Source organism: Bactrocera neohumeralis, unplaced genomic scaffold, assembly GCF_024586455.1.
Source record: "Bactrocera neohumeralis isolate Rockhampton unplaced genomic scaffold, APGP_CSIRO_Bneo_wtdbg2-racon-allhic-juicebox.fasta_v2 cluster11, whole genome shotgun sequence".
Taxonomy (NCBI): Eukaryota; Metazoa; Arthropoda; class Insecta; order Diptera; family Tephritidae; genus Bactrocera; species Bactrocera neohumeralis.
In genome coordinates, this window is record NW_026089624.1 from 10858281 (window position 1) to 10923214 (window position 64934).

General features: G+C 39.7%; 2 protein-coding genes across 4 annotated transcripts; both read right to left on the bottom strand.

Moving 5' to 3' along the window:
* Window positions 1-9131: 9131 nt before the first annotated feature.
* Window positions 9132-11655, bottom strand: LOC126765919 (uncharacterized). Its single transcript, XM_050483619.1, has 2 exons — window positions 9726-11655; window positions 9132-9612 (listed from the first exon to the last, which is right to left on the bottom strand). Exons 1-2 carry the CDS (start codon window positions 11118-11120, stop codon window positions 9145-9147), a joined length of 1863 nt encoding a protein of 620 aa, XP_050339576.1. The 5' UTR covers window positions 11121-11655; the 3' UTR covers window positions 9132-9144.
* An 11848-nt stretch (window positions 11656-23503) lies between these two features.
* On the bottom strand, window positions 23504-36146 carry LOC126765910 (GIGYF family protein Gyf). Of its 3 annotated transcripts, none has more exons than XM_050483589.1 (8): window positions 35877-36146; window positions 35605-35795; window positions 34516-34692; window positions 34165-34441; window positions 30005-34105; window positions 28882-28956; window positions 24022-24176; window positions 23504-23895 (listed from the first exon to the last, which is right to left on the bottom strand). In XM_050483589.1, the coding sequence occupies exons 1-8, from the start codon at window positions 36013-36015 to the stop codon at window positions 23770-23772; spliced, it is 5241 nt and encodes a 1746-aa protein (XP_050339546.1). In that variant the 5' UTR covers window positions 36016-36146; the 3' UTR covers window positions 23504-23769. The 3 variants fall into 3 exon arrangements, with proteins under 3 accessions (XP_050339546.1, XP_050339545.1, XP_050339543.1); XM_050483588.1 differs by having other exon boundaries at window positions 35605-35774; window positions 35838-36146; XM_050483586.1 differs by having other exon boundaries at window positions 35605-36146.
* Between the last annotated feature and the right edge of the window lie 28788 nt (window positions 36147-64934).

The window sequence follows — 64934 nt, forward strand, 5'->3', positions numbered from 1 at the left end:
TGGTATGTGCACCGGTAAACGGGATCACGCTATCATCAATAACTGCACCATCAAAGTTCCGCAAGTCAGGCATAACGGCTTAGTAAATGGCACTCCGCAATGCAAATTAATTTTAAGCTCAAATTTCCACAAATGTATTAAGTCACAAATATCACGAATATTTGATCGCTAATACCACAATTATTTTAGAATGTTGGCGGGTGGCAAAGTAAAACACTTATTTTCAGCCGATTCGTTCTTTATTTACAATTTAAATTTAAATTCAATAATTCGATCGTACGATCGTTCGCTAAAATAATTGTGCTCTTTGTACGTGTATGTACCACTCCGCCAGCGAATCAAAAGAGAATGAGTCAGTGCAAAAGGGTAAGCCGCAGGTGAGCTAGCATAGGCAAATAGCGGGACATATATCTACATGGTTGCATTTTAATGTACAATCTAAATTTAATAAATCCTTCTTCTTCTTCTTCTTAATTGGCGTAGACACCGCTTACGCGATTATAGCCGAGTTAACAACAGCGCGCCAGTCGTTTCTTCTTTTCGCTACGTGGCGCCAATCGGATATTCCAAGCGAAGCCAGGTCCTTCTCCACTTGGTCCTTCCAACGGAGTGGAGGTCTTCCTCTTCCTCTGCTTCCCCCGGCGGGTACTGCGTCGAATACTTTCAGAGCTGGAGTGTTTTCATCCATCCGGACAACATGACCTAGCCAGCGTAGCCGCTGTCTTTTAATTCGCTGAACTATGTCAATGTCGTCGTATATCTCGTACAGCTCATCGTTCCATCGAATGCGATATTCGCCGTGGCCAATGCGCAAAGGACCATAAATTTTTTGCAGAATTTTTCTCTCGAAAACTCGTAACGTCGACTCATCGGTTGCTGTCATCGCCCAAGCCTCTGCACCATATAGCAGGACGGGAATTATGAGCGACTTATAGAGTTTAGCTTTTGTTCGTCGAGAGAGGACTTTACTTTTCAATTGCCTACTCAGTCCGAAGTAGCACCTGTTGGCAAGAGCAATCCTGCGTTGGATTTCCAGGCTAACATTATTAGTGGTGTTAATGCTGGTTCCTAAATAGACGAAATTATCTACAACTTTAAAGTTATGACTGTCAACAGTGACGTGAGTGCTAAGTCGCGAGTGCGACGACTGTTTGTTTGATGACAGGAGATATTTTGTCTTGCCCTCGTTCACTGCCAGACCCATTTCTTTTGCTTCTTTGTCCAGCCTGGAGAAAGCAGAACTAACGGCGCGGGTGTTGAGGCCGATGATATTAATATCGTCGACATACGCCAGCAGCTGTACACTCTTATAGAAGATGGTACCCTCTCTGTTTAGTTCTGCAGCTCGAACTATTTTCTCCAGAAGCAGGTTGAAGAAGTCGCACGATAGGGAGTCGCCTTGTCTGAAACCTCGTTTGGTATTGAACGGCTCGGAGAGGTCCTTCCCGATCCGGACGAGCTGTTGGTATTACTCAACGTCAGTTTACACACCCGTATTAGTTTTGCGGGAATACCAAATTCAAACATCACGGCATAAATGCAGCTCCTTTTTGTGCTGTCGACAGCAGCTTTGAAATCGACGAGAAGGTGGTGTGTGTCGATTCTCCTTTCACGGGTCTTTTCCAAGATTTAGCGCATGGTGAATATCTGGTCGGTTGTTGACTTTCCAGGTCTGAAGCCACACTGATAAGGTCCAATCAGTTAGTTGACGGCGGGCTTTAGTCGTTCACACAATACGCTCGATAGAACCTTATATGCGATGTTGAGGAGGCTAATCCCACGGTAGTTGGCGCAGATTGTGGGGTCTCCTTTTTTATGGATTGGGCATAGCACACTTAAATTCCAATCGTTGGGCATGCTTTCGTCCGGCCATATTTTACAAAGAAGCTGATGCATGCTCCTTATCAGTTCTTCGCCTCCGTGTTTGAATAGCTTGGCCGGCAATCCGTCGGCCCCTGCCGGTTTGTTGTTCTTCAGGCGGGCAATTGCTATTCGAACTTCTTCATGGTCGGGCAATGGAACGTCTGCTCCATCGTCATCGATTGGGGAATCGGGTTCGCCTTCTCCTGGCGTTGTGCATTCACTGCCATTCAGCAGGCTGGAGAAGTGTTCCCTCCATAATTTAAGTATGCTCTGGGCATCGGTTACTAGATCACCTCTGGGGGTTCTACAAGAGTATGCTCCGGTCTTGAAACCTTCTGTAAGCCGCCGCATTTTTTCGTAGAATTTTCGAGCATTACCCCTGTCGGCCAGCTTATCAAGCTCTTCGTACTCACGCATTTCGGCCTCTTTCTTCTTCTGTCTACAAATGCGTCTCGCTTCCCTCTTCAACTCTCGGTATCTATCCCATCCCGCACGTGTAGTGGTCGATCGTAACGTTGCGAGGTAGGCAGCCTGTTTTCTCTCCGCTGCGACACGGCACTCCTCGTCGGACCAGCTGTTCTTTTGCACTTTCCGAAAACCAATGGTTTCGGTTGCAGCTGTACGTAAGGAGTTTGAAATGCCGTCCCACAGTTCCTCTATACCGAATTGTTGACGAGTGCTCTCAGAGAGCAGGAGTGCAAGCCGAGTAGAAAAGCGTTCGGCAGTCTGTTGTGATTGCAGCTTCTCGACGTCGAACCTTCCTTGTGTTTGTTGGCGTGCGTTTTTTGCTGCACAGAGGCGAGTGCGAATCTTAGCTGCAACAAGATAGTGGTCCGCGTCGATGTTGGGACCTCGGAGCGCACGCACATCTAAAACACTGGAGACGTGTCTTCCATCTATCACAACATGATCGATCTGGTTGGTAGTTTTTCGATCCGGAGACAGCCAGATAGCTTGATGAATCTTCTTATTCTGGAATCTAGTACTACAGATAACCATATTTCGGGCCCCGGCGAACTCAATCAGCCTCAACCCATTTGGGGAAGTTTCGTCGTGGAGGCTGAATTTACCGACCGTAGTGCCAAATATACCTTCTTTGCCCACCCTGGCGTTAAAGTCGCCAAGCACGATTTTGACATCGTGGCGGGGGCATCTCTCATAAGCGCGCTCCAAGCGCTCATAGAAGGCATCTTTGGTCACATCGTCCTTCTCTTCCGTCGAGGCGTGGGCGCAAATCAGCGATATGTTGAAGAACCTCGCTTTGATGCGGATTGTGGCTAGACGTTCATTCACCGGAGTGAATGATAGTTCTCGGCGACGGAGTCTCTCTCCCACCACGAATCCAACACCAAACTTGCGCTCCTTTATATGGCCACTGTAGTAAATGTCACAAGGACCTACTCGTCTCTGTCCTTGTCCCGTCCATCGCATTTCTTGGACGGCGGTGATGTCAGCCTTTATTTTTGCGAGGACATCTACCAGCTGGGCAGCGGCACCTTCCCAATTAAGGGTCCGGACATTCCAGGTGCATGCCCTCAAATCGTAGTCCTTATTCCGTTTGCCATGGTTGTCACCAAAAGGGGGGTCTCTCATCCGAGGCTGTTTAAACTTTTTCATTGGTATTGTTTTTTACGTGGCGGGTCCCAAGCCCAGCGCACAACCCTATGTAGGGAATGTTTCGCCTTCTCACATTAGCTCGCCTTCGAACGGATGTTCTTAGGCTACCCAGAGGATACTTGGTCAAAGACCGGAAGTAGTGAGCTGCTTCAGCCATAAAAATAATAAATAAATCCTTAGAGTTGTATTTTAATGTACATTCTTTAAGTTTAAACATTTTATAAAATTATGGTTGTTGCGCGCTAACAACCGCGAAAGATGGGATTTTTTTTTATTAAAAACAAAACAAAAATTGTTTTCAAAAACGCGTGCTCTGTATATTCTTAAATTAGAATTAAAAACAAGAATATTAAGATATTTCCCGTCAAAATCGGTCTATGTTTTCAGAAAAGCCGCTCTGCTGAACATTTACCCTTCAATTGTTTGGAACTTAGAAGTGAGCTTTTCGAATGACAGCGAATGCGTCCATAATAATGGGGAAATCAAACTTCTTGCTTAATTCTGCCTCCAGGAATAGTGAAGTAGTCCTGAAATTCTGCCTAGGCACGATTCCGATTACTTTGGCGGAGAGATAAAAAACGAATTTCCGTATAAATGGGGTATGTGCGGATAGGGGAGCTACTCCAGAGGAGGAATATGCGGAAATAATGTTGCTAGCATTTATGTTTTTTAAAATATTCCTGATTAAAAATTCAAAAGTTTGCACTAATAACATATGAGGGGGATTCTCTTGCTCTTGCAAGATTGCAGATTGCAAAAATCCTATACCGAAATATACAAGGGCACGAGAGCATATGAAGGTCTGATTCGGTCAATTTATTGTAAATGACTTTTGTGCATGGGTATTGTGAATTGGCGCACCTTCTGCATTCATTCTTAACAAAATAAACTGTAACAAATCCTTATAATTTAAGTAGAAATTATAAAACCTATTTAATTTATATATATTTAAGTAAAATGACAGCTACCACAGGGTTGCAATTATTTTTTAACGTGTCATTGCACGACAATAAACCTGAGTTTTGGTCTGACATATTTTACAGCCATTGCAAATAATTTTCTGCGTGTGTTTGTTGTTGTGCCGTTGCATTAGGTGGAAAATTATGAAATTCGTGCACCGCGCAAGGGTTTTGCAAGAGCAAGAGAATCCCCCTTATATATTGAACTTTTAATATATGGCGACCCCCTCCAAATTTAAAAGTCCGATCTTGTTCAATGTCAACGATTCTAACGGCAGAGCTCGTTATGGCTGATGTTGTACAAGTTGAGGTCGGTGCGTGCTCTGACTCCGGCAACAAAAGCAAAGCGCAAGATAAGATAACCCAAACACCTCAAAAAGTGGCTATACCGACCGGAATGGATCGGTACATTACCATCAACCGTAAACTTAGTCCGCAAAACCCAGAAAACGCTAAGCAAAAAATCAACAACTTTCATATAGTTCCGCTGTCGAAGGGAAACATTCGAGAAACCAAAGTGCAAATACATATACTCCGAACAGAACTTTCGTACATTGTCCAAATACCTGAATGAGAAAAAGATTAAATTTTACACTTATCAACTTAAAAGTGCGAGAGGCCTGCAAGTTGTTATTAAAGGTATTGAGCCAAGTGTTGAACCCATGGAAATCCACGAAGCACTTAAAGATCACGGCTTTAACCCCAAAAATGTTGCAAATATTTTTAATAAAAACAAAACTCCACAGCCTATATTCAAAGTTGAGCTAGAACCAGAAAACAAACAACTTGGAAAAAATTGTGTTCACCCCATTTACAAACTTCAATATTTGCTACATCGTAGGATCACTGTGGAGGAACCGCATAAAAGAAACGGCCCTGTACAATGCACCAATTGTCAAGAGTATGGTCACACCAGGGGGCCTATTCTGTAACTCGATTCGAAAATCAATTTACTCGAATTCGGATTTTTTTTATTCTGTAACTCGATTTTCGGATTTTCAAGCCAATTTTCGAATAGAATATTCGTTAGCTTTTGAGTTGTAGAATGCAAAAACGAATATTGTACGTATTTTTTCTGGCACAGGGTGGTACAACTTTCGCATAATGATAAAGTAGATCCGAATTTCGAATAGAATACATTTTCGAATCGAGTTACAGAATAGGCCCCCAGGTCTTACGGCACACTTCGCGCAGTGTGTGTAGCTTGTGGAGAGTTGCATGATTCTGCCATTTGCATGTCAAACAAAAAAAGACCCAAACGCCAAAAAGTGTGGAAACTGCGGTGGAAACCACACAGCAAACTACAGAGGATGTCCAGTCTACAAGGAGCTAAAAAATCGGATCAACCAATGTGCAGTCTCCGAACGCAATAATAACGTACCAAACGTTGTATCCTCCAATATGAATCCGCTGATAGCTCCATCAAAAACCGTCAAGGGCGTATCGTTTGCAAACGTCCTAAAATCAGGCCTAGGAAAACCCACAACCACAATAACAGCGAGTCTTATTGAGCCGCAAGGACAGCAGCCCCACGTTCAATCCGGTAGTCAATGGAATATCGAAGCAATGATAGCGTCAATGCAACATAGCATGATGAACTTCATAACATTCATGCAGAACACAATGCAAGAACTTATGCGAAATCAAAACACACTGCTGCATCTGCTTGCTAACCAAAGTTCAAAATAATGAGCTCGCTTAAAATAGTTTTATGGAATGCAAATGGTATACCTCGCCATAAGCTAGAGCTGGCAAAATTTCTCAACGACAAGGAAATTAATATAATGCTCCTTGCAGAAACTCACCTAACTAATAAATACTGCTTTAATGTACCGGGAAATATCTTCTATTGTACAAATCATCCAGATGGAAAGGCGCATGGTGGAACTGGTATCTTAATCAGGAGTCGCATTGGACACCATTGTTTAACTGGAACTGCTGAGGATTATCTGCAAGCAACATCAATATGCGTGCAGACAAAGCAAGGTGACATTACATTGTCCGCCGTTTATTGTCCTCCACGTTTCACGATTATAGAAACGCAATTTATAGATTTCTTCAGCTCGCTGGGAGAGTAATTTCTGCGAAACACCCTCACTGGTTTTCCCGGTTATGTAATCCTAAAGGCAAGCAATTATATAACGCGCTTATATGTAAAAGAAACAAACTGGACTACGTGTCTCCTGGAAAGCCTACATATTGGCCGGCAGACCCGAAAAGCTGCAAGATTTAATAGACTTCGCAGTAACTAGGAAAATTCCTCACAGCCTTATTACTGCAGAAACAAGAGCAGATCTCTCATCAGACCACTCACCAGTTCTATTCACTTTGCGGCATCAGTCACATTATAAAGAGTTACCCTATATGCTCACGTCAAAAGCTACAAACTGGTTAAAGTATAAAAAATACATCAGCACACACATAGAACTTGAACCAAATTTAGATACACCGGTAGATATTGAAAACACCGTCGCAACATTCGAATCAACCATTATAACAGCCGCCAAAATTTCAACTCCTCAAAAAGGTTATATGGAAAACAAAAAGCATAGCTTAACTAATAGGGAAATTGAAATACTAGTATTACAAATACGACGCCTGCGAAGAGAGTGGCAGGTTCATAGATCACCAGCCTCACAAAAACTTTTGAAAGCACTGACGAGAGCCCTCAGAAGCGAGGAACAGCGTGCGCAATACCAGTATATTCAAAAGCTGACACCGACTAGTACAAAGTACCCGTTGTGGAAAGCACATCAAACTCTAAGTGCGCCAATAGAGTGTGAAATGCCAATACATAACAATAATGGCAAATGGATTCGGAGAGATGCAGAAAAGTCAGCAACCTTCGCTGCTCATCTAAAATATGTCTTCCAGCCAAACCCAGAAACTAATGACTTTACACTTCCAACCGTACCCTATTTGATGGAATATGAGCCAGTGAAATTCGTACCTGAAGAGATATCAAAAATAATTATGGAAAAATTGAAACCAAGAAAAGCTCCTGGGCACGACTTAATTACTCCAAAAATGATTATTGAGCTACCAAATTGTGCTATAATCTGTATCTGTATGTTTTTCAATGCAATCACAAAACAAGCTCACTTTCCTCAACAATGGAAAAAGTCAACTATAGTGATGATACCTAAGCCTGGAAAGGACAAAACGCAGCCGTCCTCCCATAGGCCCATCAGCTTGTTATCCTGCATGTCGAAATTATTTGAAAGACTTCTTATGCTCCGCATTAAGCCACATCTTCAAACCCACAACATAATACCATCTCACCAATTTGGCTTCAGGGAAAAGCATGGAACGATCGAGCAAGTACATAGGATCCCATCTGAAATTCTAACAGCTTTTGAAAAACAATATTCCACTCTACAATATTTCTTGATGTCGCGCAGGCTTTTGATCGAGTATGGTTAGATGGTCTGATGTACAAAATAAAAACGCTACTCCCGCAAAACACCCACGAACTGTTTAAGTCCTATCTTTATGATCGAAATTTTGTAGTTCGATGCAGAGTTCGTAAAACCATCAAAATACGCTCTTGCTCTGATGAGTAATATTTCTGCAAGAGAACATCATTTCAAATACTCAGGAGCGCAAGCTTAACTAACATTCTCATCACAAAAAACTCCTCACGTATTTGGCTCACTCATATATTAGCATGAGCGAGCATTTTTAAAAGATAACTATTTGCCTAACGCATCATCTTTATTTTTATCGCTCTGAGTGTTCAAGTGATGCGAAAAATAAAACTCATCTTTATACTCTCGCAACAAAGTTGCTAAGGAGAGTATTATAGTTTTGTTTACATAACCCCTACTAAGTTTGTTGAACATATCTCGGAAACTACGATAGCTATGTCAACCAAACTCTATAGAGTCGTTTTCTTCAGGCATTCCCATATACAGTTCAAAAATGGAAGAAATCGGATAATACCCACGCCCACCTCCCATACAAAGGTTATGTTGAAAATCACTAAAAGTGCGTTAACCCACTAATAAAAAACGTCAGAAACACTAAATTTTACGAAAGAAATGGCAGAAGGAAGCTGCACCCAGGACTTTTTTTTAAATTGAAAATGGGCGTGGCGGCGCCCACTTATGGGCCAAAAACCATATCTCAGGAACTACTTGACCGATTTTAATGAAATTCGGTATATAATATTTTCTTAACACCCTGATGACATGTACGAAATATGGGTGAAATCGGTTCATAACCACGCCTTCTTCCAATATAACGCTATTTTGAATTCCATCTGATGCCTTTTCTGTATAATATATAGTACATTAGGAACCAATGATGATAGCGGAATAAAGCTTTAGACAAATACGGTATTAGAAAAATATGTAAATGACTGATAATGAAATCTCGATTATCACTTTATCGTGCGAGAGTATAAAATGTTCGGTGACACCCGAACTTAGCCCTTCCTTTCTTGTTTTTACTTGTCATTAGTATTGTCTCTTATTTAAAGAAAAAAAGCAACAGCATATACATATGTATTTACAAATAAAGAATAGACACTCAAATTATTATTTAGTTATTTTCCGTATTTGTACATATGTACATATGTACGTGCATAAGTAAGTACTTATTTATTAAAACAAACAAAACATGTATATATTTCAATAGAAAATATTCAATAAATAAATAAATAATTCAATAAATAAAGTTGATAATTTTTTGATGACAAAATACCTTAAGAAAAATTCATATTATTAAAAAGTTCTTCATTTAACCTTATCAAAAGCAAATTATTGATATTTTGTGCGTTGAGCCTGGAACGATGCTTAGTTAAAATTAACGAAAGAGCACTAAAGGCACGTTCCACTGAAGTCTGACTACATGGAACAGATAGAACTACTTCGGCTAATTTGGCTAAAGCTGGCTCATGGCTTCGCAAACCTTTCCAGTAATCCAGTATGTTTGTTTGGAAAGGCATCCGAGTTTCGTGTGCTAGTCCTTCAAGTTTTTGACGAATTGTTTGAACATTGCTTGTTGACTGAGGAGATTGCTGCGTCCAAGAAGTAACTTTTTGTTCAAGTAATTGAAAAGTATCATTTGAAGACAGAGAAGGTTCGAATTCAACTTGGCTGTCCACTGCATCATTGCATATTGGATTTCCCTCCAAAGAACTTAACATTGTGCTTGTAGAAATAATATGTGACTAGAGAATATAAACCAACAAAAAATGATAATCATATTTTATCGATCAGTAATGTCATGCATAATTGTTAGTAAATAATAAAGTAAGGATATTATAGATTGAAATGTACTTACTACCGCCTGTTTTCTTTGCATTTCATTAAAGAACAGTGAATCCATATAATTAAATCTTCGATCCATATATAAAGCGGAAACGAATGCATTGTTTTCAAGAAGCTTTTCCTTCCGCAACTGCATTGATCCTAATAAAATACTAGCGAAGATATTGTTCGGCATAGTTTCCAATTTCGTTTCGCAAAGCAGCCAATCCCTGTAGAAATCACCCATTATATAATCTTCAGTTTGCAAACTTCTTGTACATTCAGCAATGGGCTTAAACGCAGCAACAAAATTTTGTACGAAATCCCAATTTATTTGACAGTTAACTTCGTGAATATTTACAAATTCTTCCAAGTTCAACAGAGAATTTAACATATCGAACGTAGAATTCCATCTAGTTAAATTGTCTAATGTAGGCATTCGGATACCTTCACCAAAATTTTCATTACGAATCTTTTTTCGAAGAAAACGTGCCGCCTCTCTACACTTTGTTAATTCTGTTGAAACAGTTTTATATACATCATGTGCAGCTAGTTGGAGCGTATGTACAGCACATCTTACCACCGACAATACCGAATTCAATCTAGTGTGAATTTGTTCATATTCATCATCATCCGTGGTTTCACTTTCTTGAAGTAACTCTGAAGTTTTCACAACGTTCGCTCCATTATCGGTAGTAGAAGAATATATTTGTGCCGCGTTTATACCAAATTTATGGAAACTTTTTAAGATTTCTTCCTTTAGAAACAGTGCAGTGTGTCTTTTTTTCAATTCCACCATCCCAATAGTAAAAACTTTTATTTGAAAATTATCAATAACTTGAACGTTTATTCCCAATATACTTTTTTCCATTCGTGAAGCAATGTCCAACTTTATGCAAATCATTTTGTTTCGTAGTAAATCAGATAGTTTGATTTTCATTTGTTCAGCACACGTGCCAAGTCTTTCAATTATATTCCTTGAGTTTACTGTTATATTAAATTCGTGTTCATAAGGCTCTATTATTTTTTTAAAATACTGTTCATCATCAAAAAGCCTAAATGGTATTGCTTTAACAGTAATCAGCCCCACACAGCACTTAAAACAATTACTTTGATTCAATTTTATTTTTACTTTTCTTAATGTTTCCGATGACTCAATTTGTACAAAATTATATTTGTGAACTAAAGTGTAATGTCTTTTTATGTTGTGCAAAACTTGACCTTTAAATTGTTTTTTGCATAAAAGGCACATCGATTGATTTGTTTCACTGTCGTATGATACGTACTTTGTTTTGTCAATTTTTGAAAACCTTCCCATTTTTAACTTATAAAATTTTAAGCTAACAAAACTGCAATGCGTCTTAATCCAAAATGACAATTGAAAAAATGCCAAGTATGGAAAAACCGATGACAAAAAAAAAACAATCATTGTATAGAGAAATTCTCTTAGAGAACACTATTTTTGCATCGTCTTCCTGATTAATTACCTACTCACAATACAACTTAAATTAACGGTTAATCATGCATGTACCCAAAACTGTTAATATTTCCACCAACAACAATTAAACTTTAACATAAATTTATAAATATACATACTCTCTAAGAGAATAAGAAATTGCTCAAGTGCACTCTCTGCTGCATAACTGACTTTATCAGCGATACAAAATACTGAGTGATAAAACCTGAGATGAGAAAAAGAAACTTAGCGCTCTTGTGAGGAGTATTATTTTGAGGAGCACGTACGTATGCGGAAAATATTAGAGCGAAAAGATAAGATAAGTATTAAAGAGAAATATTCTAGAAGAGCACTCTTTCCTTTGAACTCACAATTGAGGAAATCAAAATTTATTGCTCCTCAATTGTGTTGTAGTGAGGAGGAAGATAAAAATTTTACTCCTCAGTGATGAGTATTTGCGAACTCTGGTTCGATGTAACACCACTACATCTGTAGCCCAAACGATTGAATCTGGTGTACCACAAGGCGGTGTTTTTGGCCCAATGTGAAATGTTTTATATACTTCGGATATCCCGGTAAACGACCGCTCGACAATGTCTACTTTTGCCGATGACACTTCAATAATCAGCCGCTCCAAGTGCCCAATTCACGCAAATGCGCTCCTAGGAAATCATATTGAAGCTGTGGCCAACTGGCTCGCAAACTGGAGGATAAAGGTTAACGAGCAAAAATGTAAGCACGTTACATTTACCCTCAACAAGAGGAGCTGTTCGCCTTTGACACTGAACAACGTACAAATACCCCAAAGCAATCATGTTACTTACCTAGGGGTCCATCTGGATAGGCGACTCACTTGGCGAAACCACATAGAGGCTAAAAGGACTTACCTTAAGTTAAAGGCAAGTTCTTTGCACTGGCTTATTATTTCTCGCTCAGCCCTGAGTCTGGAGTATAAAGTCATAATACACAACACAGTTTTAAAACCAATCTGGACCTATGGATGTGAGCTGAGGGGCATCGCGAGTAGCAGCAACATCGAAATTCTTCATCGTGCGCAATCAAAAATTCTTCGTACAATCACCGGAGCACTGTGGTTTATCCGAAATGAGAACATCCAACGCGACTTAAGAATTCCAGACGTACGAACTGAAATAGAGCACGGAAGCGCGAAATATGCATTGAAACTATCGGTTCACCCAAACCAACTAGCAAGATCGTTATTGCGTATGAACAGGAGCTCAAGAATACGTAGAAACGACTTAGCAGCCCAGATGTAATATATTTTAGGCCTATCTGAATATCTTGAGATGTGCCCCCTTACTTAAGCGAACGTGCTAAAACAGAAAAAAAAGGTTTTCCCATAAATCATTCACTTCAAGTACAAGATAAGTTGATTGGAATTTGGGAAAAACTTGGTATGGAAATAATGCTGAAAAAAAGTGTATGTAATAAATTGAATAAATAGCTTGACAAGTATCAAGAACAAATCAAGAGAAGAAACAACACCCAACAATTTACAGAGTATGTAAAATCTCTGGAAACAATTTTTTACATTGGAGCATGTAAATGCGATTTGAAGGTAGCTCCATGTGCATGCGGCTGGGTTCCCGAACGCCTCAAAGAGTTCATGCACAATCAATATAATCAGAGAAGACTAACAATGAATGCATTTATGATGGAAACTGAAGAGAAAGGAGCAACGTCTATGTCATCAATGCCAACATACCAAGATCCCGATGATTCAACATACGCACCGCCACCGGTTCAAGAAGATATGGATAGAAGCACAAGTTCACAATACACAGAGAGATACAATTGTTTTAACTTTGCCTGACAGATTTGGTGTACCTGACAGAGTAGCATCAGCATTGGGAACCGCTCTTTTGCAAGATTTTAAAATTAAAGATAAGCATGGGAAACCTCTCATCATGGATAAATCGAAAGTTCGCAGAGAAAAAGAGAAATGCAGACAAGAAGTGCTTCGCAAACGGTTAGATGATACCAATTTGTTAGCGTTTTCATTCGATGGCAGAAAAGATGATACTTTAATGATAGATAAAATTGTTGAGAAGTATCATACTAGGATGGTAAAAGAACCTCATCTTGTTATTTTAAGAGAACCCAATTCTGAATTGATTGGTTACGTAAGACTGGAACATGAAATCGCTGAATACAAAACAACCAAATTAAATGTTTTTTCAACGATAAAAATATATCACTAGATACATTAATTGGAATATGCACTGACGGTGAGCCAACAAACACTGGCCCACACGGTGGAATTATACGACGATTCGAATTGCTGTTAAAAAGATCATTGCATTGGCCTTCTACACTTCAACGAACTTCCGTTTCGGCATTTGTTTGAAGCTTTGGATAAATCAACCAGCACTGGACCAAGATCGGCAACCGGAAAACTGAGCCGTCAAATCGAAACATGTGAAACTCTTCCGGTAAATTATTGCTATCACTCATTTATTATAATTGTCAACCAATTTTAATTATTTTATTAATATATATTTTTAGGTGGTGGACGGCTTCCAGAAAATTGAGTTGCAAAATATGTCCCCTGCTCCAGAAAAAAAAAGAATTTTCCACCGATTCGAAGTATTTATACGACATGGCCCATGCATTTTCTAGCGGCGTGGTTCCGGTGGATCTGGCGAACATCAAACCAGGGAAAATTGTACATTCTCGGTGGCTCACCAAGGCCGCTAGATTGTTGCGATTATATGTGACAACGGAAAATCCAGATGCAAATTTAAGAATTCTGGTTGAATTTATAATTAAATGTTATGTGCCAATGTACTTCAATATCAAGTATTACAGCTCTGTCGTGTACGGCAGTGCATTATTGTTCAAGTTCATTGGTTGGTCACGATTTCTAGAACCTCGTTTACGCAAAATTGTCAATCAAGTAATTAAAGATAATTCATATTATGCGCATTCGGAAAATATCTTGTTATCAATGTTGTTTGATGATAGGAAAGAAAAGCGCGACTGTGCCATCAAGAAAATTCTACGCTATCGAACCGATGTTGACGAGCCAATGGAACTTAGAGTTTATAAAAAACCAGATATAAACTTTAATTGCACAAGTTATACGGAAATGATCAATTTGAATGATATAAATATCGTATTTGAACCACCATTCACGCGAAGCATTCCATACGATACATTGAAAGAATATTTAAATCAAGATGATCCACCGTTTAATGATCCAAAAACTCCATCACACATACAAGGAACGGAACGACATGTTCAATTGCTAGCTAGCGTTTCCAAACGGGTTATACCGGAAAATTTAGAGACTGTTTGGCGACGACATTAGAGAGCCGTGTGAAATTGCCCAGACTTGAAAGTAAAAAAGACTTCAAACAATAATTTTTTTTAGTTTCTTTTCTATAACTCACTTAAATTAATTTTTTCATTTACATATGTTCTGACTAAATAAATTTCTTAAGAGAAAAGATAGATATTATTATAAATAAATAAATAAAAATAAAGAAAAAAAATAGCCATTTAGCTGATTTTTTCATGTAAAGGCCAAAAATGGTGATTTTTTGAAATGATTGTATGGGGAACCCCCCAGGGAAGTTCCAGGGGGGTGCCACTGGCACGGGTGGATCGGCCGTCCAAAGTTAGTGGGGGTCGGTCATACATTTGGACTCGATTGGAGCGCTCTAAATGGGTCAAAGTGGGATTTTTCAAAATTTGCCCCTACCCAAAAGTTCGACCCAAATTGGGGGACATCAAAATTTGTTTTAGAGGTATGGTTCCTTCGGAAAAGTTTCTTATTTTGATCCCTAGAATACGATTTTCATAGAGCAATGGGCGATTTTTAAATCGACCCGCCCTAATGTATATATGGCGAAACTACTTAAAACCTTTTTTATGATTTTATGGTAAATTAAAACAACTGACTGTTGATCTTTCAATACTTAATAAGATGAGTTAAGCCTGTTAATAAAAATGAATTATCTCGAATATTTAGAGTGTTTTTTTACGTATTGAAAATAAAAAAAAACATTATTTGAAAAAATTTAATACTTTATTACTATTACTATTGTCACTCGAAGTAGGAACCTCAAAAAAAAAATGCACGTGTGGCCCAGGTGATTTGGGCTCTTGATGTTATCTGAAATCAAATATTCTTGATTTTTCTTAATCTATAGACATGTCATTCTGGTCGGAACTACTGAAGTTAAATTTCAAGGGTAAATAACAAAATGGCAGAGTTTAAAAAAAGCACTTTTATTTTAGCAAAGAAAGGGTTGTTAAATAAAAAGTTAGGGGTGAAAAAAATGCTCGTTAGTACCGACGAGAACTATAAGTGTGTAGAATAGCCTGTTAAAAAAAGCAATCGGTTCAGTAGAAAAAAAGTTAGGACCCGGGCAGACCAGAAAAACAATGTTTAAAGAAAAAACGCGTTCAAAGTTCAACAACTCCGAGAGAGAGGACTACGAGGCGCTCTAGGAAACTCGTTATAACTCCCGAAATATTTCGAATTTCTGTCTGAAATTTTCACAATATATTCTCAAGACATTGCACTTTCAAATTAAGCAAAAAAAAATTTCGATTTTTTTAACCCAAGTTACCAGACCACCACCTTAATAAAGGTTTTTAATCATTGGTAATTGAAAATGAATTCTACTATGCATCACATTGTAAAATATATTTAAATTTCGCATTTTCTTGATTTTCATTGTTTAATATTTTTTATTAGCGACGGCAACAAATCTCTCCGTTCACATATATTTTTGGTATAATTTCAATCTGGCCGTTCCAGCCATGTAGACTGCAAAACGTCAAAACCTACCAGATCCAGTTAACTGTCAAAGTTTGGTAGGTGAGCGGTACACACATTTCCTGTGACAGGAGAGTTGGGCATCTCTTTTTCTCTGGTGATGCTTTTCTGAACTTTCAGTTTCGGCACTGATGCCCGCCCGGTTTGCTTTTTCGAACGGGTTGAACGATCTCAAAGCGATACTAATATTTGGGAAAAGTCTTTTAAACATTGATGGTATTCAATAAGGTGTATGAAGTAAGGCGACAATTCCACACGAAGGCTTTATATATTTCTAATTTCAGCGTCGATGGTGGCGTTGATCTCTTAAAGAACCTAGTTTATTTCTTTGATTTACTGAAGGATTCTAACCCGTACGGAGGTCATCCCTAAATATTTTAAAACTGCATCAACATGCCGACGAGTTTCTGCCGTAAGATTAAGTTTTTAAATCCGGTTAGATTTTTCGCAAATAGCTTGACGACATCAATTCTGGTAAACCATCTTGTATTTGGAAGATAGTGAACTGAATTGGGTATTTAGATTTCAGAATTACCCAACGTTGTGTGGTGTCACAGAAAATATTGAAACAGTTTTGAACGACAGTTATTATTCGAGTACATTTAGCCGAGTCGACCCAGCCAAATTCAGCGTGTGGGCAACACAGGGCGAAAGAACTGTATACTTTCGTTTTGCACTCTTTCATATTGATTTTCATATTACTAGCATTACCGTAGTTCTAGCCACGGCATTCTTGCAAAGGAATGAGGCAATTTTCCAATTAAAGGGGCATTGCCGGTTTTTTCGTGACAATTTACAAAAGAGACAAAATGTTCCTCTATGTAGTAGTAGACTTTTTTCTCAGCATCAAGGAGCGTGGAAATAGGTAGCCTCAAATTAACCGAAGAAGCAGAAAGCACTTGATTCTGGCCTTTTGAAAACATACAAAAGCTCATAATGCAAGTAAACTCTTACTTTTATTTTTTTCGTGGATTAATACTTTAGCTTATAATTCAAATTTTACAATTCACCACAGCTTTTTATGTCCATGGCTGTATATATATATATGTATATTTCGCATTTTAGTTCAAGGATAAGTTCCAAATGATAAACAAAACTTTCTCCCCAGCTGGGGTTGTGCCACTCAAAAATGTAATTTCAATGAAAGGAACACGAAAGCCTCGGATATTGACCTCCACACACGTTGACGACCACAGCAAAAGCACGATTCCAGTATACTACACGTACATTCTCTCCAAGGTGCTCACAACGACTCGGTTCACTATCTCGTTGCAGTCAAGGTATGCACCCGCCTCATTGCAGCGAAGGGCGTATTTCGGACGTTACAGCGAAAGCTGGACGTCGAAAAGCTGCATTCACAACATACAGACAAAGATTACTACGCAGAAATACTTGGTATGGTGATAATGCTGCGCTGCCACTTTAGGGAAAAATGCTACACGAGGGCTGCAAAAGAACGGTATCGCGAGAAAAGGAAGAGACGTATTTTCAACAAAAAGAAGAGAGAGATGACCCGAATTTTATCAGAAGTAAAGGCGGCAAGCAAATAGTTTCAAGTCCAGGGCCAGCTTCTGTGAAGACAGGATTTGAAACCTGATAACAAACACACAGAGTGCCCTCGAAATTTGGAGGTAACACTACTCGAACCTGGGCCAATGGCTTACCACTATTTAAAGCCGTCGCACATAGGAGCATTTTCCTTCAAAAACCGGACAAAAGTGAGAATTACAAACTACAAATAACAATGACTATTAATTATTTGTTTTATAAACTACAAGGTTTCTACTTAAAGTATGAGCTTAAACATTTTCCCCATCTTCCCCCACCCTTAAAAAATGCGCGTTGAATTAGGGTACTGCTTTATTTATTTATTTTTTTAATTAAATACTGAACTCCTGCAAAATTATTTTAGACGGATGGTATATAGATGGTATAACGGGGCTCTATCGGAGCCGGTGTGAAAATTGGACAATGGGCATGGTACCGCCCACTTTTTGGTGAAATCCCCTATCTCGGTACCCGACAGACCGATCTCGACTAAATTAAGTATGTACCTTTTGTACCAATATTTCCCTGTGACCCCATACACATAATATAAAGATTTGCGAACTTTTAGGTGACAACTCAATGAAAATTGCAGAACATGTTTATTCATAACAGTGTATTTTTGCGCCTAAAATAAATACAATCGGGCGAAAACTCGACCCTTCCCCCATATAACTATTACCAAGATTTTCGAACATCCACTTGATCTTGCTCCATATGATTGGTGATTGTACATAAGGTACCTAAATAAAACCCAGAGAACACTTTTTGAGTATGTGCCATACTAGTAATATGTGCGATGAGCAAAAATAGATAAAATCTGGTCGATACTACTCCCTACTCAAATATATTCAATATAAAATGTTCGGTTGCACCCGAAATTAGCCCTTCTTTACTCGTTTTATTTTAATATATTGTATTATTATATTCAATCATGTATTTTTATTAATTTTCAATCATAAAATCACTTTAAATAATTTTGTCCGGTTTTTGAGACATGATGAATACATGCCCAATGATTGAAATATGAGTGTAATCCATAAACGTATCACTCGTAATCTGGCATGATGACATACAGTACTTGTCCAATAAATTACGAACGAAAACAAAAATTTAATATTTTTAATATAATTTAATAATATTGAATATGATTTAATACAAAAATATGATAATTTAAGTTTAATGTATATAGCATATAATAAATGATTGTTTTTTTTTAAATACGCCAAATATTTATGTTTTTATTAATTATTAAAGTTAGAACTCCGGATAATTTTTTTGTTCGTGCGTAATTTATTGGATAGGTACTGTATGTGAACGAGTATATAAACGTATCCGTTAGTTCGAAATGTCATTCCAATGAAAACTGCCAATCGTTAAAGACAAGTTTACGAAAATTTGAGTAGATTTCTTTAAATTTAATATATTTTTTTATAATTTTTAGTAATAAAAAAATCAAGAAACCAATGAATGGAATACTTCATTAAAAATAATAAAACAAAATTATTTATGATATGTAATCAAAATTTTTGTATTTCAGTTTACATTTAAAAAACATTGTTTACAAGTTTAAAGACATATATTTTCAAATTAACCGTGCGATTCTGTACTGTACTACAGTCACAAGTCTCTAAATTTGGGATTTTAAGTTAGAAACAATTTTTGCGACTTTCTGTACACACAGTCACAAAATCTATTACATTTCATTATTAAGAGATGTAAATGATGATCTCTATTCAGTATTTTCAAAATGGCAAACAAGAGATCTTTATAGTTTTGTGACCTGCTAACCATGAGGTCTCAAATTTGATACAATATCTTAGGACTAACGCTAGAGGCTGATGAGGGAACTGTGGGACGGCATTTCAAACTCCTTGCGTACAGCTGCAACCGAAAACATTGGTTTTCGAAAAATGCAACGACGAGGAGTGCCGTGTCGCAGCGGAGAGAAAACAGACTGCCTACTTCGCAACGTTACGATCGACCACAAAACGTGCGGGGTGGGATAGATATCGAGAGTTGAAGAGGGAAGCGAGACGCATTTGCAGACAGAAAAAGAAAGAGGCCGAAATGCGTGAATATGAAGAGCTTGATAAGCTGGCCGACAGGGGTAATGCTCGAAAATTCTATGAAAAAAGGATAAGGTGATCTAGTCACCGATGCCTAGAGCATACTTAAATTATGGAGAGAACACTTCTCCAGCCTGATGAATGGTAGTGATAGTACAACGCCAGGAGAAGGCGAATCCGATTCCCCAATCGATGACGATGGAGCAGACGTTCCATTGCCTGACCATGAAGAAGTTCGAATAGCAATCACCCGCCTGAAGAACAACAAAGCGACGGGGGCCCGATGGATTGCCGACCGAACTACTCAAACACAGCGGCGAAGAACTGACAAGGAGCATGCATCAGCTTCTTTGAAAAATATGGTGGGACGAAAGCATGCCCAACGATTGGAAATTAAGTGTGCTATGCCCAATCCACAAAAAGGGAGACCCCCCAATTTGCGCCAACTACCGTGGGATAAGCCTCCTCAATATCGCGTATAAGGTTCTATCGAGCGTATTGTGTGAAAGATTAAAGCCCACCGTCAACAAACTGATTAGACCTTATCAGTGTGGTTTTAGACCTGGCAAATCAACAATCGACCAGATGTTCACCATGCGTCAAATTTTGGAAAAGACCCGTGAAAGGAGCATCGACACACACCACCCCTTCGTCGATTTCACAGCTGCTTTCGACAGTACGAAAAGGAGCTGCCTTTATGCCACGATGTCTGAAATTGGTATCCCCGCAAAACTAATACGGCTGTGTAAACTGACGTTGAGCAACACCAAAAGTTCCGTCAGTATCGGGAAGGACCTCTACGAGCTGTTCGATACCAAACGAGGTCTCAGACAAGCGACTCCCTATCGAGCGACTTCTTCAATCTGCTGTTGTAGAAAATAATTCGAGCTGCAGAAGTTAATCGAGCAGGTACAATCTTTTATGAGAGAGATGATATTGATATCATCGGCCTCAACACCCGCGCCGTTAGTTCTGCTTTCTTCAGACTAGACAAAAAAGCAAAGCAAATGGGTCTGGCAGTGAGCGAGAACAAGACGAAATATCTCCTGTCATCAAACAAACAGTCGTCGCACTCACGACTTGGCTCTCACGTCACTGTTGACAGTCATAACTTCGAAGTCGTAGATAATTTCGTCTATATTGAAACCAGTGTAAACACCACCAGCAATGTCAGCCTGAAAATCCAACGCAGGATAACTCTTGCCAACAGGCGCTACTTCGGACTGAATAGGCAAATGAGAAGTAAAGTCCTCTTTCGACGAACAAAAACCAAACTGTATAAGTCACTCATCATCAATCTAATCAAATATGGTGCAGAGGCAACTGATGAGTCGACGTTGCGAGTTTTCGAGAGAAAAGTTCTGCGAAAGATTTATGGTCCTTTGCGCGTTAGCCACGGCGAATATCGCATTCAATGGAACGGTGAGCTGTATGAGAGATACATATATGACGACATTGACATAGTTCAGCGAATTAAAAGACAGCAGACCGAAAGGACGAGAGCACTCCAGCTCTGAAAGTATTCGACGCAGTTCTCGCCGAGGGAAGCAGAGGAAGAGGAAGATCTCCACTCCGTTGGAAGGACCAAGTGGAGAAGGACCTGGCTTCGCTTGGAATATCCAATTGACGCTACGTAGCGAAAAGAAGAAACGACTGGCGCACTGTTGTTAACTCGGCTATAACCGCGTAAGCGGTGTCTACGCCAGTAAAGAAGAGAAGCTAGAGACTGTTTAGTGAATAGTAACTATTCACAAATTGAGACTTTACCTAAAAATGTCTCAAATAGTGGCTAGAGGCTGCTTACCGAATCGCGCTATGAATTTAATTAAGTATACTTTATTTGGTCTCTTATCGTTTGGCCGATTGAGGTTCGCCCCTGTTGTCTATTTCTTGTGTGTGATCAGAATCCCCATTTTGAGGGTTTTTTATACCTACTTTGTATTCGAAAGTTCCAAAGAATTGCTATGATCTCTTATCTTTCTCCGCACTATTTTTTCATTCCTGTCACTTTCTCTAGAAATACAACTCAAATAAAAAAACAAAGAAGGACCCATTATGATATTTAATTAGCTTTTGTTAGTTTATTGAAAATTTGCAACAGTTTTGACAGTTCCACATACATATATTGGGACCTAAAAAATACGATTGAAAACAAGGTGGAACTTAAAAACTATTGTGAATTGAAAACAAAGTGCGATCCGTTTGCTATCGTATGCTAGTATAATGCCAATCACCGTACACGATTGACCTATTACGGAATTTTCTTTCCTATGTTAGCCGATTCGTGCACGGATGTAACGATGCGACTCCTGCCCTATCTGCAAGGAATCAAGTGGAATCAGCCTTTTTAATATCACGTATAAGGTTCTTTCGACAGTTTTGTGTGAAAGACTTAATCCCATTAATAAATTGATTAGACCTCATCAGGGTGGCTTTAGACCTTGGCAAATCCACTTTAGACCAGATTTTCACAATACGTAAAATCTTGGAGAGGACCCTTGACAAACGCGGATCGACACCCATTATCCATTTATCTATTTCAAAGCCGCTTTCGACAGCACTGAATTTGGCATCCTGGCAAAACTCAAACGCCTATGCAGAGCCGCTCGATACTAAACGAGAGTTTAGACAGGGTAACTCAGTCTCGTGTGTCTTTTCCAATACAATGCTGGAAAAGTTATACGTGCCGCTCACCTGAACCACAGTAGTACTGTCTACTCTAGAAGTATAATGCTACAGGAGTATACAGATGATATTGACATCCTAGGTCTTAACAAGAGCCCTCAGCGCAACTTTTTCAAGCCTAAAAAAATAAGCGAAAGAGGTTGGTCTTGAGGTGAACAATGCAAGACAAAGACCCTGGAGGCCATATGCAAAGATTCCTCGTATCTTGGGAACTACGTCACTGTTGAAAGCTTAATTCCCCGAATAACTAGCACAGATTAACTCTTGCTACCAGGTGCTACTTAGGGATCGGTAGGCCATTCAGAAATAGATCCCTCGACAAACAAAAATTACACTCTATAAGTCTCTCATGATTCCTGTTCGGGTCCGTATAAGCCACACGGCGACATGGATATAGTCGAATGCGCTGGCTATGGCATGGAAAATGATGCTCCAGCGGAAAGTTCCTTTGACTTGAGACCCATGAGTAGGTAACGAAAGCGGCGCCCACGCACCCAATGGAAAGACCAAATACATAGCGACCTGTATGCACTTGGGATGTACAACTGGCGTGACCTCGCAACAGAGAGAGTCTACTGGGGAGGTTTCGTGTTCTCAGCCCAGACCGACCCACGGTTCTAGTGCCAAAGAAGAAAAATAACATCTTCCATGGAAAAAGGGGGAAAAAATATTATTTCATAATAATAATATGGTTATCTTGATTTCACTGATTGCACGTAAATAAAATGTATACGTTTCATTTTTCAAAATATTCGTTTCTTGATTCTGTGTTGTGTCTACGCCAGTAAAGAAGAGAAGCTAGAGACTGTTTAGTGAATAGTAACTATTCACAAATTGAGACTTTACCTTTTTCAAAATATTCGTTTCTTGATTCGTTTAATTACCGTAGAACTGAATCTGTTAACTATTTATTAAATTTGATTCGGGTGGAGAGGGATCTTTTTGAACGAAATGTAAATTGCACGTAAATAAAATGTATACTTTTAATTTTTCAAAATATTCGTTTCTTGATTCTGTGTTGTGTCTACGCCAGTAAAGAAGAGAAGCTAGAGACTGTTTAGTGAATAGTAACTATTCACAAATTGAGACTTTACCTAAAAATGTCTCAAATAGTGACTAGAGGCTGCTTACTGAATCGCGCTATAAATTCAATAAAGTATACTTTATTTGGTCTCTTATCGTTTGGCCGATTGAGGTTCGCCCCTGTTGTCTATTTCGTTTAATTACCGTAGAACTGAATTTATTAACTGTTATTAAATTTTAAATAAAGAAAGAATATTTATTTAACAAAATATATATAACTCATAAATCAGTTAAAAGTTTAAAATATATGAATGCAAAGATTGTAAATGGAAACAAAATAAATGTGGTTATTCGTTTCATTTCATAAAAGCTATTACGTTAAAATATTATAAGCCCTTGTTTCTCAGCTGGAGTTTCAGTTCGGGGTAAAATCTCCAAGAGCTAAATTCTTTGCGCGTTTTGAAGTGTTTCAAAATTTTTTCGGGCTCTACATTTATGGCGCATCTACGTACACTCTATCTCCCACATTCGTGCGACCTTCTGCAGCAGTAACGGAAAAGCCCAAAATGCGCGCATCCAGTTTAGTCATTTTATTCTTCTTGACTTTCTTTTGTTTTCCCTGCGAAGCGCAGAAAAAAGAATCAAAGATAGCTTCAACAAATTATGATTTGTGTAAGTTATTACAATACTTGCACGTCATAGGTTGACAAAAGCATTTAATAAGACATGACTATACGTATCTTACCTTATTGTCGGAAGTATCATTGCCAGATGGTGTTATGGCAGGTGCTGGCTTACACATGTCATCATTATGAGCGTTTTGTGCACGTTGCAAATTTTTATATTTGCTCCGGCGTTCGAGAAACTGCTTCCCAAAGTCGGTAGACTCTTTATTTTCACCTAGAAAGTTTATTTATTTAATATTGCAAAGCAGGTTGTAAGAAAAAAAGAACTCGCTGAATTTGAAGAGGGTTTTCTATAAATTATCAAATTTCTCCTATTCGTATTACACGATTTTATAATACAGTATGGAAAAAGTTCATTTTACTTAGTAATAGTTTTTCTATTGATAGTTGGACCTTTTCGGAATAATATGCAAATAAGAAACATTTAGGCAAAACCCAGCCCAGAGAAGAGCGTGTTATCTGTGTAAAATAGATAAGATGTTGAAACTTCGCCCGGAAGCTTCGTTGGTGTTAAAACCTTTTGACGAATTCTGTAGTGATTTTGCTGAACTGCTATTATAGCTTCCATTTTACTTAGTAATAGTATTCCTACTGATAGTTGGACCTTTTCGGAATAATATGCAAATAAGAAACATTTAGGCAAAACCCTTTGCGAATGGTAGGCACCTTGTCGCCGTGCAGGGGCTTAAACTGCACCACAGTACGGCATCTCCCAACCATCAGGGGTGATGCTACATAGCATCTCCCCTGGGGGCTGGCAGAGTGTGCAGCGACGAAGAGCTACCACCTCCTAATGCAGGGTGTTATGTGACTCCCGTGCCTATTGGATGATTTGCAGCCAGTAGGTAACTTCGGCTGTATTCGAACGGAGCTTTCCCCAACACCGGGCCGCCTTGGGAAGTAACGGTGGCCTTACTGCGTCAAGGAGTTCTGGCGCGGCGGACCCTTCAGATTCCCCTAGGAGGCCCTAGGGTCCGAACAGCAGACGGCTCTCCAGGACTGCCTAGTGAACGCTTTGTTCGTGGGCGATGAGTACACCGGCGCCTTCAACGGCATCTTCTTCAAGGGTGGCATGCTGCTGGTCGACTATCAAGATTAGAAGTCGGCCACCTGGAGGGGTCCGAACCTGTGTGTTAAGAGAGGCGATGATATACCACAACTGCACAGTATGGCGGTATTCTTCCCCAGAAATGCGGATAAGAACTACGACTTCGCGCTTGGTTTATTGAAAAACCAAAACGTGGGCTTAAGAACCACGGCGTGGAAGGTCGTATCAAGCAGTGTTGTAGGTTCAGGGTGGAACCTCAACATAACAGTGGCGATGAATCCTATAAATACATCAGACAGAAGGGATTCAAGCTGAACTTCCGCTTCGGCAGGATAGTAATGAGGCCATGGAGGCCCAAGGCAACGTCAACGGCGAGCCAAGAATCTGCGACGGGGTTGACCGCAGCACCGGCTCCATCCGTAGGTAGCTCAGCAGTGCAGGAGGCGACTGCCGCTGTGGTTGCGGGAGAGCGGCACGAGTCCCCCAACGACCCCATCCCGGCTGGGAAGGCTGTGACCACCGCCGCGGATAAAAGCAGGAGTAACGAGCTCCCCAATGAGCAAGAAGACATGCTGCCATCCACCCAAGAGCTCCTGGAAGGGCTGGAGATGCAGGTTGCTGAAGAGATCGGGGACGAGGACCTGTCTCTCATCGAATCAATATTATAAGCTCCAGCGCCGGCATAGAAGTTGCTCAGGTGAACCTACATCACACATCGGCAGCCTCGGCTGTCATCGTGAAAAGGTTCATTTCGGATAACCTGGGCATCCTTTTAATCCAAGAGCCTTGGGTGGTAGAGGAGAGGTAAGAGGCCTCAACACGAGAAGAAGCAAGGTAATCTGCACTTGTATAGTCGTTAGAGACGATATAGACCTTTTCTGTATTTCAGAGTATCTAACGCAAGATCTGGTGGCGGTACAGATGAAGGGCAAGGAAGGTTCGGACTTCGTCCTCTCATCAAAAAACAAGAGTCAACAAACTTCCCCTGACCCTGGGATGCGATGCCAATGCGCATCACGCGGAATGGGGTAGCACGGACTGCAACGTGAGGGGTGAGTCACTTCTGGAATTTATAGTTAGTAATAATATTAGTATAGAGAATGTGGGCTGTGAGCCCACTTTTGTAACTAGTTTTCGCAGGGAGGTCCTGGACATTACCCTGAGCAATTACGACATGATCGGGCTGATCTCGCAGTGGCGGGTGTCAAAAGAGCCCTCATTGTCAGATCACAGGATCATTCCTTTTGCTCTGAGGGTAGAAGTCAAGGACAGACCTCCGACACGTAACCGTAGAAATACGAACTGGGATACTTTCAAAGAGACCCTAAGCGAAAACATAAAGAGAGTGGGGCAGGCAGATGGTAGATCCACCACAGTTGGACTGGAAAGCAGACTGAGTGACATAAACCAGTCCATAATGGACGCCTATCATTGTGCCTGTCCACTAAAAGCGACCACCAGTAAACAAATCTGGCCCTGATGGTCTAGTAAACTCTCAGCTCTTAGACATAGGGTGCGAAGGCTGCTTAATAAAGCCAAGCGCACAGGAAGCTTCGATCACACGTAGGCCGGACCGCTCAGACTGGCTGACTGCAAGGAATTTGTTCACTGTGGACTCAGTGAGGTGGGCACTGGCCTCCTTTTCGAACTATAAGTCACCGGGAGTGGACGGCGTCTTCCCGGCCCTCTTGCAGCAAGGTATGGATACTCTCCTGCCACACCTGCTAGGGCTGATGAGAGACAGCCTGGCGATGTCGTATATTCCTGAGCCATGGAGAATTGCAAAAGTAATCTTCATCCCCAAGGTAGGGAGGAGAGACTATTCGCTAGCTAAATCATTCCGGCCTATAAGTCTCACATCCTTCATGCTAAAGGGGATGGAGAAATTAATAGATAACCACATTAGATCGGAAGCGCTGAAGATCGCACCCCTACATGCCAGGCAACATGCGTACAGAGCGGGTAGATCCACAAACACTGCTCTGTACCAACTCACGTCTGAGCTGCAAGATTCGCTGGATAATGGCGAGGTTGCGATCTGCGCCTTACTAGACATTGAGGGGGCCTTTGATAATGCGTCTCACACTAGCGTGATCAAAGCACTTGAGAGAAGGAACGTAACTCCGATATGCAGATGGATAGAAGCCCTTCTGCGTACTAGGGTCGCGGAAACAACGGTGGGAGAAAGCAAGATTCGTCTTGGCACCACAAGGGGCTGCCCACAGGGTGGAGTAATATCCCCTCTGCTATGGAGCTTGGTAGTGGATGAACTCCTCGAGTTGCTCACCAGCAATGGAGTCCGCTGTCAAGGGTACGCGGACGACATTGTCATAATGGCGAGAGGCAGATTTGAGAACACTCTCTGTGACATTGTCCAAAGGGGCTTAAACCTGGCGAAAGGATGGTGCAACACGGTAGGGCTATATATCAACCCCGCAAAAAATACCGTAGTCCCATTCACTAAGCGGAGATCTTTTCCGGGCCTGAGGTCCCTAACAATAGAAGGCACAGAGGTGGAAATGTCGAAGGAGGTCAAATTTCTTGGCTTCACTTTAGACTCATTACGGTGGAGTAGGCATTTGGACTTAACGCTGACCAAAGCAACTAAAGCACTTATGGTATGCAGACGCCTGGACGGCAGATCATGGGGATACAAGCCAAGTATCATTAGATGGCTGTATACCATGATAGTAAGGCCCATTGTCACCTATGGAGCGGTTGCTTGGGCCACCAAGCTCACACCGCTGCATCAAGTAATAAAACAAGCAGCAAACCACACCATGCTGCTAATGTCAGCAGAAAGCTGCGGAAGAGGGAAGATAATGTCCTCCAGACTGATGGACGTACTAGCGGAAAGCACATCGCTAGTCCTCCTCCCAAAGGACGGCACCACGAAGAAAATAAACCTCAAAAAGAATTTCATAGTACCGCGTACTAAGCTGTCCATACCGATGGGATGCTTCCCAAGTATCTTCCAGGATGAAGTTTTTGCCATATGTCAGTGCGCTGAAGTCAACCTCAGCCGCAACTATCGCAACCAGCGTATAGCTATACTCAGTCAAGATAGTCAAGCGGCACTAAAGGCGATCTCATCATATGAAACCAAATCACTTTTAGTCGAGGAATGCATAGAAAGGCTGAACCGCCTGTCCTTGTGCAACCGGGTGCACCTAATTTGGTGGCAGGGCACAAGGGAATAGAAGGAAACGAGAAGGCCGCCGAACTGGCCCGCGCTACGGCAGCGTCCAAGGTGGGGGGATCAGCACCATACATAGCGGTAGGATCCCACACTTTCAAGGAACTGCTCCGCACTGAGGAGAGAGTGGAGAGAGAACGGCATTGGCAACAGGCATCAAGTATGCGCCACGCCAAGCTGCTCCTAGGAGGGTACAATCTCTCCAGGTTCAAGGAACTTATTCACCTCCCCCGTGACAAACTCCGTCTCCTCGTCGCAATCTACACAGGGCACTGCAGGTTCAAGAAACACTTGTCCAACATGGGCATAGTCTCCTGTGCTAACTGCCGGTTCTGCGACCTGGAACAGGAAACACCAGCACACCTAATCCTGGATTGCACAGCAATCTGTGAAAAAAGGCTTAAGGCCCTGGATTCCATTTACATCAGCAGGGATCACATCACGTCAGTAGCGCCCGGCAAACTCCTGGAACTATTCAGGCTGCTGGGACTCTAGGAAGACATGTGATATAGGAGAGGGCACAATAGACCCTAGGTCGCGGTGCATTACCTCATAATACTATCTATCTATCTATCTAGGCAAAACCCAGCTTCTATACGTTGTGTATAATGTAAATGATGACCAGAATTTAGAAAATTTATTGCTGAACATAGTTTACAATAAACATGTACTTACCTAAATACATTCGTATATAGTCTCTAACTTCATATGGTGATTCCAAGTCTCGTAAAAATGTTACAAAAGTAGGCACTGAAACAAAAAATTTCATATAAAGTAATTAATTGAACGGTAAAATATTAATATAGGGTAGATTTCAAAGTATAACTGGAATTGGAATAAAACATATAATAGCTACACGCCAATAAGTAAAAATTATGTCATATTATATTACATTCAAATTACGAGGATATTAAATTGAAAGAACTATATTAATAAAAACTGTTTTTAATTGACAAAAAATAAAACGATCATGTTCGTATTATTTTAAATAAAATAAGTCTAAAGGCGTTAATTACCAGATTATAAAAATTGATTTATAATATAAAAGTACTTTCACATTTTAGGTGTTTAGTTCCGCCAATTTTCTAATAATCATTAAATTCCTAATAATTACAAATTTTGATCAGATTCCCCCGTTTAAACGGGAAAATTATATACCTTCGCTATTTGCAAGAATGACATGTGCTTGCAAGTACCTGCAAAGTTTTTTATAAAGTAGGTAAGTGCTGAATTCTGATGTAACTCAAAATTGTATACTCTTCCAATTTGTTAAAACCTTGAATCGATTACAATCATATTGGATATCTTATTAATTTAAACTACAAGCTTAAGCTCATTTCGTTCCAACACCAAAATCTACAGTCGGAGATATTTATATTAAAATCGTTCTAACTAACAAGTCACGATATTTCTCCCGATTACAGTTAACTTTTCACTTTCCCCCCAAAACAAAATAGGTCTAGTGAGAATGAAATGATTGACTGCGAAAAATATAGGTCTACACAATCAACATACGACGGAAATTATGAAGGTAACACTGTCCTGTGCTAGTTGACTAGGGAATTCTATCAAAATGGAGAGGGAGTCCTCAATGACTTCCTGGACTTTGAATTCGGTCATGGCAACGCAAACGCAACGTACCTTAAATTTTCATTTGAAATATTTATGGGTGTTAAAGCATTTCTAAAGCAGGAATTAATAATTATATAAACGCAAACGCATTACTAACTAAATTGTTACATTTGACAGAGCCAATTGAGTGAATAAACAACACAATTTATTATAAATAAATATTTACCATCCAGTTTTGTATTCATGTTGTTCAGACTTTTTGTACACCAGGCAATAAACTCGGTCTCATAGTCATCTCGTTTATTGTTAGGGGCGGTGACACGGCTAGACCCATTGTTCGATGGATTTTTAGTAAAGGCTCTTTTATCAGCCCCACTACCACCATCAGCATTATTTCCACTAGCTTTTTGTGATTGAGTTTTATTAGTTGGGCCTGGTTTTCCTGCATTGTTACTTGGTTGTTGGTTATTGTTCTTAGAACTTTTATCATTTTGGGTTCCAGCACTTTGCATAATGGACACAGTTTGACTTTTACGTAAGTTACGTAAGGTATTTTGTTGTTGGTTTGCAATTGGCCCACTAACAGCAACGGTTGTGTTACAGGCAGAACCAGATGGTGACACTTTTTGTTGTCCGGTTGAAGATTGTTTAGAACTATAGGGAATCCCTCTACTAGAATTGTTATTAGCAGCAACCGCAGCACTAAATTTGACAGGTTCTTCCCAGAAACCAGTTGTGCTTGTTGAACCCCAAACTTTTGTGCTTGACCATATAGCCGAAATATTATTGGGACCTCCACCCGCATTACTTGTTGCACTCATGGCAACCGTCGCTTGCTGCTGTTCTTGTTCTTTGCGACGCTGCATCATAGTCTGTTCGTTGGCTAATCGCTTAGCTTCTTCTGCTTGTATTTCGGCAAAACTTTTAACGGGGACGTCCCTTACAGGTGCGTTCCATTTTAACATAGAATCAAATGCTTCAACAGCAGCGGTGGCACTAGCACGAACTCGTTTGAGAAACATTTCCATTTGACGCTGTTCCATTTGGCGTTCCCGTCTTTCAGCTTTTTGTATTTCAGCTAGACATGGCCCACCTTTTAAAGATGCTGCATTGCTTTGAGCGGACCATGGTGCAACCGATGATTGTATACGCTGATTTTCTTTAGGAAGTTTAGAACTTGAATTCCCAGATTCAGCTAAACCAGAAGAATTATTTACATTGGCGTTATTTCCAAGCATTGCTTGTCGCCGTTGTGCTTGGATCTGCTGCTGCCGTTCTTTTTCTTCAAGCATTTGTCGACGCTTTTCATCATCTAATTGTTGTTGGCGGCGTTTTTCCTCATCTGCTTGCTGGCGTTTCTTTTCCTCCTTCTGCCGACGCTTATCTTCAGTTTGATCTCGACGCCGATCCTCTTCATTTTTTTTGCTACAAGCACTATCCTCAGACACCTTTGAGTTCTTACTGGTTACAAGCTGTTGCTTGATCGCACGTTTTGTACTAATATTATGGTGTTTACCAACAGTTTCATCTTTTGGCAGTTTTGTCACAGATGATGCTGTTGGCAGTGTCAGTGTTGGTGAGTTTTGCTGGTGAATTTCTGTTGGTGTATCAGTATGTTTATCAAGACTAGTAGAGGACTTATTGGGCTGACCATCATTTGCGCTGGCATGATCTTGCCTAGGAAGCGTAGGTAGTACATTTGAAGATTTATGATTTTCATAGTTTGGGGGTTCGCATTTCACTTGCTGCTCTGTTTTTATCTGATCGCCTTGAGTGTGCGCCAAAGTGGACAAATCCCACATAGATACCGGAATTATTTTTTTCGGACGTTGTTCCGCCTGTTGCTGAATTTCTTGTGTCATATTATTTGCATTGGCGGTGTTAGTGTTACAACCCGACGTAACTGTCATAGGTATTCCCACCAATAAATTATTTTGCCATTCATTGGAAGATTGATGTGGAGCTCGATTAGCTATCGGTGGTAGCCATGAATGGGCGAGAGAATTATTTTGACCCAAAGAATTTCTGGCAACTAACAATTGTGCTTCATTCAGAAAATCAGCATTATTAGCGTCAATAAACTCTTGAGGTTTTGGATTTGAAAGTATAGGATGATCACCATTACTTGAAGGTAAAAACATTCTCATATTAAAATTATTAAGTAACTCATTTCCCGCTTGGTCCTCAATTACACGATTTAGTTTCACGGAACTACTATTTTCCACGACACTTGGCAACATATTAGCAAATGGATCATTATTAAATACAGTTTGAATAGGTTGTGGGCGCTGTTGTCTATTCAGAAGAAAATCATCATGTTCCAAAAATGTGTTCGGTGGCGGCTGCTGTGGAAGATTTGAATATCCTGCGGTAACAGTGCCACTAAACACTACGTCTTTTTTGGCACCATCCATTATGTCATACAATTGGTTTGTCGTCCCCGAATGATTTATTGCCGCTAATGAATTACTTAAACCAGACCTATTAGGCAAATATTCTACAAACAGTTGCAGTTTTTGTCGTACCACGGCATCTTTTTCTGAAGGTGTAAGTTGTTGGAAACATTCATTTTCCGATAATTCATTAAATATCAATATCTCTTGGTGACGTAACATCTGGAAGTACATATTGGAAACGTCAACAGGTATAAGATTTTTAACATTGCCGCTTAAAAAATCAGCTGAAGGACTCAAATTGCTTTTAATTTGATCACGTTGTTGTTGATGTCGTTCAGTTTGCTGATGAGTCTGTTGCTTTAGATTATAATCTCCAGATGTTTGGGGCTTTTGGTCTTGCCCTACTACAGGAGGATTAGCTAAATGCATATTATCTACATCTGGTATTAGATGGCTGTGAGTAAAAGGCATATTGTCATTGCAAATCTTTATCAACTCCCCCAAAGAACGAAAATGCGTATCACAAAATCGGCGTACAAACAAATTCTCATTAAAGTAGCCAGCTCGATACCATTCCGTCATTTCGATCGCTGTGAATGGACCTTGAACTTTTGATTGAGGATCTCTATAATACCACAGGTCAGATGGTCCTGCTGTTAACGTTGTAGAATTTATACCATGAGAAGAATGACCAACTGCCGAAATATTTGCTTTTGCAGCAGCTGCCAGTTGCTGCTGCTGCTGCATGTGGTGGTGCTGCATTGTAGCATGATCCACTACTATTCCTCCACCGAAAAGTTGTATGCCCTTGTGAAGACCATCCATGAGGACTGGTGCTAAAGTCGGAGAAATAGACACTGGACCTTCGTTCGGTTGTTGCGGCGGTTGCTTAAGCATGGCAGCTACTGTTGTAAAAACATTAGGAGCACATAAGTTATTAGCTGCAGGGGTGAGAGGTGCTACGGTGACCTGCACTGGTAAGGGTGGAACATCCTGTTTGATTTCATTTCGGTTATTATTATCACTAATGCCGATGGTATCATCTTCCATAATCAACTTTTCAATCATATTATCAGTAACCTCCCTCATACGATCTGACAGATCACGATGAACACTGGCACTACCGCCAGAAGTAGTACTTATTTTATTAGCCGCATTGTCAGTGCTGTAGAAAGACAAATTTGAAGATGTAACTGTTGTAGGTGTTACATCTCTACTACGCATGTCCGAATTTTGTTGGGTTTTGGGTGAAAAATGTTTTGTCGTTTTTGGTTTTTGTGCAATAGTCTCCGATTTTGGTTGTGACGATTTTTCACTAGGCAGTGCTATTAAACTCTCTACAGGTGTACATGGAGGTGAGTGTTCAGAAGTGTCAGACATATTGCTTTTGTTTTCAAGAGATGCTGTTGTTCTCCCTGTTGGAGTCTCCAAAGATTTGCTGTCTCTCACGCTACTCCCTTCATTATTACGTGCAGAGCTTTCACTACTGGAATCACTTTTTTTTCGGCTTTGTTTCTCATTACTTTCATTTTCAGTATCGTCCACAGAACCGTGAAATGCTCCACTTGAATCAAATGTTCCACCGCCTTCCAATGGGTTTTCCATAGCCCATTCCGGCAAATTGTCTTCTCCCTCTCCACTTGAAGAGTTACCTATACTTGCACTATGATTATTCCATTGAGAAGAGCGTGTTATCGGTGTATTTAAACCAGATAAGATGTTGAAAGTTCGACCGGAAGCTTGGTTGGTGCTAAAACCGTTTGACGAATTCTGTAGTGATTTTGCTGAACTGCTATTATAGCCTCCACGTTCGTTCACAGTAGTTATGGTAGAGTAGGAACGTTGCATCGTCAAATTATGTCCACTTCCGCTATACCCCATATCAATATTAGCCGATGCCATATCTTCGTCACGCCAGCTTGCCGAACGCCCTATTAATTGATTAGAAATATATTTGGTTCAATTCAAAAACGATTTATTTATTATATACCCCAACGATGAGTTACTGCGAAATTACCGCCTGTGCCACTATTACCGCGCCAACCTTCAGTACTGCCCAACCCACTGCTAGGAGCATCGCCCGAACCATCCTCGTTGCGATTACGACGCCAATTTTCCAAGTTCCTTGGGTGGCTAGAAAATTCTTTTCGCGGACTTGAAATTGGAGTACCACTCCAATCTGAACTTGAGCTGATGCCACACATATTGCCGCCCCCTGTGCTTAAAGAATCGCCTCCCCCATTCCGTTCCGGCCACCCGCGTTCAGTCTATTCAAATAAAACCCCATAATTTAAAATATGTTAATTATTTTTGTATTTTTTTTTTATCTACAAGTTACTACCTTCGCTGTTATTGATCGTGGATCATCTTCGCCAAACATAGGTATTGGTCGTTGGTATAATTGATGATAATTTGGCTTACCTCGCATCCGACCACGGTCTACAGAACCCCCTCTTCCCCCGCTTCTTGTAGAGGTATTGAAACCAACTGGTGATCGTTGCATCCATGAAGCTCGTTGCTATGATACAAAAATAATTAGATGCTCGTATTACAAATAAACGAAAAGTTAAAATTGACATTCTATACATTCTCAAGCGGTCGAATCAGAAATCATGTAGAAAGCAAACATAGTACCGTATGAAGAATTTACATAAGCTACAGCCAGAAAAAAAGAAGTTTCCGCGAAGCATTTATATTTTACATAATTGAAAAGCTATACTAATATGACCAATCATCATTTCAAGAACATAAACCCTTTCCACGTTCAATAGAAAAAATAAATAAAATACTCGTGTATTCCAACCGCAAATTAAATTAAACGAAGTGCTATTGAATTATTTAAAAACATTACTAATGGACGGAAACCACTTTTGATATAAATCATACACTAAAGATTAACATATATTATAGTTGTGGTCGTCGCAACTATCAAACACTATGAAATTCCCCATAATAGCCGTTTCTCCATAGGTTTTCGGATTTGAACCAGATTTGAGTCAGCCAAGATCTGTTATTTCGGCGAACTCATCCTGTTTAAATTGGTAAGTTTGAGGTTAAATTTGACATTATTGGAGTAACACCTAGAAGAAGTTTTGATCCTGATCCATGCTGGCATTAAGTCCAGTCCGAGCCCGAAGGCCCCCAAATATGGAGTTACAAAATAAAATCCCAAAAATAAAATATATTTTTAATTTGTAATAAAACCTTATAATTAAGAATTAAAAAATAAACTGTTTAAAATATAATATTTTTCGCGTTTGCGTACTTCGTGTTCTACCATTTTGACCAACATCAGAATTTAACATTGAAAATTTAACGAATTAAAAACGTTTGAATTAAAAAATTTGAGACTCTTAATAGAACACATTATGGGTTACTCTGGTTTTGCTCAAAGATATTAAAAATAAATAATTAATGTACAAATACTTACTGCTGTAACCGGTGGAACCTGTGGCAGCAGTTCCTCATCTGTACTTGGTATAAGAGCTAGTGGTAACTGCACCTTTTCAACAAATATTTTCTTAAACGTTGGTAGTATTTCAGGCATGTTATAGTTTTTATCGAATAATGACAGCATTTCTTCACGGCCATAACGGAATTCTGGAAATGTATTTCGAGGAGCTAAAGCATAAGAAAATTGACTAATTACTGGTGATGACACACTTGAAGTTATTTCAAATGATTGATGACCACTTCCATTACCACCGTTGTTTGAATTGGATGAAGTGGACATCACGGTACCTCCACCAGCAGTGCTTCCACTAGACAATAGACTAGAACTTGTGTTATCCGCAGACATGTTACGAAGCCATTCAGGACCAAATTTCATTGAGTCTGTCATTTTTGCAGAAGTGGAAATTAATATTCGTTAATATTATTTGTGTAAAACAGCAGGTATATGGTTAAAGCTTCTGGACAATTACGGCACACACTGTTTGCTGGAAGTAATAGTTATTGGCCAATGAGTAATATAATAAATAGTCAAAACAGAAGTCATTGCAACAGAACATTAGTTTCAACGTTCTTCAACATTGAGTATATAAAAGTTTTGTTCACTTATCCGTTTTAACAAAATTACTCGGTTTCGATCTTACCTCACAAGCAATAATCTTATATATAATATTAAAATTAAACGCCTTTTTTGTATGTCCATGCATTTCGCCCGAACCATAGCACGGAAAGACGTGGAAATTTTCACGGGTATTCGTTTAGTCCTGAAGAAGAACCTAACGGCGGTTTTTTTGCAAAATCACCCTCGATTTTACAATTTATGTATATATTTATAACTCAAGAACGGCCGAAAAAAATGACTAAAAATTTGTGATGAGGTAGCTTGGAACCTCGGGACTTGCATAAGGTAATTTCTATCGTTTTATGTTAAAAGTCACAACAATTTCTAAATAAAAAAATTATATTTCAAAACATAAGCATGTGTTCAATATTCATGTAAGAATCATTTGAACATTTTTTTCTTCAAAAATACAAAATAAAATCACACAGCTACTGGCAGGGTACAGTTGTTTTTGTTTACATACACATATACATATATATGTATATATATAGTGATAGTTGTAACTGAATAAGAAAAGGTTGAAACATAACTTGAGAAGATTGCATAAAGCTGACAAATATTCCTGACGCATTGCACAGAACAGTAAGTGTAGTATCTGGATTTTAGCCGTCGATTTTGCAATTACATTCGATGATGCATATACATACATGTGTAACGATATACCTGAGATAAAGAGATGCCCAACTGATCTCTTATTGGAAGTGAGAGAGCAATTGCTAAACGTCAAAACCTACTGAACTCGATCAGCTATCAAAATTCAGGAAGTTTTGACGTTTAGCAATTGAAAACTAGCGATGGCCAGATTGAAATCTTACCAAAAAATATGTAAACGGAGGGATTTGTTGCATTGTTCAAGACCACTTATAAAAAATATAAAACATTGAAAATTAAATGAATTTGTTAAATTTAAATGTATTTGATGAAATGTTTTGTAATGTCAAGTATCATAGTATTATTTCCAATTGTTAAAAACATTTATTGATTTAGAGCTAAAAAGCTTAAATCCTTTTATTTGGTATTGAAAGGTCAAAAGTCAGTTGTTTTAACATACCATAAAAAGATTTAAATAGTTTCTCTATATATTAATTAACCACTATATATTAATTTTTATTCGTGTTAAATGTTGGGTGTTTTAATTTAAAAAGCTTAAATCCTTTTATTGGGTAAAAAGTCAGTTGTTTTAACATACCATAAAAAGATTTAAATAGTTTCTCTATATATTAATTAACCACTATATATTAATTTTTATTCGTATTATAGGTTGGGTGTTTTAATTTAAATGCCCAAAAATTATTATTTTGTCCAATCTGGCCATAATGGAAAATGTTATAAAAAAAAACGCTAATTTTGAAGGGTTCTCACACTGGAATATGTTGAATATCCCTTTATCCCTGGATATACGATCCAGATGCAGAGACTGTGAAGATGTTATTACATCATACATATTCATGTATGTACTATTCCTTAAGTGATTTACGATGTCAATAAAAAATTTAGATTGCCAATTTAACTATTCCATTATATTGTTATCATAATAAATGATATTCTTTACAACAAAGAGCGAGCGGAGCCGCGGGTTTATACTAGTTGTGGTAAAAATTTACATATCTTGATGAAACTTGGCTCATACGTTTTTAACACCAAGAGAACTGTATTACATATTAAGAGATTCTGAACGTTGCCACACACACTATTTATAATAATATTTACGTGGCAGAATTGTGACGAATTGAGAGTCGTTGGCCGGATAAAAATTCGCGTTCGTTCCGGTTATGTAGATCTGACCGTCGTGGGAATTCGTAATTCTTGAGATCATTATATGTGATGTTACTTCATCGATAAGCATTTACTACTATGCTTGTTCAATATAATACTACAAATTTACAATGGCCTTGAAAAATAAAATATTGGTCGCTTATAGAATAGATTTAACAGATAAAAAGGGTATGGGCGGATAGGAAGGTCCTCCCGATCAGGGATATATATATAGACATAGCCGCGGGAAACTTATAGTTTCCAAGATATTTGCGTTTAAAGTTAAAAATTACGTATTTTTCCATTTAAAAGGTATTTAACATTTATATTGTTCACTTTTATACACTCTAACGCTAATTCGTTTGTACACTTTTATTTAATATTTAACTTATTGTTCAATTATATTTATTCACACAATAAGAAATGTTTGCAAACTGACAAATTCTCTGCCGGTATTGGTCGAACCGGGGTTACTATTTTGAAGTTGAAGGCCGCCAACGCAAAAAAAAGAGTTTTACGCGTAAAAAATGAGAAGACCTAGGTATTGGTACGACCAGGGTTATTTTTTTAAACCACGTCCGGAGACCTCCAATGAAAAAAGGAGTTTTGCGAGAAAATACCTGTGAACACCCTGGTGTTTATCCGACCCGTGTTATTTTTTTGAAGCGGGACCGCAGTCCGCCAACGTGGAAAGCCAATCCACGCGAAAAACTAATAATGTTTTGTTTATTTCCTATCATTGGGGTATAATCTGTTTCCTATATTTTTTTCAGTTCATTTACAAAAGAGGTCGATAAGCTAACACTGGCTATTTGTCAGTTTGCAACCGTTATTATTTTGGAAATAAATAGAAATGAACAAAAAATTAATTATTGAACAAAAGCTATTTTTGCACTATATAAAGTGAATTAAATGTATTTAAACGAATGAGTGAAGTGTATAAAAGCGAACAATAGCTTATACTTTAAATAGTTAAATATGTTAACCTTAAACGTAAGTATCAGGTAAATTTTAGAATAACATCCCCTGATTTCGGTTGACATATGCTTTTAAGATATTGGGCAGTCGAAAAAGTCTTTTCATATTTTGTCAATAGATGTCGTTGCAGTCGTATATTTCCAGTGCTACCAATCACATTGTGTCATACCATATAGTGATTTGAAATGAGTTCTTAAGCTTCATTTAAGCGAAAAAAATTAAATTCGGGGAAGTTGAAAAAAGTTACAGCTGTTCAAAAATTAGTGAGAATAATGAACAAATTCTCTATATTTTGAAATTTTGGTATAAAAAATAAAAATAATGCCAAACAAGTTACCAATGAAATTTATGAAGTCTACGGAAATGATGCTATATTAGGTTGTGTAGCACAACAATGGTTCGCTCGCTTCCGTTCTGGAAATTTCGAAATTACGATTTCAAACATCTGTTTGAAAACGAGCTAAAGTGAGAAGGTGAAACATTCCCTCCACAGGGTTGTGCGCCGAGTTTGAGACCCGCCACGTAAAAAACGCCCTCAATGTAAAAGTTAAAACAGCCTCGGTTGAGAGACCCCACTTTTGATGACAACCTGGAATGTGCGGTCCCTTAATTGGGAAGGTGCCGCTTCCCAGCTGGTTGATGTCCCCGTTAGAGTGAAGGCTAACATCACCACCGTCCAAGAAATGCGATGGACGGGACAAGAACTGAGGCGAGTAGGTCCTTGCGGCGTTTACTACAGTGGCCACATAAAGGAGCGCAAACTTGGTGTTTGATTCGTGGTAGGAGAGAGACTACGTCGCCGAGTACTGTCATTCACACCGGTGGATGAACGTCTAGCCAAAATCCGCATCAAAGCAAAGTTCTTCAACATATCGCTGATTTGCGTCCACGCCCCGACGGAAGAGAAGGACGATGTGACTAAAGATGTTTTCAATGAGCGCTTGGAGCGCAACTATTAGAGTTGCCCGCGTCAACATCGTGCTTGGCGACTTTAACGCCAGGGTTGGCAAGGATGGTTTTTTTGGCACAACAGTCGGTAAATTCAGCCTCCACGAGGAAACATCCCCAAATGCGTTGAGGTTGATCGGCTTCGCCGGGGCCCGAAATATGTATATCTGTAGGACTAGACTCCAGCATAGAAAAATTCACCAAGCTACCTGGCTGTCTCCGGATCAAGACACCACCAACCAGATCGATCATATTGTGATAGACGGAAGACACCAAAAAACACGAGGAAAGTTCGACGTCGGGAAGCTGCAATCACAACAGACAGCCGAACGATTTTCTACTCGGCTTGCACTCCTGCTCTCTGAGAGCACTCGTCAACAACTCGGTAAAAGGGAACTGTGGGACGGCATTTCAAACTCTTACGTACAGCTGCAACCGAAACCATTGGTTTTCGGAAAGTGCAAAAGAACAGCTGGTACGACGAGGAGTGCCGTGTCGCAGCGGAGAGAAAACAGGCTGCCTACCTCGCAACGTTACGATCGACCACTACACGTGCGGAATGGGATAGATACCGAGAGTTGAAGAGAGAAGCGAGACGCATTTGTAGAGAGAAGAAGAAAGAGGCCGAAATGCGTGAGTACGAAGAGCTTGATAAGCTGGCCGACAGGAGTAATGCTCGATAATTCTACGAAAAAGTGCAGCGGCTTACAGAAGGTTTCAAGACCGGAGCATACTTTTGTAGAACCCCCAAAGGTGATTTAGTGACCGATGCCCAGAGCATACTTGTGAACGTACAACGTCAGGAGAAGGCGAACCAGATTCCCCAATCGATGACGATGGAGCAGACGTTCCATTACCTGACCAAGAAGAAGTTCGAATAGCGATTACCTGTCTGAAGAACAAAGCAGCGGGGGCCGATGGCTGAGCTATTCCAACACGGCGGCGAAGAACTGCAAAGAAGCATGCATCAGCTTCTATGTAAAATATGGTCGGATAAAAGCATGCCCAACGATTGGAATTTAAGTGTGCACTGCCCAATTCACAAAGCGGGAGACCCCACAATCTGCGCCAACTACCGTGGAATAAGCTTGCTCAACATCGCGTATAAGGTTCCATTGAGCGTATTATGTGATAGATTGAAGCCCACCGTCAACAAACTGATTGGACCTTATCAGTGTGGATTTAAACTTGGCAAATCAACAACCAACCAGATATTCACCATACGCCAAATTTTAGAAAAAACCCGTGAAAGGAGAATCGACACACACCACCTTCTCGTCGATTTCAAAGCTGCTGTCGACAGCACAAAAAGGAGCTGCATTTATGCCGTGATGTTTGAATTTGGTATTCCCGCAAAACTAATACGGCTGTGTAAGCTGACGATGAGCAACACGAAAAGCTCCGTCAGGATCGGGAAGGACCTCTTGAGCCGTTCGATACCAAACGAGGTTTCAGACAATGCGACTCCCTATAGTGCGACTTCTTCAACCTGCTGCTAGAGAAAATAATTCGAATTGCAGAACTTAATCGAGCAGATACAATCTTTTATAAGGAGTTTTATAATGGAGTGTACAGCTACTGGCGTATGCCGATGATATTGAAATCATCGGCCTCAACACCCACGCCGTTAGTTCTGCTTTCTCCAGAATGGATAAGGCAGCGAAGCAAATAGATCTGGTGGTGAACGAGAGCAAGATGAAATATCTCCTGTCATCAAACAAACAGTCGTCGCACTCGCGTCTAGGCACCCACATCACTGTTGATAGTCATGACTTCGAAATCGTAGATACTTTCATCTATCTTGGAACCAGAATCAACACCAACAGCAACATCAGCCTCGAAATCCAACTCAGAATATCTATTGCCAACAGCTGCTACTTCGGACTAAGTAGACAATTGAGAAGTAAAGTCCTCTCTCCACGAACAAAAACGAAACTCTATAAGTCACTCATAATTCCCGTCCTGCTATATGGTGCAAAGGCTTGGACGACGACAACAACTGATGAGTCGCCGTTGCGAGTTTTTGAGAGAGAAGTTCTGCGAAAGATTTATGGTCCTTTGCGCGTTGGCCACGGCGAATATCGCATTCGATGGAACGATGAGCTGTATGAGATATATGACGACATTGACATTGTTCAGCAAATTAAAAGATAGCGGATACGGTGGCTAGGTCATGTTGTCCGAATGGACGAAAACACTCCAGCTCTGAAAGTATTCGATGCAGTACCCGCCGGGGGAAGCAGAGGAGAGGAAGACCTCCACTCCGTTGGAAGGACGAGGTGGAGAAGGACCTGGATACGTTTGGAATATCCAATTGGCGCCACGTAGCGAAAAGAAGAAACGACTGGCGCGCTGTTGTTAACTCGGCTATAATCGCGTAAGCGGTGTCTACGCCAATAAAGAAGAAGAATTTATTATTTACACATATACATATTTACATAAATGTATTACTTATTACCATTTTTTCCGCGTTTTCATATATTTATGAGCTATTAGCAAATTATTATATGTTACATATTTATATAACACTAGCAGCCCGTCCCGGCTTCGCACGGGGTAGACAATTATTTATTTTTGGAAATTTGGATATAAAACACTTTTTTTCACAAATATTTTTATTTGTATTAAAAAAATCCGACAGTTATATGTGTATGTATGTAAGTCTATTTATGTTAAATTTATTTGATGGTTTAAGTGGTGGGCACTTAAATAAGTAATATTTACATAGGATATTATATACATTTTTACTATGTTTTTTAAGTAATTAGAATAAAAGCAGAGTCAAATAAAATACATATATACAGACTTATGTTTTTTTTGTTTGTTATTTTTTATTAAAAAAGGGTTTGTCATTAATCATTTTCATTCTTATTATTACTTAATAATTTACATTTTTAGTATTTTTTATTTTACAGGTTTACTTTTACATTATTTACAGATATAATATTAAGGTAGATTTACGTTTTTTACTTTTATATTTGTCAGTTTTTATCTTAAAGCTTCACTGTAAACTACGTTGGCAGTGGTATTTGTAGATGGCAACAAAATATATTGATTTTCAGGAGATCCCACACGAGGAAGGGCAACATATAGTTGTCCATGAGAAATTCTTTTCTTAGAGAAATATATGTATGCATGCCCATGATTAAACTCCTAACGAAGAATTTCGTTTTGCTTGTTTATATTTTCTTTCACTTTTGACAGCGAAAAATGTGTACAAAACACACCTCTCACACAGATAACATAAAGACTTTTTTATTCTGTTCTCTGTCTCACATACCCAAGAATATGAAGAGTGATAAATATATGTATGCATGTTCCTTATGATACTCCCAACAACAGCATTGTGATATTTTCATGCTTTAATTTTTGCTTTCGCAATGTATGCAAATATTTATGCTTTTGCGTTTTGCCGTCGGCATTTCCATATTGGCATGTAAAAATAATTATGATATGAGTATAATTTTGTATGAATGCATGCATAGTACTATTTACAGTCAATTTGGATTTGAATATTTAATAATTTTATTTGATTTTTACATAATATACTATACTAATAGTAGTAATAGAAATTGAACTTATCACAACAACAATAAATATATACATATATCGGCTATCATATTAATCTTATTATTTGCTCATATGTATACGCATGTGCGCGTTCAGAAAATCAAATCATGATTTTATCACTTATACATATTACATGTGCGCGCATTAATCTGCTTGTTCATACATTCACATATACTTATATGTATTGTTCTACAAAAACAACAATTGCTCAAATAGCAGAAGCATCAAAAGTCAATTTGGCAGCCGAATTGGCGAAGCCCAAATGTAGTAAATTTTACAACAAAAACGATTTCATTCATAAACGCAGGCGCAAATTCTACAAGCGACCTCGCTTCATTCATAAAAACAGACGCCGTAACATCTCCCCGAGCATGCCTTCGCCTACAAGCGTCTTTTCGCGACGATGGCAACTTTCTGATGCTTCTTCACAGAAAGAAGTCAGAAAAGTGGCAACAACGGAGTTGTCGACTTATAATATTTGTCCATTCTAAAATATTTTTCCGTGACTCCCAAAAATCTGCGTCGATATGTATGCAAGTTCATACATATGCATACATATTTACGCTAGTTTGTAGGCGAAGCTATTACAACGGCAAGGGAAGCGGTCAATAGGCGGCCATTCGTTTATTTTTTTCGGCACAGGTTGGATTTTCTATCATCACACAAGTGCTGAACCAATGAGCGCGACAGATATTAGATTACACACGTTCTTAGGGACACAGGTATTGATGCAGCTGCACAACTACATAACTGTGTCCCTAAGAACGTGTGTATTTTAATATTTGACAGATGTCGCTTGCAGTCTGTCGTGCTCAATGTGTTCAGCACTTGACTCTTTGACAAAACGCAAGTTTCGGCCATTGGTTGACTCCGTGACAACGGAGATGCGAAAGAAGCGTGGAACACTTGTTATTATGAATGTATGTACACCCAACTCTTTTTTTACACGGTAGATACGTTCCTCAGAAATCCGTGTAAAAAAAAAAAAAAAGTGCAAAAAAAGAGGCGTTTCCTCTAATAAAGTGGGGGATACGTTCCATGTCATCTGAAAACCGTGTAAGATGAAATAACGAACTATATTTACTTCGAAAAACCGTGAAAAATTGGTAGAGTAAGCAAAAAACAAAAGAAATCTGTTAGTCCAAAATTATGAACGGAAAAATTTGAATAGAAATAAAGATAAAATATTTACATAGCTACATAATTATTCGTCGCTACTTCATAACAAGCGCAATTGTTTGCGTTGAACTGGACAAAAGTCGGTAACATCTCTGGAGATATTCATCAAATAATCCAATGGTGACTTTCATCCGGTAATAGAGTTTTGAATTGTCGGACTACTTTCCGAAAGGTCTTGCGATGTCGACTCTTTTACAAAAAAAAATTTTCAACCGTGTAACTTCGAATCCGTGTAAAAAGAAACCGTGTAAAAGAAAGAGTTGGGTGTAGATATGTATATGGCTCGCATTTGCTTTCGTAAACATACAAATGTGCCGAAGAAATAATATACTTATGTACATATGCATGTGTCATAGAAATTCTATTGGTACAAATATGAAAATGATAACGAATTAATGCGAATATGCATATTTCATGAAGGTTATCAATTTTCTTCTTCACTTTTTAATAGTCGAAATAAATATAATTTATTTGAAATATTAATTTATTTAAAAATTAAAAAATTAAATTAAAGAAAAAAAAATAAAATTAAAATAACGTTTCCTAATTTTTCCCCGATATAGTAAAAATAATTAAAATTTTTACCATTTTAGATAAAATTGTTGCAATACAAAGACTACTGAAACAAAAAACTGAGAAACAATTGAAAGAATTTTTAGGAACAGCAGGTTACTACGTATATAGAGAATGCATGAATGATTATTCAAAAATAGCTTATCCCAGGATAAAATACAAACATACTAAAATAGGTACAAATCTTTCCGCTTTATAATATTAGTGTAGATATATACAAATATAACAATTATTTGGAACAACAAACATACATAAATTAAGCATAGACATATGCAAACATATAAGAATTAATAAGGTAAGATAAGATTACACCGCGACCTTAGGTCTATTATGCCCTCTCCTAAATCACAAAAACACACTTAGCCCCAACATATTGATAATGTCCAATATTCTACTGGGTGCTAGTGAGGCGATGCGATCCCTATTCGGAAACATGGATCCAAGGGCCTTAATCCTGCGTCTACAGATTGCAGTGCAGTCGATTAGCAGGTGTTCCGGTGTTTCAGGCTCCCTGAACAGAATCGGCAGTTAGCGCTAGAGGATAAGCCCATGTTACATAGATGCCTATTCAGCTTGCAGTGGCCGGTGTAAAATGCGACCAGTAGCCCGAGTTTGTCCCTAGGGGGTTAATTACAAATTTAAACCTGCTGTGGTTGTACCCTCCAATTAGCAACTTGGCATGTCGCATGCCATGCATTTGTTGCCAATGCCTTTCTCTGCCTACTCCTTCTTCCTTGCGGAGCAATTCCTTTATGGGCCAAAGTCTCCCGCTCGGAATGTAGGACCTCCTGAAAGTCGGAAAATTAAAAATTTTCATACCACTCCAGATACGGATGATATTCTACACCGACTTTCATCATTCCCGAGAGCATTAAGAGTAATCGCTTACATGTTTAAATTTACATAAAGGCTTAAACAAAAAATTAAAGGAATACCAAATGAACCTTATACACAACTAACGCATTCCGACTTGCAACATGCCAAGGTCGGTCTTATCACAATACCAAAACTCGCTATTTCAGTCGAGAGAAATTAAAGTTGCTCGAAAAACGACCTCTCGAAAGGGGAAGCTCTCTTCTCATCCTAAATCCATTTTTGGACGCTAAAGATTAATACGAGTAAATGGTAGATTAGCGAACTCCAGCCTTATAGTGCCCATACACGAGCACACAAGTGCGTTCGATCGGTATGAATTCGTTTGCCCATACACGACACACAAATCCATTTTGCGTTCGTTCTTCACAGAGTTAACATGTGCGACAGGCAAGCGGAACATTTCTTGGAATTTATTTCTAATGTAGCATTTTTATCTATATCTTTGTATTTCGTTAATAAGTTATTCAAACTTTTATTTTTCTTACACTATGTATGTATATGTATGAGCTCTTAGGCAAAAAGCGAAAACTTTGAAGCGTGATTTCTCGGTTTTTCATTTTTACGATTATTCTTAATTGGCGGGCAGGATAGAAAAAAACTAAACGTCGTATGAAATTAGGGCAAAGTTTATTATCATTGACATAAAATTATCTTATATTTAAACTAAAAAAAATATTAAGAAAAGTCAAGTTTTAACATATTTTTAAACAGCATAAAGTAAAATTCTTTTGATCAAAAGCCACTATTTATTCAATGTTTAATAAAATTTTAAATTTTACACTTTTTTTGGAATATTCTTAGTTTAACTAGAAGATAAATTAATAAAAAATATGAATCTCTCTGAATTTTTTGTTTCCGATAGAAATTGCGACCTGCATCCTGCCCGCCGTCCGAAAAATGTACATGCGAGATGCATCGGGTAATTGCTTCCCAAAGGCAGAATATCAAAGATTTCGTATCCAAAAAATTTGTGAAGGATGTTCAAATATATAACTATAAAGCCTAGAAATTTCGCTTGAATCAATAGTTTCTTTCCCTCCCAAAAAAATCCTCAAAAAAATCGATTGCTTGAAGCCTCGAAAGCAGGCTCTCCCCTTAACACTTGCCATTGTCCGCGATCTTCACTGCGATCTTCAAAAATCAAACATTTTCGCGAACATGGATCGGTACGCGAACAAACGCATACACGATAAACCGCAAGCGCACACATACCGATCGAACGCATTTGTGTGCTCGTGTATGGGCGCTTTAAGTTAGAATGAACGACATCCTATCATTGAGAAATCCCGTTTCACTTATTTATTTCTAATATACCTCCATCAGCTTACATTACATGGTGAGCATCGCTTGATGCAACAAATGGTCCGACAAGAATTTTATATGCCGCGACTAAAGCTACAAATCAAAAAGGCGATTTTCATGTGTAAATGTACTATGTACAAACACAAAATGTGTGCGCAGATCATGGCAGCTTTACCACCTAAACGCTGCAATTATGATTTACCCTTTACCATTACTGGGGCTGATTTTGCTGGGCCTTTCCAGATAAAGGCCTCGATGTTTAGGTTTTCCTCATTTAGGAAAGGGTATGTAGCTGTCTTTGTATGTTGTACGACAAAGGCAGTACACCTCGAGCTTTTTTCAGATCTGACAACTGCGGCTTTTTCGCAGCATTTACACCTGGTCATTTTCTCAGAGGAGCTCCACTTCCCGCCATACCTGTGACTCACTCAAATTAAAAAACCGATGGGAAAGAATCAAGATTCTCCACCATGAATTCAACTATAGATGAAAGGAAGACTATTTCAAAGATATCCATAAAAACATCGGTGGAAAACGATCCAAAAGGAACCCTGTACAGGAAAATGCGTCATTATACAGGACGAATGTCTGCCTCCAACGGAATGGCGACTAGGCCGCATTGAAAAAGTCCATAGAGGATGAGATAGCCATATAGGAGTAGTCGATGTACGAACGCAAACCGGCATCTTAACTCGAACCCTCGTGAAACTGTGTTTTCTTTCATCCAACGAAGAACCAAATGCACCTAAAAATCGAAACCAAGCGCAAAATTAATAAATCAATTCCGCTAATTCGAAATAAACCAGTTTTATTATTCGTACATAAAAAGAAACTCAACCAAGCGCGTTGAAGATCAACTTATTGTATGTATATACATACATATATGTAGCTACAATAACTACATTATAACATTATAAACAAAACCAATTTAATGTAGTCTTATATTCCCATAGAAATGGACGTAGAGAAGACCCAAACCACCTCCAACACCGTAAGGACCGAAATTGTGGCACCCAGAGCGACAGCTGCACCGGTCGCTGCCCCAAGGGCGCACAGAGTTCTGAGACCGGCACCCGCCGAGGAAAGAGCTGAACGGCTATCGAGTGCGGATCAGGGGCCTCCACGCTGCAGCATCTGTCGTCGCCTACATCCCCTGAAAATATGCACCATCTTTAAGAGCATGAAGTCCGCTCAACACCAACATATTGTAAGAGTCCACGGGAATTGCATGACCTGTTTGGCAGATGACTACACTACCATCGAGTGCTGGGCCGACGGAGCATGTCAATATTGGCAGAGAAACAATACATCGGCAAACTCCACCAGTTCCCGTCGAAGTCTCCATCGTGATGCGGCCCAGCGCCGAAGAGTACATCATACGGAAGTATCCCGAACAGCAACAGCACACTCGCGAACATCTCCACTTCACCATGGCAGTCATCATCGGTATCGCCGCACAACCGGCTTGAATGCTGTTGTAAGCACTCTGGATGTTCACATGCCAACCTGCTCTTACACGACACATCACACATACATCACATCACCTGTACAACAAGCAACACACATCACTACACACCACCCAACACAGCACAAACATCGCTCATCTACACAACATCATACAACACACCCACCACATCATCACCAACGAGTCAACCCACAAAATCACCACCGAAACTTTCGTTTCGTACGTGAAGCAAGACGTTCTACCACAACATCCGCATATTTCATTTTTGTTCAGCCGTAAAAAGCCGCATTTTGCAAAAGGTTTTTTTTTAATCGGGAGCCAGGAGGTATAAAAGAAAGTGACCTTTGTGAATTCCAAATTCGACAGCTGTGTTTCTTGTGAAAAGCGATCATCACTTTGAATATAATAAATATTTTATATTGGAAATATAGTGTTTGAGTTCCAATTTATTTTCAAACTCTCAGTGAACACCTGTCATCAAACAAACAGTCGTCGCACTCGCGACTTGGCTCTCACGTCACTGTTGACAGTCACAACTTTGAAGTCGTAGATAATTTCGTCTATCTTGGAATCAGCATAAACACCAACAATGTCAGCCTAGAAATCCAACGCAGGATAATTCTTGCCAACAGGTGCTACTTCGGACTGAGTAGGCAATTGAGAAGCCAAGTCTTCTCTCGACGAACAAAAACCAAACTCTATAAGTCACTCATTATTCCCGTCCTGCTATATAATGCAGAGGCATTTGGATGACAACATCTGATGAGTCGATGTTACGAGATTTCAAGAGAAAAGTTCTGCGAAAGATTTATGGCCCTTTACGCGTTGGCGTCGGCGAATATTGCATTCGATGAAACGATGAGCTGTATGAGTTATACGACTTTGACATACTTCACCGAATTAAAAAGACGGAGGCTACGCTGGCTAGGTCATGTCGTCCAAATGGACGAAAACACTCCAGCTCTGAAAGTATTCGATGCAGTACCCGCCGGGGGAAGCAGAGGAAGACTTACACTTCGTTGGAAAGACCAGGTGGAGAAGGAATCTCCAATTGGCGCCGTACTGCGCATCAGAATTGCTGAGACCACAGTAGGAGATAAAAGAATTCGTCTCGTTACAACAAGAGGCTGCCCACAGGGGGGTGTGTTATCACCCCTGCTATGGAGTCTTGTCGTAGACGATCTGTTAGCACTGCTTACGGACAATGGGATCCGCTGCCAAGGGTATGCGGACGATATTGTAATTATAACCAAAGGCAAAATTGAGGACACTCTCTGCGACCTAATACAAAGAGGTCTAAACTTGGCAAAGGGGTGGTGTAGGGAGGTTGAATTGAATATCAACCCCTCCAAGACGACCGTAGTCCCGTATACGAGACGCAGGTCCCTACCCATTCTCAGGAATCTCACACTTAGGAGCAGAGAGATAGAGATGACCAACAAGGTCAAATACTTTGGTCTCACGCTGGATTCTACTTTGCGGTGGATGCAGCATGTAGACCTGACCTTGGTCAAAGCAACAAAAGCATTAATGGTGTGCAATCGGCTGGCGGGAAAGTCCTGGGGCTGTAAGCCAAGGATCGTTAGGTGTTGTACACCAGGATAGCGCGACCGATAATCACGTACGGGCGGTGGCCTGGGCTTCAATAGCGTCGCAGACTTCGGTAGGGATCAAACTATCGAAGCTACAGCGGCTAGCCTGTGTCTGCATGACGGGCGCAATGCGCACCTGTCCAACGGCAGCACTAGAGGTCCTACTTGAACTTACACCGCTTCACTTGGTTATCGGTCAAGTATATACCATTAGCCCTCTTCCCGAAGGACAGCACTACCTGTTTTCTTCACTAAGAAGTTTAAGGTCACCCTCGGAAGCAAGGATGAGTGGAACGACTCCAATCTTGAGATGTTGCTGAGGAATAGTACGTTGAGGTGGAATACCGATGGCTCGAAAATGTCGGAGGGAATCGGTGCAGGGATCGTGGGTCCAAGCACCAAGCTCTCCATACCTATGGGAGGGTTTCCGAGCATTTTCCAAGCAGAAGTCTTTGCCATAAGTCGGTGCAAAGAGATAAACCTCCATCGCAACTATCGCAATGAGCGAATAACCATACTCAGCGATAGTCAAGCGGCACTATAAGCCATCTCCTCCTACGAGATCAAATCGCTACTAGTGCAGAAGTGCAGAGAACGGCTGAACAGCCTTGCTGAAAGAAACCAGACGCACCTAATCTGGGTGCCAGATCACGGAGGAACGAACTGGCTGATGAGCTCGCCCGCTCCGCAGCTTCCACCAAAATGGTAGGACCCGAACCCTTTACTGGGGTGGGTCCCCATACCATAAAGGAGCTGTTCCGCAAGGAAGGAGTTGGCAGGGAAGAGCATTGGCAACGAACACACGGCAAGCGACATGTCGAGTTGCTAATTGGAGGGTACAACGTGAGCAGGTTCAAAGTTGTAATTAACCTCCCCACAAATAAACTCTGGCTACTGGTCGCATTTTATACCGGCCACTGCAAGCTGAATAGGCATTTGTATAACTGGGGCCTATCTCCTTGCGCTAACTGCCGGTTCTGCGACAGGAAGCCTTAAACACCGGAACACCTGCTGATCGACTGCACAGCAGTCTATAGACGCAGGACTAAGGCCCTTGGATCCATGTTTCCGGATAGGGATCGCATAGCCTCACTAGCACCCGGAAGAATATTGGACTTCATCAATGTGCTGTGGCTAGGTGAGTTTATGTGAGTTATGAGAGGGCACAATAGACCAAAGGCCGCGGTGCATTCCTCATCTTTCAATCAATCAATCAACATTATACATTATACATTATATACATAGTACATTATTCATACAGGTGAAAAATTGGTAGATTAAGCAAAAAATAAAAGAAATCTGTTAATCCAGAACTAACAACAGAAAAATAAGAATAGAAATAAGGAAAAAATATATTTACATTGCTACATAATTATTCGTCGCTACTTGATAACAAGTGCAATTGTTTGCGACGAACTGGACAAAAGTCGGTATCATCGCTGGAGATATCCATTTCAGCAATGTAAATATCATGCGAGCAAAATGTGTAGGTAGGAGTTATCGTATAAGGGGATTTCCCAGTTACTACTATGTATGTTCATTTCAGCAATGGTGGTAAGTGTGGTAAAAACAAACATAATTACTAAACAGTCATTTGGAAAACGTAGTGGATTAAAAACTGTTGGAGAGAACGAAGCAATTTAATTGCAACCCTGCGAAGAATCCATAACACTGTAACTTAAGTTAAGCTGTCATGTAATATCTGTACATAATATCACTCACTTCCGTTAAATTGATTGAAATAAACGCATGTAAAAACAACAGGTTATGGGCCCAGGCCATAGATTTTTAAATTAAAGTTATATTTTATTGGCTGCATTGACTAAAAAGTTTAATACATCATCAACTGAATTATATATGGTTATAATAACATAAATGGCGAGCTCAACTGTGAGGATTGATCCGCTAAACGCGCTTTCAAGTACACCATCAGAATTGGGTCTGATAACTGAATGCGTAACTTCACACGAAATGTGAAAAAAGTTAGAGTCTACGTTCCAGTCAAAGGGTCCTGCGCGAAAAGCCACCCTACTGAAACGTGTTGCACTCCCCGCATGAAGGAGGGCGATAACGTTCGCGAACATCTAAATGAATTTTTCCATGCTGTCAACAAATTGAAGGAAATAAATGTTACTGTTGGGGATGATTTATTAACTATATTGCTTCTTTATAGTTTACCAGATTCGTTTGAGACGTTCCGATGTGCGCTGGAAACTAGAGATGAACTCCCCAAGCCAGATATTTTAAGAGTTAAAATACTGGAAGAAGAACAATCCAGGCAAGCAAAAGAAGCAGCAGCAGAGCATAACGTGTTAGTTGCTCAACGAAGAACAAACATCAGATACACAAATGATGTATCACAACAAAACAACACTAAAAATCACAACAAAAAGTCAACAAAAGGAAAGCAAGAAAAACGAACTTGCTACAAGTGCGGCGAAGTTGGTCACATATCACCAAATTGTCCATCAAATCAAAAGGTAAAAAACTACAACACAACTACAGGAATGAAAAAGGAGAACTTCGAAAAATCCATCTTATTCGAATCAGCATGTACAATAACAAACGCCGGTGAATATTGGTGCTTAGACAGCGGCTGTTCATCACATATGAGTACGAAAAAGAGCGAATTCAATAATTTTAGAGAGATTAGCAAGACTCTCAATTAATTTCGAAAATGTATTGTACGTTAAAGATTTAAGAACGAATTTACTCTCCGTTTCGAAAATAACGAATAAGGGATATGAAGTAATTTTTCGGCGAAATGAAGCTGTCATTTCAAAGAATGGGGAAACTATTCTGACAGCGATAAGAATCGGTGATTTGCAATATGTTAAAAGCTTTGAACAATCTGCGAGGTTTTCGCAAATGAAGGCAAATAGCATAAATACATGGCACGTACGAATGGGCCATCTAAACGAAAAAGATTTAAAACGCGCAATTGGTATGGTACACGGTATACATTTTCATACAAATGAAAAACTGCAAACTTGCGACATCTGTTTAAACGAAAAGCAAACACGAGAAAGATTTTCAAAGCAGAGGGACCAACGTACAACCGAGTTACTAGAGATTGTACACAGCGACGTTTGCGGTCCAACGAAGGTTTGCTCACATTCAGGTGCAAAGTACTTGGTGACATTCACTGACGATTTTTCGAGATATTCCGAGGTTTATTTTATGAAAAATAAGTCAGAAGTTTTAGAAAAATTTAAAATATTTAAGAATATGGAGGAAACGTATACAGGGAAGAAAGTTAAAACACTACAGACAGACAACGGGTCTGGAGTATATGAGTAGCGAATTTCAAAACTATTTAAACACAGCCAAATGGCATAGCTGAAAGAAAAAATAGAACTCTTTTAGAAATGTCTAGATACATGTTAACACAATCAATAACAGAGGCTGTAAACACAGCGAACTATATTCGAAATAGGTGTCCCACAAAAGTCCTAGAAGATGAAGTGCCTATCAAGATGTGGTCAGGTAAAACTCCCACAGTCATTCACTTCAGACCATTTGGTTTAAAATGTTACTTTTTAATAAAAGATAAGTCCAATGGCAAATTTGATTTCAGGTCTGAAGAATGTATACTAGTAGGTTATTCGAATGAAGCTAATGCTTATCGATTGTGGTCTCCTCAAAAGAAGAGGGTTGTAGTCAGTCGAGATGTGAAATTTTTAGATGAAACATTTGGTAGAAATGATGATAAATACTCTGAAGATGGATCTGTGGAGATAGATTTCGATATACGAAAAGACGAAAGTATAGCTGAATCTGAGGGGTCATCAAGGGAAAATGAAAATATAAACAATTAATCAATCATTCCGAAAAGGGGCAAAGGTAGACCAAAGTTAATTCGAAGTGGAACCCGTGGACGGCCCAAGAAGTCATTTCATGAAGTCTCAACTAAGAGAACTGATAATGAATCTGAATCTAGTGTAGATTTTGAAGAATGTGAATATGCAAATATATCACTAGTAAATGATCCAACTACTTTTCAAGAAGCTATAAACTGTGAAGAATGTAATATGTGGCTGCGTGCCGTTGAAAATTAATATATGGCTCAAATTTCAAACAAAACATGGGACAGGAACAGATCGACCTGTAGGACGAAAAGTCATTGGGAATCGTTTTGTGTTTCGTACAAAAGAAGGTAATGTTAAAAAAGCACGCCTGGTAGCAAAAGGATGCTCGCAACGTCCAGGGGAGGATTTCAATATCACTTATTCCCCAGTTACGAGATTAACTTCGATCAGAATGATGGCTGCAATTGCAACCCAAAAGAATATTCAAATACATCAAATGGATGTTATGACCGATATCCTTAAAAAGGTAGCAGCAGGATATCCGACAAACATAAAATGGCTAAAGCTGAAGAAACGTACAGCAGAAAATTGGCAGAAGTCAATATCGAAAAGCACAGATCCGGTATGTAGACTACACAAATCTTTATATGGGCTACGACAGTCTGGTTTTCAATGGTATCAAAAATTAACGAATAAACTAAGACAAATCGGATTTAGTGCATCTAAATGCGATCCATGTTTATTTATATTGAAACAAAAATCAAAGATAATGTTAATTACAGTGTATGTAAACGATTTACTCATTGCTACGAATGATCATAAGTGGTTAAAAGAAGTCAAGAAATCTCTTTCGGAAAGTTTTGAAATGAAAGATTTAGGACCAGTTAAAATATGTCTGGGTATTGAATTTAAAAAAGATTTGAAGAATCATACATTATTTTTAAATCAACGAGATTACGCTATTAATATTTTAAAACATTTCAAAATGGAAGACTGTAAACCAGTCAAGACGCCCCTCGAATACAATTCCAAACTTGAAAAAAAAGTTAAGTCAGACAACAAAGATATACAGAATATTCCTTATCAAAGTTCAATTGGCGCTCTATTGTATTTGGCTGTAACAACACGACCTGATTTAGCATTCGCAGTTAATTTTCTAAGCCAATTCAATTAAATTCTAATTATAGTTTCGAGCATTGGAAAGCGGCCAAAAGAGTACTGCGATATTTAAAAGGAACTTTAAATTATGGCTTACTTTATGAGCAGACAGATGAAGAATTGTATGCAGTCGTCGATGCTGATTGGGGTGGTAATTTAACCGATAGACGTTCATATTCCGGTTACGCTTTTATATTGGCTGGTGCCGCAATATCCTGGGAAGCCCGTAAGCAGAAGACAGTATCACTTTCAAGTACCGAATCCGAATACATGGCTTTGAGTGAAGCTACAAAAGAGGCTATGTACTTACGAGAAATGATGAATGAGATCGGGTTTATGCACGAAAGTATAACTATTTACAACGACAGCCAAAGTGCACAGAAGTTAGTCCAGAGCATAGCATTTCATTCACGTACTAAGCACATAGATGTACGTCATCACTTCAAACGCGAGAAGCATCAAAGCGGCGATATCAATTTGAATAATATGCCAACAGAAGATATGCCAGCTGATGTCCTTACCAAAGGATTGCCTACGGGAAAACACTACGAATGCATCGAAAATATGGGCATGACAAATAAATGTTCATAAATTATGATGCAATCAAAATTCTTCGAGGGGAGGTTATGGAGAGAACGAAGCAATTTAATTGCAACCCTGCGAAGAATCCATAGCACTGTAACTTATGTTAAGCTGTCATGTAATATCTGTAACTAATACCACTCAGGAGTCATGTGTAGAAGTTCACGCAAGGTGAAAGTTCTCTGATCGCCATTCACTTGAGAGTGGCCAGAAACGATTCTTTTACACATGGCTCAAGCAGCTCACTACTTCCGGTCTTTGACCAAGTATCCTCTGGGTAGCCTAAGAACATCCGTTCGAAGGCGAGCTAATGTGAGAAGGCGAAACATCCCCTACATAGGGTTGTGCGCTGGGTTTGGGACCCGCCACGTAAAAAAACACTCCAATGAAAAAGAAAAAGCAGCCTCGGATGAGAGACCCCCCTTTTGATGACGACCACGGCAAACGGAATAAGGACTACGATTTGAGGGCATGCACCTGGAATGTCCGGACCCTTAATTGGGAAGGTGCCGCTGCCCAGCTGGTTGATGTCCTCGCAAAAATAAAGGCTGACATCACCGATCACAAGAAATGCGATGGACGGGACAAGGACAGAGACGAGTAGGTCCTTGTGACATTTACTACAGTGGCCATATAAAGGAGCGCAAGTTTAGTGTTGGATTCGTGGTGGGAGAGAGACTCCGTCGCCGAGTACTATCATTCACTCCGGTGAATGAACGTCTAGCCACAATCTGCATCAAAGCGAGGTTCTTCAACATATCGCTGATTTGCGCCCACGCCCCGACGGAAGAGAAGGACGATGTGACCAAAGATGTCTTTTATGAGCGCTTAGAGCGCACTTATGAGAGCTGCCCCCGCCATGATGTCAAAATCATGCTTGGCGACTTTAACGCCAGGGTTGGTAAAGAAGGTATCTTTGGCACTACGGTCGGTAAATTCAGCCTCCACGACGAAACATCCCCAAATGGGTTGAGGCTGATCGACTTCGCCGGGGCCCGAAATATGGTTATCTGTAGTACTAGATTCCAGCATAAAAAGATTCATCAAGCTCCCTGGCTGTCTCCGGATCGAAAAACTACCAACCAGGTCGATCATGTTGTGATAGATGGAAGACACGTCTCCAGTGTTTTGGATATGCGTGCGCTCCGAGGTCCTAACATCGACTCGGACCACTATCTTGTTGCAGCTAAGATTTGCACCCGCCTCTGTGCAGCAAAAAACGCGCGCCAACAAACACAATGAAGGTTCGACGTCGAGAAGCTGCAATCACAACAGATAGCCGAACGATTTTCTACTCGGCTTGCACTCCTGCTCTCTGAGAGCACTCGTCAACAACTCGGTAAAAGGGAACTGTGGGACGGCATTTCAAACTCTTACGTACAGCTGCAACCGAAACCATTGGTTTTCGGAAAGTGCAAAAGAACAGCTGGTACGACGAGGAGTGCCGTGTCGCAGCGGAGAGAAAACAGGCTGCCTACCTCGCAACCTTACGATCGACCACTACACGTGCGGAATGGGATAGATACCGAGAGTTGAAGAGAGAAGCGAGACGCATTTGTAGACAGAAGAAGAAAGAGGCCGAAATGCGTGAGTACGAAGAGCTTGATAAGCTGGCCGACAGGAGTAATGCTCGATAATTCTACGAAAAAGTGCAGCGGCTTACAGAAGGTTTCAAGACCGGAGCATACTTTTGTAGAACCCCCAAAGGTGATTTAGTGACCGATGCCCAGAGCATACTTGTGAACGTACAACGTCAGGAGAAGGCGAACCAGATTCCCCAGTCGATGACGATGGAGCAGACGTTCCATTACCTGACCAAGAAGAAGTTCGAATAGCAATTACCTGTCTGAAGAACAAAGCAGCGGGGCCGATGGCTGAGCTATTCAAACACGGCGGCGAAGAACTGCAAAGAAGCATGCATCAGCTTCTATGTAAAATATGGTCGGATAAAAGCATGCCCAACGATTGGAATTTAAGTGTGCACTGCCCAATTCACAAAACGGGAGACCCCACAATCTGCGCCAACTACCGTGGAATAAGCTTGCTCAACATCGCGTATAAGGTTCCATTGAGCGTATTGTGTGATAGATTGAAGCCCACCATCAACAAACTGATTGGACCTTATCAGTGTGGCTTCAGACCTGGAAAGTCAACAACCAACCAGATATTCACCATGCGCTAAATCTTGGAAAAGACCCGTGAAAGGAGAATCGACACACACCACCTTCTCGTCGATTTCAAAGCTGCTGTCGACAGCACAAAAAGGAGCTGCATTTATGCCGTGATGTTTGAATTTGGTATTCCCGCAAAACTAATACGGCTGTGTAAACTGACGTTGAGTAATACCAACAGCTCCGTCAGGATCGGGAAGGACCTCTCCGAGCCGTTCAATACCAAACGAGGTTTCAGACAAGGCGACTCCCTATCGTGCGACTTCTTCAACCTGCTTCTGGAGAAAATAGTTCGAGCTGCAGAACTAAACAGAGAGGGTACCATCTTCTATAAGAGTGTACAGCTGCGGGCGTATGTCGACGATATTAATATCATCGGCCTCAACACCCGCGCCGTTAGTTCTGCTTTCTCCAGGCTGGACAAGGAAGCAAAAGAAATGGGTCTGGCAGTGAACGAGGGCAAGACAAAATATCTCCTGTCATCAAACAAACAGTCGTCGCACTCGCGACTTAGCACTCACGTCACTGTTGACAGTCATAACTTTGAAGTTGTAGATAATTTCGTCTATTTAGGAACCAGCATTAACACCACTAATAATGTTAGCCTGGAAATCCAACGCAGGATTGCTCTTGCCAACAGGTGCTACTTCGGACTGAGTAGGCAATTGAAAAGTAAAGTCCTCTCTCGACGAACAAAAGCTAAACTCTATAAGTCGCTCATAATTCCCGTCCTGCTATATGGTGCAGAGGCTTAGGCGATGACAGCAACCGATGAGTCGACGTTACGAGTTTTCGAGAGAAAAATTCTGCAAAAAATTTATGGTCCTTTGCGCATTGGCCACGGCGAATATCGCATTCGATGGAACGATGAGCTGTACGAGATATACGACGACATTGACATAGTTCAGCGAATTAAAAGACAGCGGCTACGCTGGTTAGGTCATGTTGTCCGGATGGATGAAAACACTCCAGCTCTGAAAGTATTCGACGCAATACCCGCCGGGGGAAGCAGAGGAAGATCAAGACCTCCACTCCGTTGGAAGGATCAAGTGGAGAAGGACCTGGCTTCGCTTGGAATACCCAATTGGCGCCACGTAGCGAAAAGAACAAACGACTAGCGTTCTGTTGTTAACTCGGCTATAATCGATTAAGCGGTGTCCACGCCAATTAAGAATAAGAAGAATACCACTCACTTCCATTAAATTGAATGAAATAAACGCATGTAAAACAACACATAAGAAAATCGTCCTTTTTTAATATATACTCGTATTCATAAGGAATAGAACATCAAGCGCAAATACATTAAGTTGTTTATGTTTTTTACCATGGCAAGTTAATAAATGTTCACCACAAAAAAATGTTAGGTGCAAATAAGCAATCATGCCAAATAGTAGGGTTCAGAATATTCTTATTCACAGCAAAATATATATTTTTGCAAGACAATTTGTTTGTATGTAGTTAGTTATTTTAATCTGCAAACTGCATAAATTATGTAAACATATGGGGATACACTTAAAATACCGGAGCTCAAGATGCCGACCCTTTAAAATCCCGACAACATTCAAATATCTTGCCAGTATTGCTGTTGAGCATGGCGAAATAATAGGGGTATTCGCTTGCTCTTGCAAAACCCTTGCACGGTGCGAGAATTGCATATATTTCCTCTTGGTGCACCGGCACAACAACAAACACAAGCAGAAAATTATTTACAATGGCTGTAAAATATGTCAGACCAAAACCCATGTATATCTGCGTGCAATGTCACGCAAAAATATAATAGCAACCCTGTGTTAGTTGTCAGTTTACATAAAGACGCAAAAATATAATAGCAACCCTGTGTTAGTTGTCAGTTTACATAAAGACATATTACGTCGTTAAATTGTTGAGGAAGGTAAGTTTTAAATAGATTTTATCATTTCTATTTAAATTATAAAGATTTGTTACAGTTTTTTTTGTTAAAAATGTATGCAGAAGGTGCGCCAATTCACAATAGCCATGCATAATCAGCTGTTCATATATCACTAGATTCTGCAATGGGTGCTCTCGTGCCCTTGTATATTTCGGTATAGTATTTTTGCAATCTGCAATCTTGCAAGAGGAAGCGAATACCCCTAATGTTTCATAAGCTAATTTAAGCAATTTTTTTGAAAGAAATATGTTTACTGTATTTAAGGTTAGTTTCCAGCTCTCAAAAAATTCCGTATTCTTGAGCTGTATTCAAGTAATGTTGACAGCAGGTTACACATTGTGAATGATGCATATTAGAAGAGCAAGAGAGAATAATTGTGGTGGTAATAAAACTCCTCATTAATATTTAAACGATTTTTTATTAAGATAACTCAAAAGACTTCTGCACTAGTTGGCGACTGTACAAGAAGTGACGCCTCTTAAAAACTAAAAACTAAGAATTCAGTTGAAACTGTAAATTTACAGAAAGAATATCCAGAGAAAGACAGAATATAATAACTGACAAACGGTGCTGCCAGATGTGACACTTTTTGTCTGTGTGCCCACAGTACTCCCCCTCAAATAAAGTCTTGCTGGAAGTTTTTTAAGGTTGAGTTCCACTACCAGACCCCGGCGCAGGTACTTGCTGCAGGTAGGCTGGTTGATGTATGTCGTGTATTCATTGGCTCGGTGAGAGTACGGCTGTGCGGGGTATTGTTGTCACTAGCCAAATGGTATGGTTAAGTGGTTGTTGTGGGGTCGTTTGCATAGGAGCCTGCACGTGTGAGACTGAGTTATGGTCTACAAAGCGACTGCGTTTGAGGTCCACAACTAATCCGAGTTCATGGATGAGATATGCATCGATTGGATACGTTACGTTAGCTATACAAAATATCCAATGGGTCTGACGCCGTAGTCCTGTGTTGATTGTGAGTGCCTTATCTCCGTGGGTTTCGATTTTGCTACCGTTTGCAGCTTACAGTCGAACAGGAGTTACTATTTTGTTGAGTTTACGAGAAAGCGGAGTTCCCGAAATATCCGTGTCAGTGTCGACGAGGAATTTCGTACTCGATGTGCAGTCGTAAATGAATAGTTGGCAGTGTGTTATAGTTGTTCGTAGTGCGTTGCGTAGGGTGTTGAAGCCTAGCGCGGCAGCCGGTTGGCAACCTGGACGGCGGCTAAGTGTGGCGTTGTGCACCTGATAGTGTTTCATGTGGCGTGGAGGCGGTGACTACCGTTGGCACGTGTGACAGTGGTTGTAGCGTCATTTGTAGTTGTGCATGTTGCATGATGACGGCTTGTGGTGCCTGTGACAATTGATATCTGGTCGGAGGTTGTGGCATTGGTTGATAATGAGGTTTCGTTCGTACATCAGGATACGGAGGAACTGTTGCTAGCAAAATGTTCTGATGATTGCTGCTGCTACAAAGTTTGCGGCAGTGGTGATGGTACTTGCTTTTATTGCTGGTAGATAAGCGGTGCTGTACTTATGGGCGCTGCTCCAGCGACAGGTCCTGTTGAATAAATAGTGATTCAAGTTCAAGTTTAATATGGGTGATGTTGAAGCGGTAACTGCAGCTGCAGCGTCCGTTGTTGTTGCTGCTGCGCCGTTGTTGGGGTAAGTCGCGTGATAGAAATAAACATGTTGTTGTTGCTGTTGCACCCGCGATTGCAGTTGCATTTGTACGTGCTGGTTTTGGTGCTGTTGTTGTTGTTGATGATTGTGGCCATGTTGTTGTGCTGTACTGGCCAAATGCGCCAACATACCAGTGGTGGTGGCCATCAAATTGGGCTGATCCAAATCGCTGGCGCTAATGTAGTAAGTGGTGGTACCAACGCCGGTGGCTGGTTCATCGATGATGGCTGGCGAGAGGCCCGTGAGATCAGTGCTATTGGATTTATTGTCCGCTGTCGAGGCCGTGAGCGTACAGGTGGCGCATGGCATTGGCCGCTTGCGCCAGTTGCAGTTGCGCAGCCTCGTAAGCGCAAGTGGGCGGCAAGGTGATGTAGTGTTATTGGTCTGCTTGCGTGTGTTGTTAAACTGTAGGGGTCGCCAATTATGTGGCGATAATAAAACTCCACAATAATATTTAAACGATTATTTGATAAATCAAAAGACTTCTTCACTTGTTGGCGTCTGTACAAGAAGTGACGCTTCTTAAACACTAAAAACTAAGAATTCAGTTGAAACTGTAAATTTCCAGAAAGAATATCAAGAGAAAGAAAGAATATAATAACTGACAAACGGTGCTGCGAGATGTGATACTTTTTGTCTGTGTGCCCACATAATCAAAGAAAATAAACTTTGTGTGTAATATGTATGTATGTATGTGTGTAGTAACATAAATATTTTCATTGCGATTTAAGGAATATTTTTCTCTTATGTATGTCTGATTTTTTTCGATTATCGTTCAGACTCGAATATCGATAACACTAGTTTACAGTACATTTGTTGCCGAAGAAATTTTAGCTGTTGCTGACTACATATAATAAGCTATTTCCAAAAATATAATTTAAATATTTTTATCAGCTCTAGTTTCAGAGTTTCAGCTATGTAGGTATTACACAGAAAAAAACATGTATTTATTAAGAAAAATTTTATTGAGAAAAATAATTAATGATTAAGTTCTAAAAACCTTCGTTTTAAAGCTCTTCTCCGGTGTGTAGACTTTGCAAAATGACGTATTAGAGACCAACAATAGACAGACATCATTTTGGTATCCCAGAAACCCTGATAGCGCTCTTCCATGACGCGTAAGTCTTGATGCATACGCTCTCCCTGCTCTTCACTCATATCTCCTAAATTTCCCGGAAACCTCTCTAGGTGACTATGGAGGAAGTGGAGTTTTATACTCTCATATTGCATCCCATATTTTTTAATTGTAGCAGAAGGTCTTCTACAAGTTCAATATAATTTTCAGATTTTTTATTTCCGAGAAAATTCTGCATCACAGATACGAATGCTGTCCAAGCCTTTAGTTCTGACTCAGTCATAGAATTTCTAAATTGAGTATCTTTCGTAAGTTGTCTAATTTGGGGGCCACCAAATATCCGGCTTTAATCTTTTCTATAGTGAGCTGAGGAAATTTTTGGCAAATGTAAGAAAAGCAGTTCCCATCTTTATCTAGCGATTATACAAACTGTTTCATGATGCCCAGTTTTATATGTGATGGTGGTAGGATAATTTTGTTACGAGCTACTAATGAATTGTGGACTATATTGTGCTTTCCAGGCTCCATTTTTTCTCTCAAGGGCCAGTTTTTTCTCACCCAATGCTCTTGTTTAGCTCTACTGTCCCAAAGACATATAAAACAGGGAAACTTGGTATAACCACTTTGCTGACCGAGAAGAATGTTGACCATTTTTAAATCAACACAAATTTGCCACTCATGGTCATTGTATTTTATTTTGTTCAAGACTAGCGAAATGTTACAATATTCCTCCTTTAACTTTGTACGGTGGGCAATAGGTACCCCATCGTATTTATTTCCATAATGTAATTGAATACATTTAAGGCTACGTTTTGAGTTGTCAATGTATAAACGCCAGTCGATTGGTTCGTATCGCTTCAAGCCCATTTTTATCAACAAGTTTTTGAAATCTGAACATAAGGTAAGCCGTTTTCTTCGGAAAAATAACGCCGTAATTCTGCATCTCTTTCACAATAAAAACTTATTTTAGTATCCGAGGATAGCAAGTTTTTTTTTAGTCTTGATGCTAACAATTCTGAAGCTTGTTTAGAAAGATTTAAATCTCTTACAATCTCTTACAAGATCATTCAACTCATTTTGGGAAAAGCGTTTTGGCTCTTTAGACATACCTTCAAAATCAGCATCATTTTGTGATGAGCTTGGTCCTTCAATGTCTTGCTCTAATGGTTCAGATATATTTTTAGGCTCTGAAGAGTTAGGTGAACGCTGCACTCGACGTTGAACACAACTAGTACTTGGGTACTGCCATTTAGCTCGATTTTTAGTGTTTAAACCGTTTATGTTCACACTACAAAAATAACAGTCTACGAGATGATTTCGTGGTTCTCGCCAAATAGTCGGTGTTCCAAATTAAAAGGCACTTCTTTTACCACTTTTCCATAATCTTAAATATTCCACACAAGATTTACAAACACAATTGGGAGCCCAAGAATTCTTATTTTTATCCAAGAGCACCCAAAATACTCAAAATAGGTATTTTTCACTTTTCTACAATTTTTAAACACATATTCTCCGCATATGTAGCAAAAAATGATCTGGTTTATTTAAACAACGTTTTCTTGAACTACTTATGACGCAAAAACTTGAGAAACTAATCTTAACACAGTAAAATACGCCTGTTTTCGATTAATATATATGCTTAAATGATAAAAATCAAAAACAAAGTAACTCGAGCTGTGTAAGTGAATGATGGAAGGTATACGCTTAACACCGCTGTTGGCGGGTGGCAAAGTAAAACACTTATTTTCAGCCGATTCGTACTTTATTTACAATTTAAATTTAAATTCGATAATTCGTACGATCGTTCGCTAAAATAATTGTACTCCTTGTAGGTGTACGTACCACTCCGCCAGCGAATCAAAAGAGAATGAGCCAGTGCAAAAGGGTAAGCCGCAGGTGAGCTAGCATAGACAAATAGCGGGACATACATCTACATGGTTGCATTTTAATGTACAATCAAAATTTAATAAGTCCTTAGAGTTGTATTTTAATATATAATATAAAATGATGGTTGTTGCGCGCTAACATTCCCCCCTCCGTGATCTCCATGCTCTGACGTTCACTTTCAAATC

Excerpts from the sequence above, each read along its gene's own strand:
- LOC126765910 (XM_050483586.1), bottom strand. The coding sequence starts at position 36,015 with ATGACAGACTCAATGAAATTTGGTCCTGAATGGCTTCGTAACATGTCT. Across the intron at positions 34,693-35,604 it reads AGGTTCCACCGGTTACAGCA|CAACGAGCTTCATGGATGCA; the intron begins GTAAGTATTTGT and ends TTTGTATCATAG. Across the intron at positions 28,957-30,004 it reads CATGAATACAAAACTGGATG|TGCCTACTTTTGTAACATTT; the intron begins GTAAATATTTAT and ends TTTTTGTTTCAG.
- LOC126765919 (XM_050483619.1), bottom strand. The coding sequence starts at position 11,120 with ATGATTGTTTTTTTTTTGTCATCGGTTTTTCCATACTTGGCATTTTTT. Across the intron at positions 9,613-9,725 it reads TGCAAAGAAAACAGGCGGTA|TCACATATTATTTCTACAAG; the intron begins GTAAGTACATTT and ends TATATTCTCTAG.